Raw genomic sequence first — 72,089 nt, forward strand, 5'->3', positions numbered from 1 at the left:
TTCTGTCTCATGAACTACTACATGTGTGCCCATATTTTCTTATAGTTGAATGATTTATGACATTCAACTTTTTAATACATCTGGGTTTTATTTTTTATGTAAGGTGCATAACACTGTTATTCAAGAAACCTGCTCCGTAATTAAAATGTTTCCTTTTGTTACACATGCCAAAGGCAAGTGGAACTAATGCCCGTGGGTCCCGTCACGTGTATTATTCCTTTTGAAGGTATGTCTCTGTTAATTAAATAAATACACCATTATTGGTAAAATATGGCTTCTCAGCTCTCTCTTCATGAAGAGTGTTGGTCAGAAGTTAACATCAGCCTTACAGCCACGAGGTAAAATATTTTAGTTTTAGCTTATTGTTTGTATGGAGATGTTTTGATTGTTGTTTATTTTCCTTGGGACATTTTGTTTGTTACTTCATGGTATGGAACATTCTGAGGGCATCCTTTGCATTTTAATAATGAGACTAAGTCCCCAACAGCTGACTGTGGGCTTTTTGCCTGGGTGGTCCTCAGAATGTGACACCCCCTGTGCTGCCCCAGACATCAAAGGATCCCTGGCAGGCAAGGCAGGAATTGACATTGGCCACATTCCTTGGGTCTGGCTGCAAAACATGGTCAAGAATCATTCCACCCCTACGCTTAGTGCATGGATCACCCTATCAAAACCCTGAGTTTGTTGTTTAAAATAAACCACCTAATCCATCTAATTCTCCTATCTCCCTCCCTTATTGAGTCCTTCCTTTAGAATACCAAAGACTATACAAAAAAGTAGTTGAGAGAAGTCTTTGAGACGTGCTGCCTAAGCTGAAAATGCCAAAGGAACGCCACAGCCTCCTTTTGAATGCATACGTCAACTTGCACTTGGCATTCATTACAAACTGCTCTGTGTGCCGAGAAATGGGTCTTAGGAGAGCCACGTAAGTGTCACCATAAATGCTTCACAGAACATGAAAGCCCTCTTCTGTGCACAATATTGTCAGACTTTATTCCACACGTTACAGCGGTGTTTTAGTACATTTTAGGGTTGTCTCTGTAATGAAGGGATTCACCTTCTAGTGTCCTCAGTCCTTTTGATCTTTCCCTGAACAAGGAACAAATAAAGGAAAAAACATGAGCTAGAGATTTGAAACTCCACAGGGCAACAAGTTCTAAATAGAAACTGAAGACTCTGGATACACACAATACAATTCTAGCTTTTGTCAGAGGGGAAAAAAATGTCACCACATAATTAAAATAGATTATCTATAAGAGAAAATTAACAAGATAGCTCATAAAGTGTCAGGAAAGACCTCCGCTATCTTTGAATTGGCCGATTGCCGTAACTTGTACAAGAAATGTATTTGAACCTTGTCAGCTTTTTGCGTTTCCTTAGACTGAGCTTACCTCCTCCAACTTTTTTGCTGCCTGCATCTTGATTTAAACTCTTTTTCATTCAGACTATAAGACTGTTATTACAAAACACTGCATTCCACATGTTGTTGCTGTTCAGTCACTAAGTCACGTCTGATTCTTTGCAACCTCACGCGCTGTTGCACAACTGGCTTCCCTGTCCTTCTCTGTCTCCCAGAGTTTGCTCAGATTCATGTCCTTTGAGTCGGTGATGTTCTCCAACCATCTCATCCTCTGCTGCTGCCTTTTCCTTTGCCTTCAATCTTTCCCAGCATCACCACTCTACTCAAAAAATCCATGACAGACTCCAACCACCAAGGGCAGTAATTCTAAAATATTCTGATTCTATATGTCACCAGGCATCATAATACTGAACCGCTTTGCCTGGTCATTCTAATCTTCCATACCTTCGAAGTGTATCCTCTTTTCAATTTCCTATTCCATCTGCCTGCTAGCCTCACTTTGTTCTCATCCTTGGTAATCTGATTCACCATCTTTAGTCAGTATACCATCTTAATTTCTTTGCACCTATTAACCATCTAAACACTAGGAGCTTCACAGTTTAATAGTTACATGCTATTGTCATGGAAATTAGACATTCTTCTCTAAACAAATTGAAACTGCCCTGGAGGTACAAATCGCAGACTATAATTTCTCAGTTTTAAAACATATTGTATAAGACAACGTGAAGTTAGGAAAGTAGAGAAGAGTGTGTGTGGTGATTAATGATGATGGTAAAAATTGACAAAGACATTTTACTTGTATCATGAGGCAATCATCAGTAACAAAAATGTCCTTGGGGAGATCAATTTGGATATTTTAAAATTTTAGTTTACTGCATGCTCATCAAAGGGTTTTGGTCAGAATTAGGACAAGGCATATAGAGTTCATTAAGAAATATGATGTGGGTAGATTGAACTAGAAGAGGTTTTATTTTTTCCCAACTCATTGCTGTTGCTGGTTTTCCCTAATAAAAATTCATGTATATTTTGTAAATAAACGAGATTCCTTCAATACAAAAGAATATAATGGAAAATGTGTGCATTTGTCTGGTTGTAGCAGCAATTTCAGGAGTAAGGGGTAGGGTGAGAAATGATCAGTGCAGAAGACATGTCCAAAGAAGGCTATTTCTCACATCACTTGAATTTATTTTTGCCTCTTGGCCCCCATGACGTCCAGTCCTTCAAGATTTGATTGGCCACATTCGCCACAGAGTGACTGACTGAGGAAGGTTAAGGAAATGCGCTCCTACCCTGCCTGTCCCTGGCTTGAAGCCCTGGTTGGTATTCATCCTCTCGCTCTTCCGTCATCCAGCACGCACTTCCTGGGATCACCCAGACTTTCCTTGTCAAGTTTATTACAAGTTCCGAGTTGTTTGCTCTTGTCAGGCTGTGGTTAGTGCAATTGACCATTTAGTTATAACTGAGCACTGAAGCAGCGATAGAGAGAGAGTGACTTTCATGAATTCCAGATGAATTCCTTTAAGCTCTCTGTCTGTAACAACTCTAGAATCTTGTGGTAATAGGATCATTAGCCTTTCCTATGTTCCTGTCACTGTACTGACGTGAAGAAATCAAAACGATCCAATGCTGATCTTACCTCCAAGTTCCGTGGAATCCTTCCTGGGTCATTTCCTGGAGATCTTTCCTCTGTGGGAGCCAGGCTATCCAATTCAGTCGGTGCTTGTGTCATGGGATTCAACAATACAAATTCTGAAAACAAAAACAACAAGAATGGTGTCGAGAATACCCAGTTCTACCTCAAACTCTCGGGCTATGGACCTATGTATTGTACATACTTGGGACATAGCATCATATGTCAGGCGTTGGCTCAATGTATGTCCTGTATCCCAGACAGTGCCCAGAGCTTTTGCTGGAGACCGATTATACTGGACTAATGGAAGGAGATCTTGAGAATCAATTCCCAAAATGTATCCCAATTGGTGATTTTCAGTGACCTAATATTGGTGGCTTTAAATCAGCCATGATGGGAGTATCTGCACCTTGAAAACTGACAAATGTGTCATTAGGACATTTATTTATTTATTTTTGGAAAACCAGTTGTTGAACGTTTACCAGTGTACCACAGGCACTGCCCCTATTATGCAGTGAGTTGTTCTAGAGTTGGCATCATATCTGATCTTCATTCTATCATTCTACTAGGCTTCCAACTTCTGAATGATATGCTATATCATAGGAGCAGTGGACGTGATGGTAAAAAAAAAAAAAAGATTTTGTCCTATTTCTTTTGGTATAAAAGAATCACATGGTCTGGGAAAAAAATGTGTGGAATACAAGTCTTGAAAAATCAGGAATTTCATAAACTGTCAGACAGTGGTACTGACATGTATCCAGACATATATCAAGTCTGGAAAAGGCTTCTCAGGTGGACACTAGTGGTAAAGAACCAGCCTGCTAGTGCAGGAGACTTAAGAAATGCAAGTTTGATGCCTGGGTCAAGAAGATCCCCTGGAGGAGGGCATGACACTCCATTCCAGTATTCTTGCCTGGAGAATTCCATGGACAGTGGAGCCTGGAGGGTTATAGTCCATAACGTCACACAGAGTCAGACAAAATGGAAGTGACTTAGCACACATGCATGCAAGGACCTACTACTGTCTCCTTTTGGATGGAAAACATCCAACATAACCAGCCTTCAATTAAGTGGCTAATTGAACTCTTTGTGTGATGCTACCTTACCAAGTGCACACACAACTTTGACTTCTGCTGTTAGCAATCTGGGGATTCAGCATCAGTAGTAATTTGGCTAGCCGTCATGAGGAGGAATCCATGCTTTGGGTTGATGTATATATATACTACCCATTACAGATGTTTCATTTCTGTTCCAATAGTTAAACTTTGTTACGTCAAGGATGGAGGCTGCTTACCCACCTGGAGTCATATCTAGTTGGATTTTGAATATACTTCTGCCGTGAGCATGCTTTGAAGGTTATTGTCATGATACCCAAAGATCTGCACACACTGTATTGATTCCCACACCCCCATTCACATGACTCTTCCCAAAGCTTCCCTGCCTCTAATCTGTCAATATTATTCTTTCTAGAGCCCTAAAAACCTAACCCTTTTCCCACTGTCCAGGATTCTGTGTATAGTCATAACTCAAGCCATTTGTACTTTTCTCTAAAGTAATGGGTTGGCCAAAATGTTTGTTTGGAAAAATGTAATGGAAAAACCCAAACAAACTTTTTAGCCAACCCAATGCATACCAGTAAGTATGTTGTTTATAACTCAGTGTCTGAGTCACCAAGGAAGCTGAAGAATATTGGAGTGGGTAGCTTATCCCTTCTCTAGGGGATCTTCCTCACCCAGGAATCAAACCCGGGTCTCCTGCATTGCAGACAGAGCTACTACCTGAGCTACCAGGGAAGTCCAAATGAAAAAAAAAAAAAAAATTCCCCTTTTGCCTGCTAAAGTTAAAAGATTGTCTATAGGGCAAAGTTTTAGAAATGAAGAGTGATTGAATAGTCAAACCATAGCAAGGAAGCTATCTAATATGGTTTGAGCTAAATAAGTAGAAAGAAGAAAAAGAGTGAAAACCAGAGAGGTTGCAGGTTCCCAGATTACAAACAGTTTAAAATGTCAAAGGCATTTTTTTTTCAAATTTTAAATATTACATATGACAGTTCAGTTATGTTTAAGTAATACTGCTTTATCCCTTCTGTTATTCCTTATGTGTTCAGAATTATTTCCCCCTGTGTTTCTTCTCTGCTTTCCTCCTTCCATTTCTCTTTCTCCCTTTCTTTTCTTCCATTTTCCACTTCATTCTCTCTGAACTTCTTTTGAAGACCCCGTAGAGATTGGTGATAAATCCGTAAACAAATCTGAAAAACCTCTACCATGAAACATGCTCTCCCCATCCACCCAACCCCTGTTTCTAGTAGAAGCCATGGCTCTGAATGTTTATGTCCCCTGGATTATATTCTGATATGTTTAGATTGTTTCCTGCCAAAAGAATGAGTCAAAAAGACAAATAGCAAAGCTTCTCCGATCATTCTAGATAACTGGATTCCTCAACAGACTTACCCTACCATAGTGTCTTAGAGCAGGGGAGAACTTGTTTGATCACTTAAGGCAAGTTTAAAAATTATTGTCTCAAAGATACTGTTGAAATACATCCGTGGTCCAATGGACCCACATAATTGGTTCCATCTGATAATATATTTAAAGCAAGTCCATTATGTCGAGCTTTCATTTCTCTACTCATTTATATGTTCATTGATTTTCTTTTAACCCAATCATTCACTTATATCTACTAAGTTCTGGATTTTCGGACTTAGCTTTTAAATAAGAAGATCAACATTTATTTTCATGTCTCCAGATATTTAATAAATCATTCAAATATCTATAAACTGCGTGCCAGGCACAGTGTTAGGCAGTGGAGGGAGGTGCTGAATAAGACCCAGGTTCCCCTGTTAAGAGATGTTCAGTTGGCAGTAGATTATATATACATGTGGAGTTTTGCTCAGAAGTCAGAATTGGAGTTAAAAATGTGAAATTTTGAAACTGTCAAGTACTTCTTACTTTCCAAAATGCTTTCCAAACTATGTGTTTGAGAACTCTAGCTTCTTGAGACTTTAGAACACTGAGAAATCTTCCAGAAAAGAAGCTAGTTAACCATGTTAGCACAAATTATTGACTATGACTCCTCTTCTCAGAAAAAGGCTGACAAGATCTCACTAAATTGATTTTCTGGAAAACAAAATTTGAATATATAAATCAGATATAACTGATTTATATCATATGTTCTTATTCAAATAATTTCCCAGGGATATTTGTAACACTGGTATATTCATGAGTGCTCATATATTTTACCAAGAAAGCAAGAGATACAGAGTAAATAGGACATCATAAAATTTGACATGCTAGCATTTTGCAAATTTAGATTCTCACCATCTACCAAACTCTAAGTTTTCTGAAGGGTTTGCCATTTTATCTGCAGAGATAAATTCTAAGTATATTCTTCCTTAAGACTTTCCTAGCAAGAACTAGAAGAACAATGCATGTAGGCAGTGCACTTTTCCTACCTCTGAATTCTCCAGATATTTCCCTAGACAGAGTCAAAGGAAAAAATCAAATAGAAAATCAATGTGACTTCTGCAGATGCAAAAGGCACATGGATGTGAGGGTCATTTGCATGATGCGTCTTCTCTTTATTTTTCCCGCTTCTTCTGACCCCTTCAGACACAACATGAACCCATCTGTGAGCTGTCAAGACAACTCCCTCAGGGCCATCACTTTGTTTTTAAAACTTGGAAGTTTTAAGAAGACACTGTCAAATAATGTGTATGTATGTATGTGTATATATATATATATATATATATATATATATATATATATATATATATAATTGCCTGGAGCTGTGCTGACCCTGCCAGGTTTGTGAGCCCAGTGGTTGGACAAGAAAAGAAGTAGGGGCAGAAGCTATCATGCAAGGCATGCTATGAACACAAGGTCTTCCTGGATCCCTAACAACAAGAACCACACTAAGGCATGTGGGCCTTTTATAGCCAACTTTTATGCTCTGGTTTTTGTAAAAATGTGTTTTACAGGTGAACCAAAGCTTATAACAAGGGAAAGAAGGTATGAAGAGGAGCTGGCTTGTACTACTTCAGCAATATTCAAATAAAAAGAAAAGAAACAAGGGAGAGACTGACACCTTTTCCTTCGAGGCCAAAGAAGAAAAAGAAAAGTCATGCTACTGGCCAACTCTACCTGCTGGTAATAATTAGGTCAGCCCACTGAGAAAATGAAACACAGTGATTTTTAAACTGACATTTCTTAATTTTTCACAGAATTGGGCACGAAGCATGTACCTTCATCCAGCATGCGGCAGCCACGTGCCTGGATTTTGCCCAGGAATGTTGAACCTCTGGACACACGGGTATGCTGGGCTTTATGGGTACTTCTGGGCACTGGTTCCTCCCTCCCGCTGATTCTAGGTGATTGCTTACTGGCATCAAAAAGATGTGGCCACCTGCAGCATGTGAGGCTGGACCAAGTGAATGATGGTGCTTAGATACAGAGGTGAATTGTTTGGTTTCCTCAAATACCAACATGAAATGAAAAGTGAAAGTGTTAGTTGCTCAGTCAAGTCGGACTCTTTGCCACCTCATGGACTGTAGCACACCAGGTTGCTGTCCATGGAATTCTCCAGGCAAGAATACTGGAATGGGTTGTCATTTCCTTCTCCAGAGGATCTTCTCAACCCAGGGATTGAACCCAGGACTCCTGCATCGCAGGCAGATTCTTTACTGTCTGCGCCACCAGGGAAGCCTGAAATGAAGAGTGGAGGGTGAAAATTAAAAGGTATGTGTACTGAGCTAGTAATCAGCACCAAGCCAAACAGCGAATGCGGAGACTTCTCATTTCTCTAAAGGAACATCTTCCTGAAGACAGTAGGGGAAATGTAAGTAGCCATCCAGGCTGTTCTGTTCATATGATTCTCCAAGCAAGACTACTGGAGTGGGTTGTCATTTCCTCCAACCAGGGATTGAACCTATGTTTCCTGTGACTCCTGCATTGGCAGGCAGATTCTTTACCGCTAAGCTACCTAGGACATAGAGATCTTAAGAAAGAAAAAATCAAGGGTCCTCTCCAAAACCCGGTACTTGCCTGCCTCACCAACCACCTCATTCCTTGCCTTTGATCTATCTATCTTATCCCTTCACTTTGTAAGCACATCAAATAATTTTAATTTCCTGTATACATTTGCAAATCCCTTCACAACAACACTTTAGTCATTTAAAGAATAACTGTGAATTGTAGTCCAGTCCAGCTGACAGACCAAGAAAGCCATCACAACTTCTCAAATAAAGTAATTTCCACCCACTTCCAGTCTTACAGTCAGCTATGGGAGAACCCAAATGAACACAAAACCTGGATCCAGTGACAATTTGCTATTGTTCTATTTATGCTTCTCCATTGCACTTAACTTTATAACCTAAATTATGGTCAGGCACAAATATTTACCACTTTTCAAACAAAATTTCTGTGAACTAGCTCCAAGTTTTCTTTTCTGTTATTTAGAATGGTAACTCAAAGCCTGCCACAGTAGCCACTTTCCAAAGTTCTAACCCTCATCTCACAGATGGTAACAGTGTAAGCAAACACCGCCCCCACCCCTCCTCCAGCATCTGGGCACACTAGACCACTGTGCTTCTTCCTGTTCCACCTCCTTCCCCTCACTCAGGTCGTATCTTTCATGGTCCCCTGAGTTGATTTGACAAGAGAAACTTGAGCAGAAGTGATGCAGGCCCTTCTGGATAGAAATTTGAAGAGCCATTGCATGCTTTTCTGTGTTTCTTACCTTCTTTGTTTGTGTCTTGGTGGTGATGAAAGCACCAAAGCAAGACTCCTTCAGTGTTACCAGGAGTACAGCTGTCCCTTACCTACAGCTGAACCATGCTGAATATGTGTCATGAGTGAGAAACCAACGTGTGTGTGTGTGTGTGTGTGTGTTAAGCACTGAGATCTTGGAATTGCTTGATATCAGCTTAATCTGTCTTAACTCTACCTTCTGACTCTGATTCATTCAGTGTAAATTAAGCTCCTCTTGCCTTTGTTTAGTATCACTGTTTTTGTATTACAAGTAGGACATCTGTATTATTGTAGGACACTTAAAATTTGGTTCTATACATGTACCTATGAAGTTATTATTTATAGAAATGAAAGAAATATTTGATTCCAATTGTAATTCTAATATCAAATAATGACTTGAATATAACAGTGAATAAGTGACATTCACTTTAATGAACAAGGACGGTTAAAAATTTCTAGGATCTTCTTTCAAATCTCTATCTGGTCCTTGATAGAAAAGGTTTTTTCTCTCATTAAAATGTTGATTTTTTTTGTTTGTTTTACTGGTATAAAATGCTTAGGGTATCAACAGAATTGGCTCAGCACTTGGTCATTTTAAGTAAATTGTTTTGTGATTAAACAGGAAATTATGACAACATATAATCATAACCTATTATTAGTTCAGTAGATTATCTGCAAACAAATGAGAAAAAAAGAATTCCAGAAATCTTAAAAAAGTAGCATTTCATAGTATAATCTATACCCTTTCCTTCACCTTCCTAAGTAACATAAATGGATAATGACCTTTTGGTCCAGAGAGCATCCTGACATTTTTATCATATTTGCCTTTATCTGACATTAGATCTGTTTGAACCAAAAATATATATATCTCTATTTAATATCTCACTCAAGAGTATCCAGTTAAACAAGAGCGTCTCAACTGATTCCAAATCTGAAAGCATTATATGAGGTGACTTTTTTTTTTTTCCTGTCTCCCTATGGTTTGCATAGAAAAAGAAATCTCAAGGATCAATCTTTAAGACACGTTAATCTGTCTTAATGACTGTACCCATGAGGGTATGTCAAGAAAGTATTGTTGCTTGTAATTAATAAAAAAGACAATCTATCAATGTATAGCTATTAAATCTATCAATATATAGTTATTCAGATCAGATCAGTCGCTCAGTCGTGTCCGACTCTTTGCGATCCCATGAATCGCAGCATGCCAGGCCTCCCTGTCCATCACCAACTCCCGGAGTTCACTCAGACTCATGTCCATCGAGTCAGTGATGCCATCCAGCCATCTCATCCTCCATCGTCCCCTTCTCCTCCTGCCCCCAATCCCTCCCAGCATCAGAGTCTTTTCCAATGTGTCAACTCTTCGCATGAGGTGGCCAAAGTACTGGAGTTTCAGCTTTAGCATCATTCCTTCCAAAGAAATCCCAGGGCTGATCTCCTTCAGAATGGACTGTTTGGATCTCCTTGCAGTCCAAGGGACTCTCAAGAGTCTCCTCCAACACCACACTTCAAAAGCATCAATTCTTTGGCACTCAGCCTTCTTCACAGTCCAACTCTCACATCCATACATGACCACAGGAAAAACCATAGCCTTGACTAGACAAACCTTTGTTGGCAAAGTAATGTCTCTGCTTTTGAACATGCTATCTAGGTTGGTCATAACTTTTCTTCCAAGGAGTAAGCGTCTTTTAATAGTTATTAACTAACTTTTTATAAGGGACATTTCTACAGTTATATATACTGCCGTTTGCTACCTGTTATGGGCTGAAGTATGGGCTGTTTGGCTGTCTCTCCCAAAAATTGTATGTTGAAATCCTAACACCAGGTCCCTCCAAAGGTGAATTTTTTTCAAAATAAAGCCTTTAAAGGTATAGTTAATTAATACAAGGCCAAATTAGAGGAAGGTGGGGCTGCTTATCCAATGTGACTGATGTCCTTCTAAGAAGACACCCATAGGAAAGACAGAAACACCCTGGAAGAATACCGGGTGATGATGAAGGCAGAAATTGGAATTATACAGCTGCAAGCCAAGAGATATAAAAAACTGTCAGCAAGCCACCAGAAGTCAGGATGAGGTGAAGAAAATTCCCTACAGGTTTCAGATGGAGCATTGAACCCCAGATTCCAACACTATGATTTCAGACTTATAGTCTCTAGAACTGTGAGACAGTAACTTTCTATTGTGCTAACCCACCTCTTGGTGGTTCTTTGTTATGGCAGCTCTGAGAATCTAAGATACTCCCTAACCATTTAAAGTACCTGAACCAGGGAAGCATGAAGTCAAAGGACCCAAGCAGGACAGGAACTCAAGATGAAGATGTGACAGCTGCCTAATGCGTGGCCGCTTGGAAAGCATTAGGTAGGGATGGAGGTGGTGTTGCTTCTGCCTGACAAGGTTTTAGAAGGTTTAGAACTCAGAGTCACCCTGTGAGAAAAAGAAACCATGGATAAAGGGCCATGTGACATGAGGCTGGAACCCTTAATCCTGAGGGATTCACCTGCCTCTCAAGAGCTCTGTGAAACCCATCTATGTGTTTTTCCCCTTCAAGTGCAGGATCATCCACAACATTTACAGCTGTCCCATGATGCAAAAGCAGCATTCATTCAGCAAAGTAAACATTCAAGAGAGGACTTGGAAGCACAAGTTCTTTTGCATTTTTATAAAAAATGAATTATTTTTTTCTTTTTTTGATCCTTCAAGAAAATTGCAAACACATATATTCTAAATATTATCTAAATTAAAAACTTGATTTCTCATTTCATATTTGGTTTCTGCCAGTCCTAATCAGCTCAATATATTAATTTCCAGAAAACATTTCCTAAAATGACCTTAATTGGAACACAAACAACCTTAAGGATAATGAGAAACTGGGAAGAAAAGGTCAGACGTAGATAAAATACAAATCTAAAAAATAAGACCAGATGAGCTCTGTACAGTTTCCTTTAAACAAATGTATTATTAAAGGAAATAGCTTAATATGCAAACTCATTAAATCACATTCCAGTGTCATTTTTCCCCTTTAAATAACTCTTTTCTGAATCAATGCAAACCAGCACTTAAGCTGTTTCCTCAGAGTATGTTTGATTTGTAAATACAGGGCAAAGGAATAAAAACAACAAAAACATCCTATTAAAAAGCAGACTAATTGGCAAAATGCCCTCTGAGCTCTTTCAACGGATTTAAAAATCCCAGCCAAGCGTCTGAATTTATGGTAGTTTTATCTTTCATCACTGTTGTCAGGTGACTTTCATCTGTATGCCCAGCATTCAGCTCTCTACGGACTTTCAAAGTGTAAATAAGCCCTTGAACTTGGTCATGAGAAGGCATTTGACACGGAGTGTTCTAGAGAGACTAAAATATGTCTCTCTTATCGAATTGTTTGCTCTGAATTGATATTGAGTTCTTCTTCTTCCAGTCACTCACAGGCTCATTTCAACTTTGTTTTTCTAGCCTCCCTCTCCCCACCCTTGAGTGGCAGGTATATTAGCTAAATTTGTCAGGCTAGTGGCCTGTCCCCCAGAGCAAACCAGGAAGGACTGACCTCAAGTACACAGCATTGGCGGCCAACACAGCCTTCCCCATCAGTCCACACCCGTGAAGACCAGGCGGGCTCTCAGCTGCCTTCCTGAGTGAGCTTGATGATCAAGTTTATCCCATCAGGAAGGAAAGTGTTGGTCAGAGTCCAGTTGCATGGCTTATGTTGAGAGTGAACTTTTTGACACTTCAAATCTGCCATATCAAATTAAGCAGAATAAAGCCGGCTGCTTGCTGGATTATTTATACCATCACAGGAAACTTGGAATGACTTATTAAAGAATGGAAATATTTCTCTTTCTTTAGCAAGAAGCTTGTCTCTGCCAAGATACACAGCAACTGGCTGGGTATGAGAATGGTGCTAGAGAGTTCCCACTTCCAAGGTTATTAAAACATACCTGGGCTCGTTTAAAAGCTCAGCTGAGCATGAGGATGAACACTGAGGCTGCTCCACTGAGCTGTGTGGGCAGTCCTTGTTACATGCGCATGAAAAACAAAAGGAACAGGGGCATTTGATTTTGCTGAGAATACTGCTGACCATAAGCTTTGGACAAAGGTGTTTATCACCCTAATAAGCCCCAAGGAATGCTGCCGGAAGGGTGACTCTGAAAGTGATTTTAGCGTCCTTGCTCATTTACTGAACTGAGCTGAGTGCAGAAATCGCTGATGAAAGCCAGCGATGGAATTTGGCAATATAAGCTCTGTATACGTGAGACCTTTTTTTTTAGTGTAATTTTAATTTTTCATTACAAGACAATATTAGTTCCAGTAAATAAATTGAGGATGTAGCCATAGATGAAGCTTTTAGGTACTCAGAACCTTACCACCCAGAGATACCAATTACAGACAATTATGTATTTTATATATAATTATGTACATAATCTTCCAATTATGTATCTTTATCAGTCTTTTCCTCTATGAAAAATAACATTTACACTCACAAATTGTCCAAGGAAAAAAATACATTGTTTGGTAATATGTACTTTAAGTAAAGCAGTACATGTGTACTAAGACACACATACACTCTCATACATACACTTTTATACACATAGGTACATGTATACATACATAAATCTTAAAATACACAAATGCACACATCTATATATCTATTTTATGTTTTTATTTATCTTTGAAAACATAATATCTAATCACTTGGATGTCCCATATTTATGCAAAGTTTTTCTTTCTTTTTTTTGACTAAGTTGTTTGGAACTATTCCTTTTTACCAGTACAAATAATGTTAAAATGAATATTTTCATATAGAAAGCTTCCTACTTTGAATATTGCTTTAGGGTACATTTTTCAAGGTGAATTTAATTGGGTCAAAGAAAATCAACAGCTTCAGGGCTCACAGTTCACATTTCCCAACTATTTTCCAGAAAGTTTGTACCAATTAACTCTCTCCTAGGAGTGTAGGTGGTTACTCTGAACAGCAAGTTTCAAGGTTACACATCAAGAGTCCCATACCATCTCCTCAGACACCTTGAACACATTTTTTTTTCCTATGCAAACCTCAAAATCGAATCTGTAAGACAAGTGGCTATGCTCTGTTCAGTAACAGTATAAAGAATATGATCATAGTACACAAAATATGCATATCTGAAGGAATCAACCTACATGACTTCAGGCTCTACTACAAAGCCACAGTCATCAAGACAGTATGGTACTGGCACAAAGACAGAAATATAGATCAATGGAACAAAATAGAAAGCCCAGAGATAAATCCACGCACATATGGACACCTTATCTTTGACAAAGGAGGCAAGACTATACAATGGATTAAAGACAATCTCTTTAACAAGTGGTGCTGGGAAAACTGGTCAACCACTTGTTAAAGAATGAAACTAGAACACTTTCTAACACCATACACAAAAATGAACTCAAAATGGACTAAAGATCTCAATGTAAGACCAGAAACTATAAAACTCCTAGAGGAGAACATAGGCAAAACACTCTCTGACATACATCACAGCAGGATCCTCTATGACCCACATCCCAGAATATTGGAAATAAAAGCAAAAATAAACAGGTGGGACCTAATTAAACTTAAAAGCTTCTGCTCAACAAAGGAAAGTATAAGCAAGGTGAAAACACAGCCTTCAGAATGGGAGAAAATAATAGCAAATGAAGCAACTGACAAACAACTAATCTCAAAAATATACAAGCAACTCCTACAGCTCAATTCCAGAAAAATAAATGACCCAATCAAAAAAATGGGCCAAAGAACTAAATAGACAGTTCTCAAAGAAGACATACAGATGGCTAACAAACACATGAAAAGATGTTCAACATCACTCATTATCAGAGAAATGCAAATCAAAACCACTATGAGGTACCATTTCACACCAGTCAGAATGGCTGCGATCCAAAAGTCTACAAGCAATAAATGCTGGAGAGGGTGTGGAGAAAAGGGAACCCTCTTACACTGTTGGTGGGAATGCAAACTAGTACACCACTATGGAGAACAGTGTGGAGATTCCTTAAAAAACTGGAAGTAGAACTGCCTTATGATCCAGCAATCCCACTGCTGGGCATACACACTGAGGAAACCAGAAGTGAAAGAGACACATGTACCCCAATGTTCACCCCAGCACTGTTTATAATAGCCAGGGCATGGAAGCAACCTAGATGCCCATCAGCAGATGAATGGATAAAGAAAGCTGTGGTACATATACACAATGGAGTATTACGCAGCCATTAAAAAGAATACATGTGAATCAGTTCTAATGAGGTGGATGAAACTGGAGCCTATTATACAGAGTGAAGTAAGCCAGAAAGAAAAACACCAATATAGTATACTAACGCATATATATGGAATTTAGAAAGATGATAACAATAACCCTGTATACGAGACAGCAAAAGAGACACTGAGGTATAGAACAGTCTTTTGGACTCTGTGGGAGAGGGAGAGGGTGGGATGATTTGGGAGAATGGCGTTGAAATATGTATAATATCATATATGAAACAAATTGCCAGTCCAGGTTCGATGCACGATACTGGATGCTTGGGACTAGTGCACTGGGACGACCCAGAGGGATAGTACGGGAGGGAGGAGGGAGGAGGGTTCAGGATGGGGAACACGTGTATACCTGTGGCGGATTCATTTTGATATATGGCAAAACCAATATAATATTGTAAAGTTAAAAAATAAAATAAAAAATATGCATATCTATCCATTCATGATATTTGTGAGCCTTAAAATGTCTTTTTATGGCTACAAAGTTTTCTGCTTTCTCTGATTATGTTATAGGGTTGATTGTTTAAGGTTAAATATTTATTTTTAAACAGGTACATGAAAATGATTTTTGTTTATTATTCTGAGTACTCACATAATTGCTGATATAGACACTATATAAAGTTGTACAAAAAGCAGGTCAGTGTGCTGATGATGGGGAGTCTTCCATCTGTCATCTTTACTAACCAAGGGTGCCTCGTCCAGGTAAAAAGGGGAGAGAAAGCACCATTACAACTGAAAGCTGCCTGCAGAGTAAGACAAAGGCAGGGGACAATGGAAGAAAATAAATAGAAAATGGACAGACAGAATGAGACAGGAATATGGTAGTAAAAAACACAACATAGCAGGTGGAAAGAGAGAAGGTATACAAGAGGGAGGGGGCACTGTGCTCTACAAAGTGCTTCTGGTTGTTTCTTTGTGATAAATTTGCCCTTATCTGCCTTTCCTCACCTCCTGGGAAGAGCTATATGGATTAGGAGACAATGTAAGGGCATGATTGTCTAGAGGTAATATTGATTGGTTTTATGAATTTTTCTCCTTCCTCCTCCTCCACCTCTTTCCTTATTTTCTCTGCCAGCTCAGCCTTATTTCTTCCACAGAAGGGAGCATATGTATCCATTCATCTGTATTTCATAACACTATTTTGGGAATGATAGATTTGAAAAATCAACTCTTGAATAGGTATTCTTTTCTGTACTCCTTCAACATCTGGATTCTTTCCTTTTTCCATTCTTAAAAAGAATGAGATTCTCCTGGACAAGAATATATAGATGGGCTTCTCTGGCAGCTCAGACACTAAAGAATATGCACATTCAGTAGGGCTTTCCAGGTGGCGCTGATGGTAAAGAACCCGCTTGCCAATGCAGGAGACTTAAGAGGCATGGGTTCGATCCCTGGATGAGGAAGACCCCCTAGAGGAGGAAAAGGAAACTCACTCCAATATTGTTGCCTGGAGAATCCCACGGACAGAGGAGCCTGTCAGGCTACAGCCTGTAGTGTCACACAGAGTTAGACATAACTGAAGCTACTTAGCATGCATGCCAGGTTTTCCTGTCCCTCACTATCTCCCAGAGCTTGCTTAAACTCATGTCCATTGAGTCAATGATGCCATCCAGCCATCTCATCCTCTGTCATCCCCTTCTCCTCCTGTCTTCAATCTTTCCCAGCAGCAGGGTCTTTTCCAGTGAGTCCTGAATTACCCAGGCCTTAAGTCCACCTTTGCATGTCTCTTTTTTAAGCTTGACGGATAAAATAGAACACTCCCAGTTAAATTTGAATTTCAGTAAACTTGATTTTCTTTTAGTAGACATACGCTCTGGACTACATTTAAGACATACGCTGTTTATCCAATATGGTGTGAGGCACATTTGTCCTACTCTCCGTTTGCGTACTTGGTCTTGGGAAATCTCTCCTACCTGTAGCTTTTCTTGCAGTCCACACTGGTGTCAGATGATCATATCCATAAACAGACTGAGACAGTATGGGTAGCTCTTACTTACAAGGTTGATTAACTGCTTAGACTTAGATTCTGGAGGAGGAATGGCTGAACCTAGAAACTACCTCATGATCACAGTCAGACCTTGATTCATGATCTCTTATACACTATTTTGTTACTCTACCCTAAAAACTGGAGAAGGAAATGGAAGCCTACTCCAATATTCTTGCCTGGAAAATTCCATGCGCAAGGGAAGCCGGTGGGCTGCCATCCGCTGGGTCACTAAAACTCAGACATGATGAAGTGACTGAGCACAAAAAGGCAAACACCTCTACACATTCCCCAGAATTCCTTTCAGAAAGAATTTCCATGGAACTCTTGTGGCTGTGCCTCCAATGACTGTTTACTTCATTTTAATGTAGTTTGTCTCATTTTTAAAGTCATTAGTGTTCTTGCCTGGAGAATCCCAGGGACGGGGGAGCCTGGTGGGCTGCCGTCTATGGGGTCACACAGAGTCGGACATGACTGAAGTGACTTAGCAGCAACAGCACCTTGGAAGCAACCTCTTTCCAGATGAACTAGGATTAGAAAATGTTCAGTTTAATCTCTTGAAGCCTTTTTTTCCATTAGGTCAACATTCAACTCTGCCTTTAGCTGAATCTTCATGTGTGGTTGTAGGAATGTAAACATTCTTTGGTTCCTTTCTCCTTATTTTGTCTGCCTCTCTAGAAAGTCTGAGTGACCTCTGCTCAGACTCTTACATTTACTGGACTCCTGTTCTATTGCTACTAATCCCAATACCCTTTCCTCTTCTGTAACACAGATTTACCTCTTAGTAAGACTGCCCACTCAACAATTTTTTAAAAACCTCTTCTGATTCTACTTGCTGCAGATAAAAACAAATTTCTTTATCCTGAATTTTATCCCAAATTTATCCTGAATCTTTATTCCAAATTTCTGTATCCTGAAGAAGGATCCTGTTATTAAGAAAATGAATAGGTTAAAAAATGTAGTATCAGTTTCCCAGTAGGTATTTGATTTTTCTACTGACCTCAACTTACTACTGAGCAACCTGGAAAAGTAGTCTTTCAGTTTTATTTCTTCCTCTACAATTGGAGGGTGGTGCTGGTTTTCTAGTATCTGGCATTCTCTTCAAATCACTTTCATAGTTGATTTCTACTCTGGCAATTGTCAGGGCCAGAGTTTCCAATAGAACGTGTTGTTTGGCCCAGTTATGATCTGAACGAGAAACAAGATTCTGACGTCAACAGCTGAAGTTCCACTATAAGCCAAATAGGGACATTCTCTTGAATTTCAAAGGGTAAATATTCCTTTTTCCATTCAGTCCACCAGCTTAGACTAGAATTTGAATTCAGGAAATACCTTATTGGAAAACCTGGTAAATAACTTGAATAGAATATATGTTTATGATTGGTGATTTTTTTTTTACAAACAATTAACTGACCCTCTCCCCCTTCCCACCAATAAAAAAAAAAAAAATCCCCTGGGATATTTTAAGCTCTGTCTTTTGTTGTTGTTGATTTTCTTAGTTTATAACTGAGGGTTTCAACTGAAAAAGTCAAGTTCTCACACTCAACCAGGTTGCAAAAAGAAAAATTAAAATGGGTCATTTATATTTGTCTATATTTTATAAGATGCTTCTCTGAATTGTGTTATTTTCTCTAAAGAGTGTTTCTGTTTTTCCTTACTTATTGTCTAAGCATCTGTGTCTTCTGTCACTACCCACACTTATCTAATTATCATTTTAGGTCTTATAAGAACAGTATTTTTACCAGGTTTGTTCTTCTCTAGCCCTATTTTTCCCATATTATGAAAATAAGATGACAAGTACATTAAAGGCAATTTTGAAATAAAATCAATAATACATTCCCAGCATCACAGCAAAAACTATTTGCATTTACCTATATTTGTTTTTGCCTTTTCAAACAAATATGCACATAATGTTTGTCATAGTTTACAAAATTTAGTGAATGTTTTTGTTTTTGAAAATTTTACTTTGTATGATTATTTAAGGATTACATAAGAATAAAAATGTGAATGTGTCTAACATAATGTTGATCAAATAGGTACTTAGATCTTTGAATCTGTGACTCTAAATAAACTTCTCTGCCATGTTGTAAAATGCATAATATCTAATCAAGATGATATTGAAAACTCAAAGTATATTCAAAATATAATCATTGTAGATTTTTCCTTTTCCTTTTCTTTTTTTTTTTAAATTATAAATAGTGAGCATTCATAATTTTAACAACAGTGAAAGTTGCTCAGTCATGTCTGACTCTTTGTGACTCCATGGACTATACAGTTCATGGAATTCTCCAGACCAGAATACTGGAGTGGGTAGTCTTCCCCTTCTCCAAGGGATCTTCTCAATCCAGGAATAGAACCCAGGTCCCCCACATTGCTGGTGGATTCTTTACCAGTTGAGCCACAAGGGAAGCCCTAATTATAGATAATGATGTAACAAATTTTAGTATGTTTTCTTCCTATGAAATTTTTTGAACTGGAATTTCTATATCAGAAGATCTGAACACTGAGCTTCCCAAAGATTATACCAATTCGCACTATCATCAAAATAATCACAGCATATAATCATGAAATTATCAGATTTATTTCCAATAACTTTTAAAAATTATAAAAATAACTTAAAATATTATTTATTTTTATTACATATGTCTTTCTTTCAAGTGTTGCATTAATATGGAGACCAAACATTTTTCCAGTATTTCAGGTGCAATTTCCATCTTTATTTTTAAAAAAAGTTTACATTATACATTACCAGATTTTATGGTGGGGGAAATAAAATACCGTTTAGTAGATCCTAGACAGGGTTGCTGGAGAAGGCAATGGCACCCCACTCCAGCACTCTTACCTGGAAAATCCCATGGACGGAGGAGCCTGATGGGCCGCAGTCCATGGGATCGCTAAGAGTCGGACACGACTGAGCGACTTCACTTTCACTTTTCACTTTCATGCATTGGAGAAGGAAATGGCAACCCACTCCAGTGTTCTTGCCTGGAGAATCCCAGGGACGGGGGAGCCTGGCTGCAGTCCATGGGGTCGCTAAGAGTCGGACACGACTGAAGCGACTTAGCAGCAGCAGCAGCAGACAGGGTTGCTGGAGAAGGCGATGGCACCCCACTCCAGTACTCTTGCCTGGGAAATCCCACAGAAGGAGGAGCCTGGCTGCAGTCCATGGGGTCGCTAAGAGTCGGACATGACTGAGCGACTTCACTTTCACTTTTCACTTCCATGCATTGGAGAAGGAAATGGCAACCCACTCCAGTGTTCTTGCCTGGAGAATCCCAGGGACGGGGGAGCCTGGTGGGCTGCCGTCTACGGGGTCGCACAGAGTTGGACATGACTGAAGTGACTTGGCGGCAGCAGCAGATCCTAGGCAGGGTTGCCGGGCGAAAGCTCCATTAGAAAGGCCTCAGAGAACTTAAAGGACACCTTGAAGGCTGAAAGTCCTTGAGTGGGTGCAGCGTTGCCAATGATTTTGTCAAGAGAGGAGATGATTTTAAAAAACAAAACCAAAGTACTAAAATTCCAATACTAAACATGTTTCTCCTGATACATTAGTCCATTCATTTATTGCTGTCAATGATTTTTTTTTTTTTAACTTGAATCATTTAGGAAAGCTATAATCCTTTTTTAAGACTGCCTTATTAAAACATTTTTGGTCAAAAGCAACAGTTGGACAGTAATTTTAGTCTAAGAATGTTAATGATCCCCTTGGCTTCAAAAAGGAAAACAAATAAATAAATGAATAGATAAGTAAATGAATAAATACACATCTTATAATTTCTTTGTTAGGAGAGTGTGGCTGTGGCTTTCCCAGGAAATAAAGGTGATTTTACTTATTAGCTTCCTTCTAGTGTATCTTCCTTCTTCTCCCTCTTTTCTTTTCTTTTTTAACCATCAATTAAAAGACTCAGAAGATAAGGAAAAAATATATATGTGCAAACTCTATTTCAGATGCTTATCAGAAAATGATTGATCACTGAAACAAACTGAAATTGAATACTTTACAGGGAACTTAAGCAAATGATAGCCGTTTATTATTTTGAACAGAGGAATTTGATGAGCTAAGCCACCAAAAGGATACAGATATTTCAGGAAACACTGTTACCACCCCACACTTTACTTAATGATTAACATGTGCCTGATTCATGCTCACAATCAATCCGTTTGTGTATTAATAAGCTCATTCTGTACCCTTACATGTGAGGCAAAGCAGATTTTTTCTTTCTTTTGACTTTTAACGAGGCATGACAAGCACAGTACAATAACTGAATTCTCCAATATCTCCTGGTCTGCTGAGAACAAAAAGCAGCATTAGATGAAATAAATTTAAGATGGAACAGGAATTGGTTGCAAAATAGGGTGTAAAACTTTACTTAAAAGCTATTTCTACACATAACATTTTCTCTGAATACTGTAATAGAATTCTACTTGCAATAATGGTTTGCTTACGGGCAAGCAATTAAGCACCTGCAGTCACTCCACAGGATGTAGATTTCACATGAACAGCTATTGTATAAATAAACAAATAGAAACTCACATATATAATGGCAAAGGCAAACACGGCTCAGATCTAAATTTTAAAAAGGCAGTTTCACACATTTTGGAAAATCATTTGTTTCTGTGTATAATTGGATTCAACTTAGCATTTTCATTTCCCAAATGAATAATTAACGATATCATCATTACCTTTACAGTCTTCTACAGCAACTTAATCATAACAGGGCTATCATGAGTAACTGCATTAAGGTAAGTATAAAAAATATATAACCAATGCATATGGTAAACATAAGCATGAGATTTTTCAGATGTAGGTGGGAGTTTATTTCTTGACAATGCATTCGTTCTTCATTGGTTTGGTGGTCTCTCCTGGGAGAGCAGAATTATTGTCTCAAGGTATTTCATACGTTCTCTGGATCTTGAGTTGCCCCTTGCTTTAATATGTCTTGTGTGACGTATGTAGCCCTTTGCAATTTATTAAAATTCAAAAACAACTGATATAGAATCACAACTTTGTCGTGTACAAAATTCAGTGACCCTATTAAGCTGCATTGGCTTTCCTGGTGGCTCAGATGGTAAAGAATCCGCCTGCAATAAAGAAGACCTAGGTTCAATCCCTGAGTTGGGAAGATCTCTTGGAGGAGGGCATGGCAACCCACTCCAGTATTCTTGCCTGGAGAATCCCCATGGACAGATGAGCCTGGTGGGCTCTAGTACATGGGGTTGCAAAGAGTCGGACAAGATTGAGCAACTAAGAACAGAAAAATTAAGCTGCATCACCTATCTAAACTTGAATTTCTTCATGTGAAAAATCAAGATAGAAATAGTATTTCCTTTCTAAGTGAGTGTGAAGAATCTCCACTTAGACAGTGGAGCAAAATGGGACACTTTCTCTGAGTTTCAGCTACCACTTAAAGAGGATCACCAGCCAACAGTAAACTGCTTTCACGATGGGCAGACTGGTCTTTTCTTTTCTGTGCCCTGGACCAAAAATATCTGGATCTCAACAATCTGCACCAAGATCAGACAATCAGGCTAGAACTTACATCTGATTTCACCAAAACCCATGAGTAGCAAAGGGAATTAGTTCATCAAGTTATATGACACAGTCTTTTAAGCCTTAAGGAAGAACTGAATGGTGCAAAGACAGGAGATTATTGCAAACCAGTGAAAGAAAGAAGATGATGATTTCATTAATTTAGAAACCATGACATATCAGTACAGTTCAGTCACTCAGTTGTGTCCAACTGTTTTCAACCCCATGGATTGCAGCATGCCAGGCTTCTCTGTCTATCACCAACTCCCAGAGCTTGCTCAAACTCATATCCATTGAATTGGTGATGTCATCCAACCATCTCATCCTCTGCTGTCCCCTTCTCCTCCTGCCTTCAATCTTTCCCAGCATCAGGGTATTTTCCAGTGAGTCAGTTCTTCACATTAGGTGGCCAAAGTTTTGGAGTTTCAGGTTCAGCATCAGTCCTTCCAATGAATATTCAGGACTGATTTCCTTTAGGATGAAATGGTTTGATCTCCTTGCAGTTCAAGGGACCCTCAAGAGTCTTCTCCAACACCACAGTTCAAAAGCATCAGTTCTTCAGTGATCAGCTTTCTTTATAGTCAAACACTCACATCCATCCATGACTACTTCAAAAACCATAGCTGTGACTAGACAGACCTTTGTCAGTAAAGTAATGTCTGCTTTTAATATACTGTCTAGGTTGGACATAGCTTTTCTTCCAAAGAGCAAACGTCTTTTAATTTCATGGCTTCAGTCACCATCTGCAGTGATTTTGGAGCCCAAGAAAATAAAGTCTGTCATTGTTTCCATTGTTTCCTCATCTATTTGCCATGAAGTGATGGAACCGGATGCCGTGATCTTAGTTTTCTGAATGTTGAGTTTTAAGCCCACTTTTTCACTCTCCTCTTTCACTTTCATCAAGAAGCTCTTTAGTTCTTCTTCACTTTCTGCCATAAGGGTGGTGTCATCTGCATATCTGAGGTTATTGATATTTCTCCTGGCAATCTTGATTCCAGACTGTGCTTCATCCAGCCAAGCATTTCTTATGATGTACTCTGCATATAAGTTAAATAAACAGGGTGACAATATACAACCATGATGTACTTCTTTCCTGATTTGAAACCAGTCCGTTGTTCCATGTTCAGTTCTAACTGTTGCTTCTTGACCTGCATACGGATTTCTCAGGAGGCAGGTCAGGTGGTCTGGTATTTCCATCACTTGAAGAATTTTCCACAGTTTGTTGTGATCCACATAGTCAATGGCTTGGGGGTAACCAATAAAGAAGAAGTAGATGTTTTCTGGAATTCTCTTGTTTTTTCGATGATCCAGCAGATGTTGGCAACTTGATCTCTGATTCCTCTGGCTTTTCTGAATCCAGCTTGAACATCTGGAAGTTCATGGTTCATGTACTATCAAAGTGCTTTGACCAGGCCAGTCCACAGGCTTCACCAGGTACTGGTAGGCCTGGTGAAGTTTGTTTAGGCTTCAGCCATGACATATAGTTCAAAGTATATTAAGGTATTCCAAGTGGCACACTGGTAAAGAATCAGCCTGCAATTCAGGAGACAAGGGAGATGAGCATTTGATCCCTGGGTCAGTTGGGATGATGGCCTGGAGGAGGAAATGGCAACCCACTTCGGTATTCTTGCCTAGGAAATTGCATGGCTGTTGGAGCTTGGAGGGTTACACTCCATGGGGTCGCAAAGAGTTAGACATGGCTGGGCACACAAGCATATGCTAAAGTGTCCAGGTTGCATTGTTCAAGCAGTTTTCAGCTCTCAGGTTTTAGGAAAACAGTGAGTGAAAATAAGATTGAAATTGTAGGGCAGTAAAATCCAAGGTTTTGGCAACCACTTTGTCTGAGCTTTCTTATCACAGTCATCATTAGTTTTGAGACTTTAGGAAATTTGCTTGCCCTCTCAAAGGTCACTGTCTTCATTGCTAGAAGAATAATAGTGATAGTAGCTACTTCAGGGTCTTGGGGCATCAATCAATAACTTGGCAGATTATCCGGCATGAAATTAAGTTCCCAGTAAGCCTTGTTATTATTAATATAGGTAAGATATGAAGTGAAAGTTGCTCAGTCATGTCTGACTCTTTGCAACCCCATGGACTATGCAGTCCCTGGAATTCTCCAGGCCAGAATACCAGAGTGGGTAGCCTTTCTCTTCTCCAGGGCATCTTCCCAACCCAGGGATTGAACCCAGGTTTCCCACATTGCAGGTGGATTCTTTACCAGCTGAGTCACAAAGGAAGCCCTTATGGAAAATATGAAGTTAAGAGCATGGAAGAGGGCAACAAAAGAGGGCAATAAAACTGAAGGTCTCTAGAAAGATCAACACTGGATTCTAAAGATAAATTTGTACTATTGCAGAGTAGTAATCTAATCAGTTAATTTTCTTATCAATGTTGGAATGCTCTTAAGTCTGCCCAGTTTCCCCCAAATATATTTATCAAAATCTATCCAAGAAAACTTTTCTGAATTACTTAACCTTGATAAAAGAACTCCTCTGATTTACTTCATTATAATTAAGGCCATATTTATAAAGGAATAAGATAAAAATTATGTATATAAATTATACATCAGTCTCACATTAGAATAAAGTCTATGGTTGGTTATGAGTGTGCCATGTTTAATAGATTCATTTCACATATCTTGAATTTATTCCAGATAAATATGATATTTGTGGTCATTTCTATACTGTACTAGGTCATTATTCTTGTTTCTGTTACATATAAAATTATTTCTAAAGGAAATCTCAGGTCTATACCTTATTCATATGATTGTGCTCTATTGTGAATTTCAAGCATACAACCCAAAGCAGACATGGGATCTTACTTCTTTCAGAAGTCTTGGCTGTAGTTTTAAACATCAAAATTATATGCTGAAAAAGTTCTGTGAAACATAGCTCTATGAACTATCTTTTCTTTGACTGCATGTGTAAGATAATACTTGATAAAATGAACTGTATTATTCAGAAAACATACAAATAAATGACTTTAAAAACCAATTTAAGGTTTGCCTCCCGAACAGATATTTGTCTATGCTGTTCCTCACTTAAGGGCTAGCTACAGTGCCCTATAAGCAAGAATCTGAGCAATCTCCTCCCAATAAATAACCATTACAGTTGATGTCATGGGCCTCTTGTTGTCTTTTCTGCTTCCCCAAGGAATTCAACAAAAGCAAGGAAGATTAACGAGGGAAGTTGGAAGCTCATATTATATCACATTCACTCAAAAACTTGCCAGGTTTAAAGTCAAATTAGGAATTGCCATTAAACCTTGAAAAGTTCGTTGTAAAGGATAGGGTAGCAACTAAAATTTACAGCAGAATAAAACGTTAGAATCCTAATAAATGTCCAAGGAGAACATATACTCTAAGAGAGTAGACTCTTTCCAAGGTTATCTTAGATTTCATGGAAACATTTCTATTAAGTTCCCACATAAAAAGTAGGGAAAGAGAAAGATATTGCAACCATTCACAGAAGAAATTTTATTCTGTTTAAATCACTGCAGAATTTCCTATGATTTCTTGTCAATAATCATGAGACTCTGAGCATCATTGTTAGTAGAAGTGGAATGGGAAAATGTATAAAAACAACAAATAACATAGTGTATCCAACACAAGCATCATATCCAAAAAGACTTACCATTTTTCTGCTAGTTCATTTCCTGCCAACTCCCATGATTTTTAATGAATTCCAGAATATTGATCCATACCTATCTAGCCTATTTGATATTAGCAATGGAATGGTTAAATGGTAACCACATTAGTTAAATGTAGCAAGAGTTCAAGTTTGAATGCATTGCATAGAGTCAATATTTCAATTCTATCAATAATTTCAATAAAGAAAAATAAGATAACTCTATTCTCATTGTCAAGCCAATTCAGAAGGTTTATCCCACCTCCCACCCACTAAGTTCTAGAGCAATGTGTGCTCTCTTGTGATAGGTGGAAACTAGGGTGAATCATAGATAGAGAAAGGTAAAAGTAAAAGTGTGCCCAGTTCCCATAATAAAGTAGCTGCCTTGGACATTTTTCAGAGCGCCCTGCAAGGAAGTTTGCTATACCTCTGCATTGGGCCGGTCTTGTCTAAATAGAAATCAAAGTGGCAAGAGTTATAGAAATTGATGTGATGAGAACTGAAAAGTATTTGAGGTTGGAACTCTGAGCAATTGTTGGATAAATAATTTAAAACCTGCGGATAGTGATAAATGTCCTGACTCAAGCATGTGACCTTTCAGCAGAGGGGGGCAGAGGAACACTTTTGCATCTCAGCGAAGAGCAGCAAGCTGGCGACATTGCAGCTGTGCCTGGCTATCGATGAAGAGATGGATGCTAAAAACAGAACTGCACTTATCTGTGAATATGCAGCCTAGAATTTGCTTTCTGGCAGGCGCTAATTCAACTCATTACAAATATTAATTCTGATGATGCTCATAACAACCTATGAGATAGGAACCGTAATAACTCATGTTTTGCAGATGGGAAAACAGAAGCACAGAGTGGTCAGGCAACTTATTCAGAACACGGAATCAGGTCGCAGCATGTTCAGGATTGAGAGCCAGGCACTGTGTGCCCAGAGCTGAGGCCCTGCTATCAACCAAAGTGATGGAAACTGAGAGAGAGAGAGAGAGCAAGGAATGCAGGAGCGAGTCATTCTGGAGCCTTCTTGAAGTGCCTTTGGGGAACAGAACCACCTGCAAGGGCAAAAAGGACCCTGCGAGAGCAGGGCTGTGTGAAAAGAGCCTAGGAACTAAGACCACTGCGGGGAGCCCCATGAAGACAGCGAAAGTGAGTGTCCCACCTGTGGGATGAGAGCTCCAAGGCAGTGGCAGGAGTTCTGCAGAAACAAGAGAGCACTCCATACACACGGGTCAGCTTTCAACTCCACCCAGCCCAGGGGATGCCATGCTCACAAAAGTGAAATCCATCACCCTCCCTTCTTCAACTCCTCTTCTGCATGCAGATACTTCCCTCCTACCAGAACACTAAGAACATTCCTCTTTCCACAAATCAACTTCAGAGAGTGTCTGTGCTCTAGTTTAAGTTTGATTCTTCTCATACAATCCTCTGGTTTGATCCCCTTGCAAGGAGCAATCAACCCTAAAGGAAATCAGTCCTGAATATTCTTCTGAAGGACTGATGCTGAAGCTGAAACACCAATAGTTTGGCCACCTGATGTGAAGAGCTGTCATTGGAAATGACCCTGATGCTGGGAAAGATTGAAGGTGGGAAGAGAAGGGGACGACAGAGGATGAGATGGTTGGATGGCATCACTGACTCAATGGACATGAGTTTGAGCAAGTTCTGGGAATTGGTGATGGACAGGGAGGCCTGGCGTGCTGCAGTCCATGGGGTCACAAAGAGTCAGACATGACTGAGCCGCTGAACTAACTGACTGATAGAATCCTCTGGTTATCTTATATTAAGCATTCCCAAGAATACTTGAGTGGGTAGCCTATCCCTTCTCCAGTGGATCTTCCCGACCCAGGAAATGAACTGGGATTCCTGCATTGCAGGTGGATTCTTTACCAACTGAGATACCAGGGAAGCCCTATATTAAGTAGTAGAGCTAAACATTTTGAGTTATTGTTCCAATTCCAATCCAACACCACAAGAAAAAAAAATGTTTTTTCTCCTTTCTTAATCTAGACCACCCTTTGGTGAGGACACTTTTCTTATTAGGTTGGGGAGGAGTCTCTCAGAACACCCCTCTGTGAGAAGATGGTCCTTTTCCTACTTGAAACCTAACCCCATAGGCCAGGTCACTTCTGCTGTCCTTTTACATACATATGGCCACTCTACTCACTCCACTTGGGTTCTTATGATTCATATCAGGTTGCCCTCCCATGGACATGTCTACCTCTCCACACATGCTATCCAACACCCTGTGCTAGGCTTCCATTGAAACAGGAGGTAAGGGGGCAGGGCACAACATTGAAAAGAATGACATAGCCATCGTTGTTGTTTTTCAATTACTTAGTTGTGTCAACTGTTTCTGACCCCATGGACTACAGCACACCAGGCTTCCTTGTCCTTCACCATCCCCCAGAGTTTGCTCAAAGTCGTGTCCATTGAGTCAGTGATGCCATCCAATCATCTCATTCTGTCCACCCCTTCTCCTCCTGCCCTCAATCTTTCCCAATATCAGGGTCTTGACTTTTCTCATCAGGTGGCTAATGGATTGGAGCTTCAGTTTTAGCACCATTTCTTCCGATGAATATTCAGTGTTGATTTCCTTTAGGACTGACATGACAAAAATTAGTTAGAATTAACAAGGTTGAAGATGGTGGAAGATTCAACTTCCAGTGGACCTTGAGTCTCATTTTATGTTCATTGTACTACAGTGCATCAGCATCTAAATGACACACCCACCAGGGTCATTACAGTTCTGAAGCCAATCACGAAAAGACCAAAATGTGGGCAATGGTCATGTTGCTGGAAATTCCTGCCCCTTCCCTGAAATAGTTGGAATAATCCTCTCACTTGTTAGTGTATGAAATTACCCAGCTCATAAATCTATAACCACATTGTATTTCAGAACTCTCTCTTACCTTCTGAGATGGCGCATCCTCTGTCTGTGGAGTGTTCAGTTCAGTTCATTCGCTCAGTCATGTCCGACTCTTTGCAACCTCATGAATCACAGCACGACAGGCCTCTCTGTCCATCACCAACTCCCAGAGTTCACTCAAACTCATGTCCATCGAGTCAGTGATGCCATCCAGCCATCTCATCCTCTGTCATCCCCTTCTCCTCCTGCCCCCAATCCCTCCCAGCATCAGAGTCTTTTCCAGTGAGTCAACTCTTCACATGAGGTGGCCAAAGTACTGGAGTTTCAGCTTCAGCATCATTCCTTCCAAAGAAATCCCAGGGCTGATCTCCTTCAGAATGGACTGGTTGGATCTCCTTGCAGTCCAAGGGACTCTCAAGAGTCTTCTCCAACACCACAGTTCAAAAGCATCAATTCTTCGGTGCTCAGCCTTCTTCACAGTACAACTCTCACATCCATACATGACCACTGGAAAAACCATAGCCTTGATTAGACGGACCTTTTTTGGCAAAGTAATGTCTCTGCTTTTGAATATGCTATCTAGGTTGGTCATAACTTTCCTTCCAAGGACTAAGTGTCTTTTAATTTCATGGTTGCAGTCACCATCTGCAGTGATTTTGGAGTCCAGAAAAATAAAGTCTGACACTGTTTCCACTGTTTCCCCATCTATTTCCTATGAAGTGATGGGACCAGATGAAATGATCTTCGTTTTCTGAATGTTGAGCTTTAAGCCAATTTTTTCACTCTCCTCTTTCACTTTCATCAAGAGGCTTTTGAGTTCCTCTTCACTTTCTGCCATAAGGGTGCATATCTGAGGTGACTGATATTTCTCCCGGCAATCTTGATTCCAGCTTGTGTTTCTTCCAGCCCAGCGTTTCTCATGATGTACTCTGCATAGAAGTTAAATAAGCAGGATGACAATATACAGCCTTGACGTACTCCTTTTGCTATTTGGAACCAGTCTGTTGTTCCATGTCCAGTTCTGACTGTTGCTTCCTGACCTGCATATACGTTTCTCAAGAGGCAGGTCAGGTGGTGTGGTATTCCCATCTCTTTCAGAATTTGCCACAGTTTATTGTGATCCACACAGTCAAAGGCTTTGGCATAGTCAATAAAGCAGAAGTAGATGTTTTATTGGAACTCTCTTGCTTTTTCGATGATCCAGCGGATGTTGGCAATTTGATCTCTGTTTCCTCTGCCTTTTCTAAAACCAGCTTGAACATATGGAATTTCACAGTTCACATATTGCTGAAGCCTGGCTTAGAGAATTTTGAGCATTACTTTACTAGCATGTGAGATGAGTGCAATTGTGCAGTGGTAGTTTGAACATTCTTTGGCATTGCCTTTCTTTGGCATTGGAATGAAAACGGACCTTTTCCAGTCCTGTGGCTACTGCTGAGTTTTCCAAATTTGTTGGCATATTGAGTGCAGCACTTTCACAGCATCATTCCTCAGGATTTGAAATATCTAACTGGAATTCCATCACCTCCACTACCTGTGGAGTGTGTTTCTCTCTAAATAAATCCATTTCTTATGTATTACTTTGTGTCCAAATTCTTTCTTGATGAAGCAAGAACCCCAAATTCACAAGCAACACCACAACCCCAAAGCAGAGACTATTTTCCCCTCACTGGTCTATTGGCCACACTCTGGGCCATGATGGTCCCACTGTACTCTTCTGAGTCATTCTTGCTGGCCAAAACTCAATGGCTTTTCAATGGGAATTGTTAAAAAAAGGAAGATAAAGGGAAAAAAGAGAAGATGAAGAGGAATAGGAAGAGAAAGAGACTCCAGTCAGTTATTCTTCATTATATTAATTGGTTCTTTGAAAATTAAAGTTTTACTGAACTCCAGAAAATAATTTTTGGTACACATTTTAAAAAATCTTTTTATAATTTCCATTGGTAGGTAAATCAATCATATACAGTCACAAAATCTAGGTTTGCCTAGCAATTTTGAGAAAAGTGAAAGAACAATTGAAAAAGCAAATGAACTCCAATCAGTTGAAATTTCATAAACTCTTTCATTGTTCTTTGCAAGATATTGTAATTCATGTTCAAGATGGTGCATTTAGTCTTCATATGCCTTAAGGAAAAGTGATATCTTTAAGGAAAAATGGACCCAACCAATTCTGTGGTCTTACAGACACCTCCCCTCTATGAGATTTAATTTTAATATTTTTAGATTGGTCATCTCACAGACTTTTCCATCATTAACATTCTTTGATTGAAGAACACCTAAAAATACATTTATTTTCCTCCTTTAGACTATTATTTTGCAAGTAGGCATGTTGTCCAGTAACAATGTGTTCCTTGTCTTACTAACTAAAAGATCCATTAAAGAAAACACTGTGACCCAAAGCACAGGCCACCTGACAATTCCATGAGAAAGCTTTTAAGCACTAAATTTCTATAAGTAGTATTTACTTTAACTTTCCATCTTTCATGGAACCAGACGTGCCCTCTGTCTCCTAAATTCTCCATCACCCACGAGAACAGTTTTATGTGGTTAGATTTAATTCTTTAATGTAAGGAAATAAGGGGAAATTTTTTGGATTCTTTTATAATCTTGTGATTGTTTTAAAGTTTGTGCTACATTGTGGCCTGATATTAGGTTCATCCAAACTGCAAATTGAGTTACATTATTTGTAGTGAGGAGATCATGAATTATTTTAAAGATGTAGCCTCAAAGAGGCACAGTTATTAGTGTAATGGAAATTAGAAGCAAAAACAAGTCAAATTGCTTTCGAGAGGAGATATATTTATGGCACAGATTTTTGTAGCAGAAAATAGAGTCCTCTTCAGAGTGGAAGTATCTACTTTGCTTTAGATTGGGGTTTTCCAAGAAGTAAACTGTTATCTCTGTGGATAAGCTTGAGAGGACATGAAGAAAGGAACAGAGGGCTTACCATTCATAATTGAGCAGCCTCACTTATGGAGTCAATCACAATACAACTGGGGCACAGATAATAAATGGGGGAAATAATCCGATGGTCCATACCTCAGCCAGAGGTCAGAAACTGTTGTTGGATGTCCATGTACACTTAAATAAACAGCTCCTAGCATCCTGCAGTTCTTTCACTTAGAACAGCATATCATTTTGTCTTGTTCTTAAATCATTTGTGTTCAGTATATTTATTCACCAGATTTAAATTTGAATAAATATTTCAGGGGCAAAAATACATCAGTGCCTTCCCCCTGTGAGTGCTGCAGAATTTGATATGACTTCAGTGTTCACAAGCTAACAATTGGCACTGTCTTATTTCCTGCGCTGGAGCTTGGAATTTGGGAAATGTGTGAAAGTAAACAAAATGAAACGGGGGTCAGGCTTTCCAAATAATATCTGTATGTATTGGAACAAAGTGATGTTTCATATTATGAGGAGGAGCAAAATATTTTTCTTTCTTCGTTCCTGTTCCAACTCTTCTAACTGCTGAGTTGAATGCAAACTCTTTGATATATTTAGTGGAACAAAAGGCAGCAGGGGCCTGATCTCTGGAGCCTTTCATGGCCAGATGAGATAATTAACTACCCTGAACACTTTAAGAGCATTGTAGTATATTTTATTCAGTGATGGTTTGGATGACCCAGAATATCCCTTCTAACCTCTAAGTGGATGCATTTGCTTTCTCTGTGTGTGTGTGTGTGTGTGTGTGTGTGTGTACTTTAAAACAAATGGAGATATTGTTAAAAAAAAAAAAAACATGTACAAGTTTTCTTTAATAAAACTGGCCAGAGCTTGATTAAAAAAAAATCTTGTAAACTATAGTTTCAGCCACTTGTACAAAAGGCATTAATGTTTATTATGTAAAAATGAATAAAATACTGTGAGTGTACTCTGTCAAATTTACTAAGTTTGGATATCTTTGAGTATTTCTCTGCTTCAGAAAAAGCCAGGAAGTTTTGAAAGAACAAAACGAAGTCCCAGTTCCAACTTGAAATTATTTATTATAACCTCTATCTATACATTCTAGAATGAATACTTTGCTCTCTCTGGGTTCTGATGTTGAGCTGTAGTTGGTTCTACTGTAAATAGAATCACACTTAAACAATTTCCCAGAAGCGAACTCTAAATTATGTTTAAAAACACAAACTAGCTTAAGCAGAAAGGAAAACTCTCTGCCTCATGCAGTGACACTGTGGGAAGTCTGAGGTAAAACTGGTGCTAACCCATCAGAACAAGAGACATAAACATACCCAAGATTTCACTCTTTCTCTCGCTTGCTTTTCCCTGAGGTTTGGCTTGATTTTCTCCCTCGGCAAACTTGTTTTTTTTTTTTTTTCCCTCATTTTCTCAGATACTCTGCTGAAGCTCTAAAGCTGAGAGTCAGCACACACATCCTCATGGAACTTGATAGACAGAGAATGACCCTAGTTGTGGGTCTGGCATCTCTCTGTGGCTGCGTACTTGCTGAAATGAGAAGCTTGAGAGTTGCCTAGTGGTGCCACTGGCTACTCAGAGGGAGAGTTGTCAGGAGAAGCTGACACACATCCCTAGGAGTTTGGTACATGAACCACAGTGGTGGCTTCTTGGTGCTAGAAGACTTCAGAAGGCTGGGGACTAGCTGGTACAGAGAGGGGTAGACTAGAAAAAAAAAAAAAAGTGAGAATGTTGTTGTTGCTGTTTAGTTACTAAATTGTGCTTGCCTCTTTTCAACCTCATGAACTGTAGTCCGCCAGACCCCTCTGTCCATGGGATTCTCCAGGCAAGAATACTGAAGTGGGTTGTCATTCCCTTCTCTAGGGGATCTTCCTGACCCAGGGATGGACCCCACATCCCCTGCACTGACAGGCAGATTCTTTACCACTGAGCTACCAGGGAAACCAGAAAGTAAGAAAGTGGTTGTTGTCATTGTTCAGTTGCTCAGTAGTGTCCGACTCTTTGTGACCCCATGAACAACAGCACACCAAGCTTCCCTGTTTTTCACTATCTCCCAGAGTTTGCTCAAACTCATGTTTGTTGAGTCAGTGATGCCATCAAACCATTTTACCCTCTGTCACCCACTTTTCCTCCTGTCCTGTCTTTCCCACCTTCAGGGTCTTTTCCAATGAGTTGGCTCTTCGCATCAGGTGGCCAAAGTATTGGAGCTTCAGCTTCAGCATCAATCCTTCCAATGAATATTCAGGGTTGATTTCCTTTAGGAATTACTGGTTGAATCTCCCTTCAGTTCAAGGGACTCTCAAGAGTCTTCTCCAATACCTCAGTTCAAAAGCATCTATTCTTTGGCACTCAGCCTTCTTTATGGTACAGTTCTCACATCTCACATGACTAAAGTGGAAAGGGGAATCCTGTGTTCTTCACTCTCACAAGATAGCATGAGAGAGAGCCATGATCCTCCTGTCTGTGAGGAAACAGGCTGGAGCAAAGTTTCTGTGACCTCGCCTTAGAGGGCTGCTTGACCTGTGGAGAGAGGGCTACCAGCACAGAAGAGGAGCAGAAGACTCTCACACGTCAGAGTTATACTGGGCAGAGTCCTGACACAGCTCACGCACGTGTCGCAGGAGAATGCTCCTGAGACGGAAGGCGTTACCAACCACGAGAAGAGGAAAGTGATGCCCGTTAAAGAAAAAGCCATTTGTCTTGTTCGCCAATCTTTCACCACCTGGCCTAAAACTGAAAGGGGTGGGAGAGAAAAGGCTGTCGCTGAAACATGACCTGAGAGCAAAAGGAAGAGCGTTACACGGAATGCTAACAGTGCCTTCCATGCCGGACTTGGTCAGGCTTGTAAACTGAGCCGAAAGTCACGTAGTTATGGAGTCTGACTGAACTGTCGTAAAAAGACGTGAGAGGGCAGGGGTGAAAACGGGGTGAAAACGAGGCAGTGAACAGTTGAAGGCAGTGGTGGAAAAATTAAGACTCCTCCATGTTCAGTGCATTCCAAGGTGCTGACTGTCCCAGACACGGGTCGTAAACACATAAATGACCCTCACCCCAGCTCTCAGAAACCCTGATGCTTTAATCTTTGATGGCCACCAGCAGAGGGGATCTCTGTCTATTCCTGTAATTTCAATTAAGAACCTCCTCAAAATGGATTTTGATTGGCCCACCCTCACTCAAAGTCCACTTGAATGTATGGTGGATCTTGTATAGATGAGCAGCCTTCTCCAGTGTTACACGTCAAGAATCGGAATAAATTCCTTAAAATGAAAAAATGGCTGATTCTCAAGAAAGAAAGGGCTCTGAGCAGATGAAGCAATAAATACATGCTTTCATTACACACTCTGGAAGAGAAGACTTAACTACTATAAATAAGTTATTTTAATACGTAACACTCCTGTGATCAAAATTGCTCTTTTATTTCAGTTCAATAATACTTTCCTCTGGTCTTCTTCCAAATCCTTTTCTCCAACTTTTTGTATTTTTTGCTTGTCTATTGAGACTATATTTATTGAAACAAATTGAATTATTTTACTAGAATATAATGCATGTTGAAGAAACCACTTATTTTCTCTACCTTTAGGACTTTTTAAATTCATGAACTTGTTCTTATGATTTATATGAATCTCTTTAATTGTTCTTGGGACATATTTACATATTTTTTCCAAGAAAGTAGTTTCCCATTAAATCTTAGGGCCATGAGATAGATTATGCATAATGAGTATATATATGTATATATATTTGCATATGCATATATTTACATGTTTACACATATACATATTTAAATACATACACAAACATATATAGTATCATATCTTTTACATAATAAATAAGCACAAAGTTAGATCTTAGGATTACTATAGGTTATATACAAAATATTAAATTTTTAAATTTTTTGTTTCTTGATTTCAGATAAAGGAGTTTTAGGTAATATCATAAATAGAATTGCTTAGAATTTTTAAAATCTATTTTAATGAATACAATTAATTTACAACTTCATGCTAATTTCTGATGTACAACAAAATGATTCAGTTATACATGTATATTGGAGAAGGCAATGGCACCCCACTCCAGCACTCTTGCCTGGAAAATCCCAAGGACAGGGGAGCCTGGTGGGCTGCTGTCTATGGGGTCACACAGAGTCGGACACGACTGAAGTGACTTAGCAGCAGCAGCATACATATATATGGGCTTCCCTGGTAGCTCAGCTGGTAAAGAACTCACCTGCAATGCAGGAGGCCTGGGTTCAATCTCTGGGTTTGGAAGATCCCCAGATGAAAGGAACAGCTACCCACTCCAGTATTCTGGTCCGGAGAATTCCATGGATTGTATAGTTCATGGGGTCGCAAACAGTCAGACATGACTGAGCAACTTTCACTTTCATGTATGTATATAGATTCTTTTTCATGTTATTTTTAATTATGGTTTATCACAGGCTATTGAATATAGTTTCCTGTGCTATAGAGGGCCTTGTTGTTTATCTATTCTATATATAATAGTTTGCATCTGCTAATCCCAAACTCCCAACCCATTGCTTCTCTACCCCTTTCCCCCATGACAACCACAAGCCTGCTCTCTATGTCTGTGAATCTGCTCTTGTTTCATAAATAATTTTGTGTCATATTTTAGATTTCACGGATAGGTTATATGATATTTACCTTTCTCTTAGAATTGCTTAGAAATGTCTCTTTCTTCTTTGTTCTATTTGATATCATTTTAATTTATTAATTCACTTATTATATATCAAGTATTGGTTTAAAAAATATTTTGGTAAGTGGATTCCCTTGTAATTAATTCAAGCCATAAAATCTGACAGTAAGGACTATACGAGGATCACCTGAGAACAGTAACGATCTCCTTTCGCCCAGTTCCTAACAGAAGGCTAAAGTTGGGAGTGATGATCACTATTACTCTTTACAGTAAGTCCCTTGTATGTGAACCTTCAAAAGAATGTTCAGATATGTGAATGTACCCAGAGAATGGATGGAAAGAAACAAGAGAAAGAAGTAACTGAAGAACCAAAGAGATTCACGATGCAGGAAATGGCAAGGGGGCTTTCGTTATGTAGGCGGCATTATGAGCTTTTGAGGCTCAGGGCCTGAATGAAGCCTGAAGGCTGCAGCAGCCGTTCAGAATACAGTCCAGTACTAGCGTGCCATCTGTGATGATACAAAAGGAGCTACTACCCAGATATCCCTGGATTGTTTTTCCAAGAGGTAGATAGAATTGAATCCATCCAGGAACCTGAACCAGTACCATCAATACCAAGTATGAGTGACATTGCTCTCGCCCTCTGTCTCCTGTTGCTGAGGGTTCTTCAGCTCTACCATCTCCCACCCCCACTCCCACCCCCAGTCAGGAACTCTTCTTGGCTGCTCACTTGATGCTATCCCCTGCATGCCAGCTGTTGTACTGTTCTACTGTACTTTCCAGGGTCCTGTACTGTAAGATTAAAAGTGTTTCCTTTATTTTCTGTGTTTGTTCTTTATATATTACTTGTGTGAAAAGTATTTTAAACCTCTTACAGTACTATATAACTGATTGAATTAGTCGAGTATCTAGGCTAACTTTGTTGCACTTAAGAATGAATTGGACTTATGAATGAGCTCTTGAAATGGAACTCATTTGTATGTAGGGGACTTACTACGTTTTAATTCATGCTGGGTTCATCCGCTCATGTTGGGAAGATTTTCTTGATATCATTCACTCTGTTCACTTCCAAGGGATGTGCATTGTCTAGTAATAGCTCCTCTCTCACTGGTAAGCCCTACCTTCTTGAAAGCAGATCTCAAACATTCATCTCGTCATACCATTTCTCCCAGAGTGGCTGGAAAGAGACACTGATTTTCTCAATTGCCACCTTGTCCCAACACATCATTTCAGGGAACATTTCCACTTTCCTCACTCACACCATCTTTGAACTTACATCATGTACATTGTAATGATTTATGGTCAGCTGAATTTAATCAGTATGCACTCTTCAACTGTGTCTACTTGCAGCGAATATAGTTTGATAGACACTGCCAACTGGGATTAAACTTCTAGAATGCAGGAAAGCAGACATTTTTTAACATTTTCTATCCATTTTGAAAAAATTCCTAGCATACTTCCATGTGCAGAGAGGTCCTTGATAAATTGCTGGGAATATTCCTGAGCTCAGTAATTTAAATTCAGGTAACTAGAGTCATAGAATGACAGACCTGGGAGTATCTTTAGAAATCACACCTCACTTCAGATCTTTCACTTTCAGGAAAGAAAATAAGGACCATCAACATTAACTTACCTAAAGCAAACAAACAAAACACTTAGAAAGAACCTACTGGCAGAGGTGGAACTAAAGCAGAAATATTTCACTTCCATCCCAAACTCGCTTTCCCCTTCACTAAACTATGCCACCTCTTCAATTTCTAGAGTCCTAGTTAATTTTGAATATATCCAGTGGAGGAGAAAATGAGGCAATTTGTCGCTTGCCTTTGTTGGATTTATAACATAAACACCTAGATACTGTGGTTGAATCTGGAAGGTGGATAAAACTTCCAGGGGACACAACTCTATAAATTTGCACTGAATGAATTATAGTGAAATGATGTTTGTTTCATTAAGGACCAAATTTATTTTCTCAGAGGAACCATTCTCCCCGTACTGTGTGCCCCAAACAGCCAGTGGACCCCAGGATGCTTTCCCAGTGCTGCTTCTCAGAGCACAGTCACAACATAACCCAGGAGAGTGAGGTAATATTTCAGTGTCTTCAGAAATAAAATTGAGTGGCCCTGATCATACCAAATTGAGCAGAGGTGAAGGTGTCTTCCAGACCTACTGGACCTATGCATTTTTGCTTTTAGCCTCTGTCTTCTGTTGTCTCCATCATCTACTCTTTTATGTCCTTATTCATGGCCAGTTTCCTTGATCTTTCCACTCCACCCTCTTCCAAATCTACTCTTCAGCCCAGCTGTGCATCAATGCATGCTAAATCACTTTAGTTGTGTCCAACTCTTTGAGAACTTATGGACTGTTATCTGTCAAACTTGTCTGTCCATGGGATTCTCCAGGAAAGAATACTGGATTGGGTTGCATGCCCTTCTCCAGGGGATCTTCTCGACCTAGGGACCGAACCCACATCTCCTATGTCTCCTGCATTGCGGGCAGGTTCTTTACCACTAGCACCACGTGATAAACACCCAGGCCCAGTTACTCTCCATTAAACACTCAGATCCTTTCTCTTCTCTATTTTTGTTTCTTTAAAACCTTGTCACTTGACTGATCTACAAATATCTTTAGATTATAAACTCCCTGAAGGCAGGGATTAATACAGCCTTGTTTCTGGTGTCAGTACAGAGCCTGTCCCCCAGAAAGGGCTTAATAACTGTTTTTTAGATTGATGAATAGCTAATATATCATGAAAATTAAGGTATGTTGATATTTAAGAATAATCCAGGAGGGCATGTTAATGGCTTGCTGTAAAGCATTGGTTCCTGATAGAAGGGATTTTGAGTTCTCTGTAGCATGCTAAAAGATAAAAAGTAGTATTTGAGTGTGGGGTAGTTTGGCTATAATTTCTCCAATAATACCACATAGGTGGTGCCCATAGCCCTGATATAGTCCCCATTCCGGTAACAAGGAGTCAGAAATAACATCGTTAGTCAGGGTCCCCAGGGTTGGTTCTTTATATGATCCACTTCTCAAGACAATATTGATTTTTTTTTCCCTCTCATTTCCTTAACTAGAAGCATGCAAATAAATTCAGAATCATTGGGCAGGAGAGAAAGGACCCTACTGATCATTTACTCCCAAAGATTACTACTTGGCTTTTGTAAACCATGAGTCCTATAAAATTTCATAGTATTTCAAGCCCTAATGGTGATCTAAGCTAACAAAATGCTTTTTTTTTTTTAAAAAAAAAAAAATTTTGAATCATATCACAGTATAGCCAATTAGGAGCTTCCCAGGTGGTGCTAGTGGTTAAGAATCTGCCTGCCAATGCAGGAGACACAAGAGATGCAGGTTTAATCCCTGAGTCAGGAAGATCCCCTGCAGTAGAAAATGGCACCCCAGTCCAGTATTCTTGCCTGGAAAATTCCATAGGCAGAGGAGCCTGGTGGGCTATAGTCCACGGGACTGCAGAGTCGGATACAACTGAGTGACTGAGTACATATGGGATCACCAACATGGTCATAGTTTCAGGAGGGCAGCAGAGGATCTCATCCACATACATGCATGAATCCATTCTCCCCCAAACTCCCCTCCCATCCAGGTCGCCACATAACACTGAGCTGAGCTCCCTGCGCCATACACCAGGTTGTTGTTGGTTATCCACTTTAAATGTAGCAGAATGTGCATGTTGACCCCAAACTCCCTAACTATTCTTCCGCACCTTTCTTACACCTTGAAAATGCCTTTCCTTTTGCCTGAACATTTGATAAACTCATGTGGTAAGGCTTCCTACACTAGTTTTTTTTGTGCTCAACAGTTTTGACTGGTATCCTTAATTTTTTATATTCAAATAAAACTGTAATATACAACTTATAACTCAATAAATGAATATTTGTAACAGTAGCAATCCCAATTCTGATTCTATTGGGCAGAATGTGGGAATAATATATATGTGTTTATTGGTTGTGGGAACTTTTGGAAAATGGATCTAGGTAAGACTCACTTCAGTGCTGATTAGAGTGGGGTCTGGAGTCCTTAAGTGATTGGCCTCTTGTGCCAGGGCAGCAAACAGTAGCACTAGGATTTCCTCCTTCAGGCCAATAAGTCTCTCTCTTTCATAAATCTGCTTCTCGACATTCAAGAAACACAGTGTGAGCTATTTCTCAGACCAACTCAACGTGAATGCTCTCTCCACATGTAAAATATTCCAGAGACCTTCTACAGTTATCTCATATAAGCAGGCCACAGTTGTCTGAACATTAAGGGTTTTAGAAACACATCTAAACATTCCTACGAGATGTGTTCTTTGTTGCTCTGTGACCCATTGATGGTGCAGGGCTTTGATGCTGTGAGGAGCCTGCAGAGACAAGTGGCTTAGAGCTTCTTGGGCTCTCCAGCATGCACTTGACCAGATAAAACATGTTTGTGATACAGGTTAGACCTTAGCAAACAGTCTCCCTACAGGATTACACTCCGCTTTTTCCACTAAAAGGAAAGAGGAGGTTTTAGATATAAATGTACATTAAGAGTTGAAAAGATTTCAAGTGAACATGAGCAAAACAGGTTTAGTAATAAAAAAAACCCAGTCAGCAGCTGCTTCAGAGATGTACACACTGGATGATCTGGACTCAGGGATCTATACACATGTCAGACGTGATTTTCAAATACAAAGTCACCACAAAATCTCCTCTATCAAATGGGCTGAAACCTAAAGGTCACTCCACTTCATACTTGGTAGATGATACCTTTGGTGATGACTGAAAATGTATTTCTTAGTCGCCTACCAGTGCAGGAGATGCAAGTTCAATTCCTGAGTTGGGAAGATCCCCCGGAGAAGGAAATGGCAACCTCCTCCAGTATTCTTGTCTGGGAAATCCCATAGACAGAGAGCTGCAGTACATGGGGTTACAAAGAGTCAGACATGACCTAGTGGCTAAACCACCAAAATCGATCAAAAAGATCTCAAAAGGAGAATCGCAGTTTGTTGTATTACTCAAATATTCAGTGCATGCATTTATTGCTCTCTGAACTCGAACAGCCACTGCCACTCTGAAAACATCTTTGTTCATGTTGTTATCATAGTCCCAAGAAATACTGATTGAATCCACATAGTCAGAGGCAAAGTATTGAACAACAGCCTGCCTTCTGCTGCTGCTGCTGCTGCGTTGCTTCAGTTGTGTCCAACCCTGTGCATAGACTGCAGCCCACCAGGCTCCCCCATCCCTGGGATTCTCCAGGCAAGAACACTGGAGTGTTCTACTAAATCATAAATTTATGTTTGGTTGCTGGTTGGATTTCTTGTGCCGAGCAGTGTCTGGACAGAGACAGCGGCTCAATGAAATTATTTGAATTGTCCTCCATAATTTGAGAGCAATTTTGTGTAATAAAAAAAAAATGTTGGAATTAAATCAATGATTTGTTAAGAGGAGTCTCTGAACTTACCACCAACACCCCCACCCCCACCCATCAACTAAATGCAACTTTGTAATGAGATTGTGTTTCTATGGTAGTTGGTCCCTAGAGTTATTGAAACTAAATCTGCTTTGTTCTCCAAATCATATTTTGAAGTCCTAACCCTGGTTCTTTAGTATGTGACTTTATTTGGAATTTGGATTATTCAATATATAATTAGTTAAGTTGAGATTATTAGGATGGGCCCTGATCCAAAATGACTTGTGAAGATATAAAAAGAGGAAATTTGGAAGCAGACATGTACACAGGAAGAATGCCGTGTGAAGCTGAAGGCTTCTGTAAACAAACAAACAAAAAAGCCACCGAAAATTCTCAGCAGACCAACAGAAGCTAGGGGACAGATATAAAATGGATTTTTTCCCAGCATCACAGAGACTCCATCCTACCTCATGGCTTAGTCATGGGCTTCTTGTCTCCAGAACTGAGATAATACATATCTGCAGTTCTAAGCCATCTAGCTTTTGGTACTTTTTTAGAAAATCAGTACACTCACTGATGCAGGTTCTGTATTTAAAATATAATTATGCAGTTGGCATTCCTCTATACATCTTAAGAATAAGTGAGCTACTTGTACCTGGGTTATCTCAAGTGCGTATGGGAAGCCCAACCATTGGATGCTTTCTAGATATGTCAGTATTTCACCTATTTTATAAACAGAGGTTCCAATGATGACATTCATTGCATCCATCGTAGTCTACTAAGATGACATAGCTTTCAGGGCAACATACTGCCTTTTCATATGCCTAGATGCTCTAGTATAAATGTGGTCCCTCCTGACTATACAAGGAAAATCTCATTCTCCTGGAAAACACTGAATTTAGAATCATGCCACCAATCATTTTCTGCACTCTGTATTTCCCAAATCTCGTGTCAAATAACAGAACTATAACTCTCATTTTTTAAAAAATTTAGCTATACAGCCTCCTTTTTTTCATATTCTATCTAGAGTACATAAATGGCATTAACAGCTTCCTCAAACTTTATCCTTACATTGCGACATGCGTCTCTTTGTGAATGCGCCTTCAGTCTCAAGCTAGAAACTCAGTGCTTAACCTTAACCTGATGAGTAAACGAAGGTGCCTTGGCTCTAAGTATCTTTGCCACAAGTAGACTGTATGACTTTGTATAAGTCACTTGAATTCTAAGGGTCTCAGTTTCTTTCTTTTTTTTTAATTTTTATTTTTTGCTACACTGTTGCATGTGGGATACAGTTTTCTGACCAGGATGGTAACTGTGCCCCTTGCACTGGAAGCATGGAGGCTTAAACACTGTGGACCCCCAAGGATGCCCTGATCTCAGTCTCTTCAGCAGTAAAATATATGTAGAAACGATTGTGCTCAGGCACAAGAAATCCAACCAGCAACCAAACATAGATTTCTAATTTAGTAGGAGGCAGGCTGTTGTTCAATACCTTGCCTCTGACTATATGAATTCAATTAGTATTTCTTGGGACTATGATAACAACATGAACAATGATGTTTTCAATGCGGCAGTGGCTGTTAGAGTTCAGTTCAGTTCAGTTCAGCTGCTCAGTCATGTCCGACTCTTTGTGACCCCATGGACTACAGCACGCCAAGATACTTTCAAGTCAATTCTAACTTCAAATCTTTGAAATGTCTTCATGAGTAATTTATTTATCCATTCACTCAACAAATGAATATTGATCACCTACTATATGAACAGCATGTTTATAGGAGGACCCTGCTCTCATAGAGTTTGCATTCTAGTGGAAAATACATACAGCTGAGACTGAATGACTGACAAGATGAGGGCAGGGTGGAATGAGTGCAGGCTGAAGGGGCAGTGAATGCAAAGGTCCTAAATCAGGAAGGAGCTTACTTGTTATAGGAATCAAAAAGCAGCCCATGCCCCTAGCCACCTAGAAGGACACACCTTAAGCTGGGACTGGAAAGTTGCAGAGTAGTACATCATGAGAGATGCTGGGCTGGAGGAAGCACAAGCTGGAATCAAGATTGCCGGGAGAAATCTCAATAACCTCAGATATGCAGATGACACCATCCTTATGGCAGAAAGTGAAGAGGAACTAAAAAACCTCTTGATGAAAGTGAAAGAGGAGAGTGAAAAAGTTGGCTTAGAGCTCAACATTCAGAAAACGAAGATCATGGCATCCAGTCCCATCACTTCATGGCACAAAAATGGGGAAACAGTGGAAACAGTGGCTAACTTTATTTTTCTCGGCTCCAAAATCACTGCAGATGGTGATTGCAGCCATGAAATTAAAAGACGCTTACTCCTTGGAAGAAAAGTTATGACCAACCTAGACAGCATATTAAAAAGCAGGAGACAGTACTTTGCCAACAAAGGTCCATCTAGTCAAAGTTATGGTTTTTCTAGTGGTCATGTATGGATGTGAGAGTTGGACTATAAAGAAAGCTGAGCACAGAAGAATGGATGCTTTTGAACTGTGGTGTTGGAGAAGACTCTTGAGAGTCCTTTGGACTGCAAGGAGATCCAACCAGTCCATTTTAAAGAAGATCAGTCCTGGGTGTTCCTTGGAAGGACTGATGTTGACGCTGAAACTCCAATACTTTGGCCATCTGATGGGAAGAGCTAACTCATTGGAAAAGACCCTGATGCTGGGAAAGATTGAAGGCAGGAGGAGAAGAGGATGACAGAGGATGAGATGGTTGGATGACATCGACTCGATGGATATGGGTTTGGGTGGACTCCGGGAGTTGGTGATGGACAGAGAGGCCTGGAGTGCTGGGGTTCATGGGGTCACAAAGAGTCAGACAGGACTGAGTGACTGAACTGAAATGAACCATGTAAGGCCGTGCAGGTTTTTGCAAGAGTTTGAGCTCTCCTTTTAAGTCCAATAGTAGCCTCTGAGGAGATTTTAAGTTGAATTATATGATTGTATTTATTTCAGCCATGATTAATGCCTCCTTCACTAAGGCAAATGAATTTCTAGAGAGACAGTAGATTTTTTTTTCTTTCTCTTTCTTATTCTTAACTTTCCATTTTTTTTCTTTTTTTATTTTCTCTGTTACTTTATTGAATTATAAATCGATTTCTTTTCCTCGCCCCCCAATTTTTATTTATTTATTTTCTTCTTGCCTTCACCAAACAGTACCTGAGCTATATTATGGCAGAAATTATTTCAACTGTGCGGAAGAAAGAGACCCCACTAGGGGTCACTTCTGACCCATCGATGACTCCTTGACTCTGCAACGTTGCCTTGGGGTTACAGCCAACTCAGGAGTCACTTTTCCTCTTGTCTCCATTCCCGGAGACATGTTTTCCACCTTTATGATCCCCTTACCCCCTGAGGATCCAAATCAAAGGCATTGTGGCCCACATCCTCCCTGGACCGCAGCCACTGCAGGAGCCAGGCAGGCTATCAAAACAGGCCTGCCCAGGTGCTGCCCTGTGCTCAGAGTGGACCGGCGCTCCTGGGGACTTGGCTGTCTGACAAAGGTGGCATCACTCCGAAAAGAGGAATGTCACAGGAAAGGCTGTGATTGTGCGCGGAATGCCTGGGCTGTCTGTCTGCCTCTTGCGAGTGGGCCACCTGTGGGTCCAAGAGCCAGGCTTCCTGGAGCTTCCTTCAATTGTCTTCCCGCACAGAGCTCATTACCCACTTAAAGATACAACAGCCCTGCCCTCAGCCCTCTGATGAAAGTGAATCTTCCCCTGATTTATTTCCAACCTGCTTGCTTTTGCACTGACAGTTTTATTAATTGGAGGATTTTTATTATTTTACAAGGTCAGTTGAGTCATCAAGGACAAGTGGGTCACTTTAGTACTCTTCCTCTCTTTACATCTGCATATATTAAGCAATGTCTTCACACACTGTCTACATGCATGCATCTATCCGTCAAAGCTGAAGCCAAAAGGTGAAATCAACCTTTACTGCGGAGTCTTTGGAAAGATCAAGAAAGGAGCAAGTCTGCTTCTGCTAGATAAATTAATGAGTTGAATTTGGTAAGCTGTAGGATATTTTCTTCTATTTATTTTCCCTTGCTTTTCTAAAGTTAAATACATCTCTTTAGGAAAGCCTTAGCCAACTTGTCATTGTTTAAATTGTGTGGCACAGGTGGATGCATTTGTCTAATTAAATATGTTATCCTCTTTCATATTATATTGTTTCAGAGTCTACTATGCACTGTCACTGTTATCTTCCTTATATTTTACTTTACTATTTATCTTATGAATAAGAATTTTGAGTCTCACTAAGCTCAAAGACTTTCCCAAAAGTCACATGACTAGTATGTAACAGATCATAGTCCAGGCCCAAGATCTCTTGAACTTAGTTCAAATTTAGTGTCCTTTACAATACAACATGGTCTGCTAGGACCAGAGAGTAAATATATTAGGCTTTGTGAGTCATGTGTTCTCTGTCACAATTATTCAACTTTGCTGCTTTACCATAAAAACATCAAAAACAATACATAAATGAATGAGCATTGCTTTGTTCTAAGAAAATTTTGTATTTGGACACCAAAATCTGGCTGTCTTATAATTTTCATGTGCCATAACACATATTTTCCATTTACTTTTTATCTACTTAAGTATCTAAAGTAAATAGTTTAGTGCCCTAACGAAACACGTGGCAAGTGGCACTTGGCCACTAGTCTGTCATTTGTAGAACTGTCTATGAATGGACTTAGAACCTGAGTTCATTTGTAGCCCTTCATGAAATGAACGGCTGCTGCTGCTGCTGCTGCTAAGTCACTTCAGTCGTGTCCGACTCTGTGTGACCCCATGGATGGCAGCCCACCAGGCCCCTGTCCCTGGGATTCTCCAGGCAAGAACACTGGAGTGGGTTGCCATTTCCTTCTCCAATGCATGAAAGTGAAAAGTGAAAGGTAAGTCGCTCAGCCGTGTCCGACTCTCAGCGACCCCATGAACTGCAGCCTACCAGGCTTCTCAGTCCACGGGATTTTCCAGGCAAGAGTACTGGAGTGGGGTGCCATCGCCTTCTCTGAAATAAACGGCTAAACATCTCTAAAGCAATACCCATCATTATAAATTGTCAGCTGAGTCTTAGGACTGACAGAGGTTAACCATCAAGATGCTTCTTAAGGGAAAATAAAATGAAAGTGTTAATTTAATGCATGCAACTTAATAAGAGCATTTGAAACATATTTAAAAAGCATATATATGTTAAAGAATATGACTCGCTTTCCTACTGAAGACTATCATACATAGATTCTATGAACTTCTCAAGAATTCTCAGAATATGTCAAAGACATATTAAAATCCATTGTAGTCAAATTTAACTATAATAAACCAACAAATTTTGTCTTATAGTCACAGAAGAGAACATTGCATAGACTATTCAGGAACGTAAATATCTTCCTTTTCTGATTATTTAAGATGTTTTAGTGATTATTAAGTGTTTTCTAATAGCTGTGCAAGACAAGGCAACATATAATCTGCATAAAAGCAGATCCTAGAGCTATAAAAGAGAATGAGAAATGATCAACAAATTCCGTAAAATAAGGGCTCATCATGTTTGTTTAAAATTATGTAAAAGGTAAAAACCAGACAAATTCTTTCTGAATTTGCAGTTGACTGAAACTGGAAGAGAAATTTCTCATCTCTGAATCTGGTCCATAGACGAAACACAATCAGAGGGCTTTAATCAAATTAAATTGAAAACCAAGAAAATGAAGACTATTCCATGACACTTCATCTTATTCCTTTTTGAGATAATTTTGGAGCTTAGTTTCTGTATTCTACTTATATTTAGCACTGAGTAAACATTTAAAAATATTAAAATATAATATGATAATATACATTCTCTTGGTTAGGAGCAACTTCATTTGGGAGGCTGGTGGTAGGATTAAGAACAGATGGGGCTGGGGCTTCCCTGGTGGCTCAGGGGTAAAGAATCCACCTGCCATGCAGTAGAGACGGGTTGGATCCCGATCCAGGAAGATCCTCATGCCACGGAGCACCTAAGCCCTGAGCCACAACTGTTGAGCCTGTGCTCTAGAGCCTGGGAAATGCAACTCCTGAAGCCTGAGCACCTGGAGCCCTGCTGTGAACAAGAAAAGCTACCAGAATGAAAAGCAGCTAGGGAGTAGCACCCGCTCTTTGCAACTAGAGAAAAACCCACATAGCAACAAAGACCCAGCACAGACAAAAATAAATAATTAACTAATAAAAGTATAGACATTAAAAAAAAAAAAAAAAAGAACAGATGGGACTGGATACTGAGGGGTGAGGAGATAAGAAAGAGCACTGGCTTTTGTGATTCCCTGTCTCTGAGTCTCTCTGTATTTAAAAGAAACCAGAATGCATTAGCTTCTACTCTTTGCCATTCCAAATGTCTGCCCATCTTTAAGGTTTCATTCAATGCCAGATTCCCCCATGAGACTTTCCTAATTATACATGTTCATGAATCTGATTTTTGAATCCATGTAGCATGTATTTAAAGACCATAAAGATCAATGTAGATAAATTATTTCAGTATTTTCTCAAAGTGATGTGGACTACTTAAGGTCCAGGATTACGGCATACCCTCAGAATGCACCCCGGTGGTGCCCCCACAGTAGGTCACTCTGAAAGACTGCTTTCTTCTTTTTTCACATCTTGAAGGAATGAAAAACTACCTGCATACTATCAGTGGAGGATAATCTTCCCCGACCTCACAGTCCTCACAGAACTGACTTATTGGGTTGGATTACCAGTCTTTTAGACTCCCCATTGCAGAACTGAAACTATGACTTGTACTAAGCACTATTGATAAGTAGATGGGATATGTGCTTGCTTCTTTGAGTCTGAAAATATCTGATAATTTGTATGAAAAATGTCCAACTTTTATCCCTTAGAGTATCAGCATCTGTTTTAATCCTTTCTCAGTCTGCAATTGTTTTTTTTTTTTTTCCCCCAGCCCTGAAGACCAGCACCATATAACTTGGCAGACCAGAAGCTATCTGCAGTTAGAGTCTGATTCTATTTTTAAGATAACTCAATGGGAACTCAGGATAAGTCAACAAATTAACACCTTCCAACCTATTCAGCTTTTACATCCAGGTGTAGCATTGCTATTTTACATCTTACAAGTTAAGTGAATGTCATAATGATCTCTTTATCTACCACGGTTTTGTGTCTCATGATTCCTAGAGATTAAAACCTATTTTACTTAAGCAAGAAAGTACATCAGCATAACTTAAAATGAAGAAGTGCATACATATAATAACCAGAATGAAAGTGAAAGTCACTCAGTCATGTCCGACTCTTTGTGAACCCATGTCCTATATAGTCCATGGAATTCTCCAGGCTAGAATACTGGAGTGGGTAGCCTTTCCCTTCTCCAGGAGATCTTCCCAACCCAGGGATTAAACCCAGGTCTCCCTCATTGCAGGTGGATTCTTCATCAATTGAGCCACAGTTAACATTTAATGAGGGCTAACTTGATGCTAGATGTTATGCTAAGCAATTTATTTTTCACAACAGCTCTGTAAGATAGATACAATGCTATTACTATGCACTCTTTTATAATGAGTAAATTGAGGCTCAGACAGGCTAAATCAGGTTACTGACGTGAGACAGATTTTAAGGGGAAGAGACTGGGTTTAAACTCAGGATGACAGATTCTGTTGCCTGTATAATTTACTCATAGAAGAAGGCATGGAAATATTTAGAGATGAGGGATAAAGATACTCATAGTGAGCCATGACAGGTAAATTTACACAGGAAAATGGTTATCTGCTTGGAAAGGGTGCTTTCACATGGATAAAGTATGCAGAGAATGAAATTAGTGTTTTTGTGTGACATTTTACTCATTCAAAGCATGTTCACTGAGCACATACTATTATCCAGCATCATTGGCCAGTAGTGCCAATAAATAGTATTTTTCACAAACTTTTTCCTTGTGGAGTGTTTAGCTTACCTTCATGCTGTTGCTGCTGCTGCTAAGTCACTTCAGTCATTTGTGACTCTGTGAGATACCATAGACAGCAGCCCACCAGGCACTTCCGTTCCTATAATTCTCCAGGTAAGAACACTGGAGTGGGTTGCCTTTTCCTTCTCCAACGCATGAAAGGGAAAAGTGAAAGTGAAGTCGCTCAGTTGTGTCCGACTCTTCACGACCCCGTGGACTGCAGCTCATCAGGCTCCTCCATCCACAGGATTTTCTAGGCAAGACTACTGGAGTGGGGTGCCATTGTGTTCTCCGTTACCTTCATGAGTCTTTATGTAAGGTTTCAAGGCCATGTTCTCTGTGATATCATAGAGTTGTTGTAGAATTGGAAAGAGACTCAAACACCATCTCTCCTTCCCTTTTTCTCTCCTTTCCAAACCTTCCTGATGTGTAGGCTCAGCAATAGTATTGGATTCCAAGGCAGAAAATGTACTGAAATTCAATGCAATGCCGTGTCTTGCCATGTTCCAGGCAGTGATGGAATTCTAAATCTCATGACCTGTGGAACCTATGTCTCCCACTTACTATTGTTGCAGGCTTAACTGAGACCATGAGGGCCCAGCCTTCACACCTGTTTTTTATGTCACTTTAGATGTCCCAGTTCACTCTGCTTCATGGCCTTGGATCCTTGTCTGTGACTTCCTTGTATCACTTCTGCTTTGCATCTCATTCCAATTTCCTGCTCTAGCCATCTGTTTATCATCTTTTTGAGTTTTATGACAAGCAGAAATGGAAATATGAATGCAGGTACAGGTAATATTTGTTTTACAGTGAAAAATAAAGAACACTAGTATGGGTGTTGTGATGTGAGCTTGGAAAGTAAAGACAACCAATAAATTGCTCACTCACAAGCAAGTTATCCCTAGAGCAGGTAGAAGATGGGAGGGTGAAAGGGAACAGGGAAGAAATGGTCTTTAGGCCTCTTTCCAAGTTTACAAAGTTATGTCCTAGAGGATCTGTAAGCTCAATAGAGACTTCCAGAAAATAAAAGTTCTAAGAGGGAAGAGCCCATTTGTATTCTGTTCATCATCAGCTAATTTGGGGGAATCCCTGGGAATCTATGTAAGAATACAAGTCTGTGAGTTATCATTCTCAGGGAAGAGGGTCAAGTAAACCAAGGGACTTTTGATCAACACCTGTTAGTCATGCTTTCTAAGGGTGATGTATCCCCAGCAATTCTGTGCTATCCTATAAGCATGCAGTAGGATCTAGAAGCCCAAAAGAGCTTCCAAGAAAGACATGAAGGTGCAGCAGACGAAAATCTAACCCATGCTATTGAAGTGATGAGAGTAATGTGATTCAGGGGGGTGTGAGGAGTATCTGCTATAGTCCCTAGTGTGAGGACTGCAATCAAACTTTATTCTTATGAGTTATCTCTCTGAGGAATAGAGATTATTCCTGTACACTAATTAGTGCTTGAATTTTGACCATAGATTGCCAAGTCTTTGATTATTGCACTTGCTTACCTGGAGAATTCTTCAGAGAAAATTAATTTTTATTTTTAACTCCTTACCTCTTCTACTAATGTGAATTTATGATTCCTATATTATTCAGAGTTCAACCAGAGAAACAGAATTAACAAATTTGCTGTAGGGAATTGAGTATGTGATGGTGGGGCTTGACTAGGTCAATCTGAAATCTTTTAAACAGAAAGGACTTATCTGGAACTCTTAAAATGAGCTGAAACTCTAGTCCAAGAGTAGAATTTCCTTTGGAAAGTCTTAGCTCTGTACTAAGGCTTTCCATAAGATTAAAGCAGCCCCACTCATTTTATCTCTGATAATCTCTCTTAAAGTCAACTGATTATGGATTTTAATCACATCTCTATAACATCATCACAAAACGTCTAGATTACCGTGTGATTGAATAACTGGAAACTATAGCCCAGTCAAGTTGATATTTAAAGCTGACACAATCCAATTTTAGGTGTAACTTGAAAAACATGGCATTCTTCAAGCCTAATTCTCTGCAGAGTGTGAACGTTTCTCCTTTTATTTTTTTTCCTATAAAGGGTAATTTTTCAGTCTTTAGGAAAATAATTCCTCAGAATAAAAATGCAGTACCAAGAGGTAATAAGGTTAAAGCTGCAGCATAAAGGAGCTTGGATTTGGAGTCAGTTTGAATTCAGTGTGATTTGGGGGCAAATTCTTGGACCTCAGATTCTTCATCTGTAAAAGAGAGGCTAATAATTATATGTATCATATAAACTGGGAAAATTTACTAAGAGAATGCCAATTTGCCTGAGTTAGTCCCAGAGTATTCTCAGGACAATTACTAATAATACCCTTTTACCCTCTAATGTGATTCAGTTGGGAAAAGAAATAAAATAGTCCTCCTATTTATGTTCCACTAAAAAAACTCAGGTTTTTTTAATGGTAGCCCATTTCCATTGGACAACAGTAATTTACATGTTTGATTTATTCTTACTGCAGAGCACAGACCTGAAGATTAGTGTTGAAAGTTATAAAATGCCATTCTTAACTCAAGTGAAGATACTCTCTAATTTTTGTAATATCTTTCTGTGTTATTCCTACAAACATCTGCAACTTCTCAGGTTTTATCTTTGCCAAGTGAAATATCCTCAGTGTCTTCCAACTTTTTCCATTAGAGGTGACTTCTAGTGCTTATATGATCCAAGTAATTCTTTTTGGAACCATCCATAGGTTTTCAGTGTCACTCTTAAATATGGTGCCAATATCTTAAGACCAGGTGTTTTCTATTCAGTTCAGACTATATTTAATTGCACAGTTGGTGCCCTTTAGCTAGGTTCTACCCATGTATAAATTTAATCCACCAGTGCAATTAGCAATAACAGTGCTGCCGGTTCTGAGCTTGCAGTCACCTAAATTCCTGAGTCTTTTTTAGAAGAAATATTGAGCTAGTCACCTCTGTTCTTACTTGTGTAGCCTCAATAAGTCCCAAACTCAAGAAAATTGCTTCCCTCACAGAAAGAGTGACTAGATTTAATATCCAATTATCAATGCTAACCCATGCATGGTCATCAAAGTCATTAATTGAAGTTTTAAAGAGGACAATGAAACACTAGAGTTTCTCTCTAGTTTAACATTTATATGCTAGTCATCACGTTTTGTAAATAGTTGTTCGATCACCTATTAATACTATAATCTATATTTTGACAACTTATAAATAATATATCAAAATTCAAATATTCGGTCATGGCTGAGGTAGAATTTATCTGTGGCATGCATCTAATTTGCCATCAATTATGGATAAGGTAACATATGGCATTGAAGTAGACAGATCTGGACTCTAATCTAAATTTATCTACTTAATAAATGTGTGACTGGACACCTCATTTAATCTAAATGTCATGAGTCTCTTCTTTAAAATGTGGTTGTAGGTATACATTATTTAGCACATAGAAAATGTCCAGTGCAATACCTGTTTCATGTTTGGCAATAAATAATTATAATTATTGTTATTGTCATCATTGTTGTTATTATTATTACTCTGGAAGCTGGAAGCAACCATATGATGAAGCTCTTTAAAATTCTTCATTTGATAACACAAACAATTGCATTCAAGAGACATGAAGACATTGATGTAGGGACTTAGATTGTTGGGATTTCTTTTGCATGTTTATCAAGAGAAAATGCAAATTGTATTCATTGTCTCCACTTTCTCTTTGTCCATTTACTCCTCCCTGGCCTGAAATACAAATGACATTGTCACAACTCTTCTAAAATGTTTCTCTTAAAATATTTCTTCAGACTTCCAAGTGAGAGATCTGAAACCTCCTCTATGTCTTTTTAAGATTTGATCTTTAACTGCATTTCACATCAATGGAACCATTCCACTGCTAGAAACTTTCTCTTTTGATGTCACTGACAATAGTCTCTCCTAGTTCACTACTTTACTCCTCGTCTGTTTCAGTTTCCTTCATTGGCTTTGCTTCCAGTAGAAAATTTGAATCTACTTGACAACGCTTCTCATCACGAGTATTTTATATTAGTTATTCATGCTTCCATCTTTGTAAATCTGATTTCTTGTTGTAGAGATGTGGTTTCCTAAAAATCCAAGTGCTTTTCTGTACCCTCTTTGAATTAGGAAGGGCCATCTAACTAAATCTGACATTGGCTATAAGTTGAAGTGACAGATTTCACCTCTGCACCAAAGCATAACCAAGAAATTATGGATCATCATATTGTCTCTTTCCCTGAGACAGGGATGTGAGAGATCTTGTGTTCTGAATGGTGAAACTATATAATACTGGATTTTTATCAGCCTAAATCCTTGAGCCATGGTACAGAGAAGAATCACTGATCTAGGAATATAAGTGAGAACTATGACGTGTGAGTGAGAAATGTGTTAAGTCACTCAGACTTAGGGGTGATTTTTATGTTTATATACTTATTTTAGGTTAGCAGGTTTTGGCCAGTTTTCTTTAAAATATCTTCCATTACACTTTGTGACCTCAATTTTCATCAGTATGCTAGACTGTTGATCACTTTAGTTTAGCTCAGTTTCTCAGTCATGTCCAGCTCTTTGCAACCCCATGGACTGCCCCATGCCAGGTTTTTCTGTCCATAACCAACTCCTGGAGTTTGCTCAAGCTCACATCCATTGAGTCAGTGATGCCATCCAACCATCTCATCCTCTGTCATCCCCTTCTCCTCCCACCTTCAATCTTTCTCAGCATCAGGGTCTTTTCAAATGAGTCAGTTGTTCGCATCAGGTGACCACAGTTATTGGAGCTTCAACTTCAGCATCAGTCCTTCCAATGAATATTCAGGACTGATTTCCTTTAGGATGGACTGGTTGGATCTCCTTGCAGTCCAAGGGACTCTCAAGAGTCTTCTCCAACACCACAGTTCAAAAGCATCAATTCTTCGGTGCTCAGCTTTCTTCATAGTCCAACTCTCACATCCAGACATGACTATTGGAAAAACCATAGCTTTGACTAGACAGACCTTTGTCAGCAAAGTAATGTCTCTGCTTTTTAAAATTCTGTTTAGGTTAGTCATAGCTTTTCTTTCAAGGAGCAAGCATCTTTTAATTTCAGGGCTGCAGTCACCATCTGCAGTGATTTTGGAGATCAAAACTACTGATAGTCATCACAAATGACAACATCCAAAAGAAATCTACTCATGTATGTTATTATCTGGATATTTCTAATGATCTAGCATGTATTGCTCTTTCTGAAAAATATCTTAGAAATGCCCCTTTCTTCTTGCCTCTTCCAACTTCCTGTTTAGAATGGTTGTTGTTGTTGTTTAGTTGCTAAGTCATGTCTGACTCTTTGCAACTCCATGGAATGCATCATACCGGGCTTCCTTGTCCTTCAGAGTTTGCTCAAACTCATGTCAATTGAGCTGGTATTACCATCCAACCATCTCATCCTTTGTGTCCCCTACTCGTCCTGCCTTCAGTCTTCCACAGCATCAGAGTCTTTGCAGTGATTTGGCTCTTCACATCAGGTGGCCAAAGTATTGGAGCTTCAGCTTCAGCTGCAGTTCTTCTAATGCATATTTAGTGTTGATTATCTTTTGGATTGATTGGTTTGATCTCCTTGCAGTCCATGAGACTCTCCAGAGACTTCTCTGACACCACAATTTGAAATTCTTTGGTGTTCAGTCTTCTTTATGATCTAACTCCCACATCTATGCATGACTACTGGAAAAACCATAGCTGTGATTATATTTACCTTTATCAGCAAAGTGATGGCTCTGCTTTTTAATATGCTGTCTAGGTTTGTCATGACTTTCCTTCCAAGGAGCAAGCATCTGTTAATTTCGTGGCTGCAGTCACTATCCACAGTGATTCTGTATCCCAAGAAAATAAAATGTCACTGTTTCAACTTCTATTTGCCATGAAGTGTTTCAGTTCAGTTCAGTTCATTTCAGTTGCTCAGTCATGTCTGACTCTTTGTGACCCCATGAATCGCAGCACACCAGGCCTCCCTGTCCATCACCAACTCCCGGAGTTCACTCAGACTCATGTCCATTGAGTCAGTGGTGCCATCCAGCCATCTCATCCTCTGTTGTCCCCTTCTCCTCCTGCCCCCAATCCCTCTGAGCATCATAGTCTTTTCCAATGAGTCAACTCTTTGCATGAGGTGGCCAAAGTCACATCCACAACTGGGTATTGTTTTTGCTTTGGCTCCATCTCTTCATTCTTTTTGGAGTTATTTCTCCACTGATCTCCAGTAGCATATTGGGCACCTACTGACCTGGGGAGTTTCTCTTTCAGTATCCTATCATTTTGCCTCTTCATATTGTTTATGGGGTTCTCAAGGCAAGAATACTGAAGTGTTTAGAATGGTGAAACTGAAACTGTGAAAGTGTTAGTCACTCAGTTGTGTCCCATTCCTTTGTGACCCCATGGACTGTAGACTGCCAGGGTCCTCTGTCCATGGAATTCTTCACAGAAGAATACAGGAGTGGATTTCCATTCCCTTCTCCAGGAGATCTTCCTGACCTAGGGTTCAAACCTAGATCTCCTGCATTGCAGGCAGATTCTTTGTCATCTGAACCACCAGAGAAGCCCATTTAGAATGGTAATAAGCTCCAATGCTGATTATTACCTTAGCCCATTATTTCCAATATTTCTTCAATCCAAGCCATTTTTCCCTAAACGTTTTTTCCTTATACAAATATGCTTGATCACTACTCATGGTCTACAAACAGAAGCTTCTCAATCTGCTCCTTTTGTGCTTGTATATTTCATGAACATCTACTTACAGATACTGTGATTTAGTCATGTTGGATATTTACAAATCCTTATGTACTTTAAACCTCAATGCATTTCTTATGATATTTTATTTTAACTAAAAGTACTTAAATAATTTTATCTGATCCTTTAATTTCAATGCAAGTTCTGAGTGATGATTCACAAAACTAGAATTAAGTTCAGTTCAGTTCAGTCACTCAGTCATGCCTGACTCTTTGCGATCCCATGAATCACAGTACTCCAGGACTCCCTGTCCATCACTATCTCCCAGAGTTCACTCAAACTCACGTCCATCAAATCGGTGATGCCATCCAGCCATCTCATCCTCTGTTGTCCCCTTTTCCTCCTGCCCCAAATCCCTCCCAGCATCAGAGTCTTTTCCAATGAGTCAACTCTTTGCTTGAGGTGGCCAAAGTACTGGAGTTTCAGTTTTAGCATCATTTCTTCCAAAGAATACCCAGAGCTGATCTCCTTTAGAATAGACTGGTTGGATCTCTTTGCAGTCCAAGGGACTCTCAAGAGTCTTCTCCAACACCACAGTTCAACAGCATCAATTCTTTGACACTCACCCTTCTTCACAGTCCAACTCTCACATCCATACATGACCACTGGAAAAACCATAGCCTTGACTAGACGGACCTTTGTTGGCAAAGTAATGTCTCTGCTTTTGAATATGCTATCTAGGTTGGTCATAACTTTTCTTCCAAGGAGTAAGAATCTTTTAATTTCAGGGCTGCAGTCACCATCTGCAGTGATTTTGGAGCCCTCCCCACGCCCCCCCCAAAAAAGTCTGACACTGATTCCACTGTTTCCCCATCTATTTGCCATGAAGTGATGGGACCAGATGCCATGATCTTCGTTTTCTGAATGTTGAGCTCTAAGCCAACTTTTTCACTCTCCTGTTTCACTTTCATCAAGAGGCTTTTTAGTTCCTCTTCACTTTCTGCCATATGGGTGGTATCATCTGCATATCTGAGATTATTGATATTTCTCCCGGCAATCTTGATTCCAGCTTGTGCTTCTTCCAACCCAGCATTTCTCATGATGTACTCTGCTTATAAGTTAAATAAGCAGGGTGACAATATACAGCCTTGACGTACTCCTTTTGCTATTTGGAACCAGTCTATTGTTCCATGTCCAGTTCTGACTGTTGCTTCCTGACCTGCATATAGGTTTCTCAAGAGGCAGGTCAGGTGGTGTGGTATTCCCATCTCTTTCAGAATTTTCCACAGTTTATTGTGATCCACACAGTCAAAGGCTTTGGCATAGTCAGTAAAGCAGAAATAGATGTTTTTCTGGAACTCTCTTGCTTTTTTGGTGATCCAGTGGATGTTAACAATTTGATCTCTGGTTCCTCTGCCTTTTCTAAAACCAGCTTGAACATGTGGAAGTTCATGGTTCACATATTGCTGAAGCCTGGCTTGCAGAATTTTGAGCATTACTTTACTAGCATGTGAGATGAGTGCAATTGTGCGGTAGTTTGAGCATTTTTTGACATTACCTTTCTTTGAGATTGGAATGAATACTGACATTTTCCAATCCTGTGGCCTCTGCTGAGTTTTCCAAATTTGCTGGCATAATGAGTGCAGCACTTTCACAGCATCATCTCTCAGGATTTGAAATAGCTCAACTGGAATTCCATCACCTCCACTAGCTTTGTTCCAGAATTAGGGAGCAATTAATTTTGAATAAGGATATTGGAGAAGGTTTCACAGAAGGAGTTATACTTATTACAATCCTACAAGCAATCTGACTTGTATTATGTCATATATATTTTATTTCTCTGTTTGTGATGGTTAATTTTATGTGTCAGCTTCATAGGATCACAAATGCCCGTATATTTTGGCTAAACATTATCTTTGGGTGTGTTTGTGAGGGTGGTTACAGATGAAATATGCATTAAAATTTATTTGTTTGGCTGCAGTGGGTCTTAGTTGCAGTGTGTGGGATCTTTGATCATCATTGCTACTTGGGAAATCTTTAGTTGTGACATGTGGGATCCAGTTCTCTGACCGGGGATGGAACCTGGGCCCCCTGCATTGGAAGCACAGAGTCCTAGCCATTGGACTATGGTTTGAATCCATAGACTCAGTAAACAGTTTGTTCTCCCTGATTTGGAGGGGCATCATCCAGTGTGCTGAGTCTGAATTAAACAAAGGGGCTAAAAGAGGAAGAGCTTAGATCCTCCTGCATGATGGCTTGATCTCCAACAATTATCTTCTCCTGCCTTCTCCCATCTGCATTCAGGACTTCAGACTCCCCTGGCTCTCAGATCTTTGACTTGGACTGAATTATACTGCCAAGTTCCACTTGACGATAGCAGATTGTGGGAATTTTCAGTCTCTATAATTGAAAGATCCAATCCCTTATAATGAATCTCATATATATAATTTCCTATTGCTTCTGTTTATCTGGAGAGCCCTGACAAAGTCATTATGATCATCCCAACTAGAAAATCACTAAGGGAAAAATCTTGTTATTTTCATCTTTTTTACTCACACTGTACCTAAAAGAATGTCTTTAGATGAATGTTTTATTGTTGTTTGAACTGAAGAGAGGATTTCTGTTATCCTATCCATATCTCTATTATCTTTGTCAACTACTCCCCAAACACCTACTTAATGAGTCTTTCAAGAATCCTTGAGATGCTGACAACAAGATTACTGGTTTATGAGGTTCAGAATTAATCTCTTTCTACTTTATTAAGATTTTGTATATTTGCTTATCTCTGGCATTTGATAATACCTTGAATTGCTGACAGTGTATCAGTAATCCTAGCCACAAATTATTTTAGTATGTAACTGACTCTTGAAATTTCAACTCATTAAAGGTACCTGTTGCTCTCTTATAAATATCTCTCTAATCCTTGGGATTAATTTCCTCTGAAGTATTTGATTTACCTTTCTCATTAAGAGGACCATTCTCTTGAAAAGAGAATTGAAATTTCAGATAAATCCTGCTTTCTCCATACATTAAAAAAAATATATCTATGTGCTCCCAAAGCAATGATTCTACTCATATTGTATCTTTATCTCACCATCTTCCTCTCTCTCCTCTTTTCAACCTACTTATACAACTTCATTTGACTATACAGACCTTACACTTTTAGCCTAGCAATTCATATCTACAAGGCAAATCCAACAAAGTTTAACCTCCCCCCAAACTGGGCTTCTTTGGTGTCTCAGAGGTAAAGAATCCTCCTGCCAAACAGAGCATGTGGGTTTGATCCCAACTCTGGGTAGGGAAAATCACCTGGAGAAGGAAACGGTAACCCACTACAATATTCTTGCCTGGGAAATCCCATGGACAGAGGAGCTTGATGGGCTATAGTTCATGGAGTCCCAAAACTGTTGGACATGACTTAGAGACTAAAACAACAAAAACAAGTGTATTTTACAGGTAATATATGTGAGTAAATGTATATATAGTTTTATATGCATATACAAATATGCATGTATATTTTCTGTTAGTGTTGCCGCTAAGTCACTTCAGTCGTGTCCGACTCTGTGCGACCCCATAGACGGCAGCCCACAAGGCTCCCCGTCCCTGGGATTCTCCAGGCAAGAACACTGGAGTGGCTTGCCATTTCCTTCTCCAATGCATGAAAGTGAAGTCGCTCAGTCGTGTCCAACTCTTAGCAACCCCATGGACTGCAGCCCACCAGGCTTCTCTGTCCATGGGATTTTCCAGGCAAAAGTACTGGAGTGGGGTGCCATTGCCTTCTCCGTCCATTAGTGTTACTATATATCATATATAAATTGTTCTTTGGAGTGCTTTTATTTGAAAATATATAATATATTGCAAACACTGTGTATTGCTGACAAAAATGGCTCGATCCTTCAGTTTTTAAAATTATTTTTTTTTAAATTATATAACAAATGGTCTCTTTTTGATATACAATCTATAAATTTGAACACATACAGATCAATGTAACAGCATAATAATCAGGACCCAGAATAGTTTCATCATCCTACAATGCTCTCGCCTACTTCTCATTTCCATCCCACCTGATCCCCACCCCTAACTTTGGTCAACAATGGTTGCGTCCTCTATCACCACAGCTTTGTGTTATCAAGAACAGTGTTCCACTGGAAACACACGGAATTTTGAGATGGACGTCTTTCACTCCGCATAAAGTCGCTGAGATTTAGCCAGATTATTGTAGGCATCCATAGTTTGTTCATTTTTATCACTGAATAATATTCCACTGAAAAGACGTGGTATTGTTTCTTCATACACATACACCTGTTGAAACTTATATACACTGTTTCAATTCTGGGCAATTACAGATAGAGCTACAATAAACATTCAGACATACATCTGTGGGTGACCAGAATTTTTCATTTCCCTAAGTTGAATATCCCCACAAATCATTGTCAGGTCATATGGCATAGGTATAAGAAACTGCTTTCCAGAGTGGCTATAGCATTTTGTTTTCCTATCACCAACGTCTGAGAGTTCTAGCTGCTCTCCATTCATCTCAGTGCTTGATATTATCCCTTTATAAGAAAATTAATTCTAAAAAAAATTAGCTGCTGTAAAATATTCATAGAGGTATTTATCATGATTTTAATTTGCAATTTCCCTAACAACTACAGTTGTGCTTTTAATATGCTTACCTGCTATCTTTATATCCTCTTTGGTAGAGTATGTTCAACATGTTGTCTATTTTTAACTAGTTTGATTTTTTTCCTGTTGAATTTTGAGAGTTCTTTATAAATTTAGAGTACACAATTTTCTTTTTTATAAGTGATTTGGAAATGTTTCCTCTTAGTTGATGGCTTGCCATTTCAGCTCCTTTTTTTCCATGGAGGAAAAAAAAATGTTGTTTTTTTATGTTTTCAGTTTAGTTCAGTTGCTCAGTTGTGTCCGACTCTTTGCAACCCCATGGACTGCAGCACACCAGGCCTCCTTATCCATCACCAACTCCAGGAGTCTACTCAACCTCATGTCTATTGAGTCGGTGATGCCATCCAACCATCTCATCCTCTGTCATCCCCTTCTCCTCCTGCCGTAAGTCTTTCCCAGCATCAGGGTCTTTTCCAATGAGTCAGCTCTTCTCATCAGGTGTCCAAAGTATTGGAGTTTCAGCTTCAATGTCATGTTCAACTTATTAATTTTTTCTTTTATGAATTTGTTTTGATTTTGTGTCTATCTCTGTCTAGCCCAGGGAAAGAAGCCTTGCTCCTATGTTTTGTTCTAGAAGCTTTATAATTTTAACTTTTATGTTTAGCCATATGATCCATTTTCATATAATTTTTGTAAGGCAGTGAGATTTAGATCAAGATTTCTTTTTGCATAGGCACATTTGAATTTTTATCAAAACTTGTTGAAATGATTATTCTTTCTCTATTGAGTTGCTTTTGCAATTACCTATGTTTTTATGTGTTTACATCTGGACTCTTTTCTGTTCCATTCATTCATAGGACCATTTCTTCACAAATACCAAAGTATCGTGACTACAGTATTTCAAGCTAAGTCTTAAAATTAGCTTAATTTATGCAAATGTATTCTTCTTTTCAAAACTGTTTTAACTACTACAGTTTATTTGAAAGTCCAGATATTGAACCAGCTTGCTTTTATATAGGAAAAATTATATATATATAAATGTATATTATATATAATATATGTATGTATCTAATGTAATAATGTATGTATCATCTTCTGGAATTTTGATTAAAAATCATGCTAACTATTGATCGATGTGGAGAATTGACATCTTTACTATGTCACGTTTTCCAAACCATTAGCAGAGTAGTTCTCTCCATGTATTTAGGTCTTCTTTGGTCATTCGATACTCAGTCTGGTGTCTGGGTGGTTGCCTACCTGCTTATTCAATCCTCTAAGTTTTGTGCTACTTAGAATGAGATTTACTCATGCACAGTTGTGGGTTATCTCAGGCATTCAGAGATTCCTTAACAGACATGCTTTCCTGAGCTCTTCCCCTTTGGGATCTTCTTGGTACTTATCAGTTCCCTGGGAATTCTCTTTTCAGTCCTCCAGTTTAAGACAGCTGGCCTTTAATTATATCACTTTGCTGCTCACTTTTGCAAAAGACTTCATAGCAAGGGGACAGAGAGAGAAATAAAGTAACAGGGATCCCCCTGACTCTTCAGAAATCAAAGCTCCTGGGATCAGGGAAGAAGGTTTTTCTCACTCAAGTTTGTGTTTCTCTGAGATCCAGATGGGCCTTTTTCAAACTTCCAGGGCATTGCTTGGAGGGTAAGATGTGAAAGAATGGAAAAAAGCAAAGCAAAATCAATAACAACAAAAACAAGGGATTTCTACACTCTCTCATTACTGAAAGCTCCTTTTCTTGCTCCTAGAGCCAAAACCAGGAGATCTTCCCTGGAGCGCTGTCTGCATATGAATTTCTGGCTGTCAGTATTCAGACTAGAGAATAGGAGAGGTGGGGACAGAAAGGTAAACCCCACTCCATTTCAGCAGTTCCTGAATTCTGGTCTTAGCCCATTACTTTTATTATTATTATTTTTTTTGAGTTCTTAAATAATTCTTTCACATATTCTGTTCAGATTTTATAAGTTGTGTCAATGGGAGAGATGGGGTAGAGTATGCTGACTCCACATATTAGATACCCGAACTTCCCATTCTGCATTTTGAATTACTGAATAGTATTTTGCATGTGGATTTACTACATTCACATAATCAGTCTCAAATTGATGAGAATTTACATTATCTCTGCTGCTAAGTCGCTTCAGTCGTGTCCAACTCTGCGTGACCCCATGGACGGCCTCCTACCAGGCTCCTCTGTCCCTGGGATTCTCCAGGCAAGAACACTGTAGTGAGTTGCCATTTCCTTCTCCAATGCATGAAAGTGAAAAGTGAAAGTGAAGTCGCTCAGTCGTTCCCGACTCTTCACGACCCCATGGACTGCAGCCCACCAGGCTCCTCCGTCCATGGGATTTCCCAGGCAAGAGTACTGGAGTGGGTTGCCATTGCCTTCTCGGACATTATCTCTAAAGGTTTACTATTTTTAAACACTTCTAGACAGCCTTGAAACCTACCTTTGTGCAATTATGCATTTATTGCACTCTTATAAGGATAAATCACTAGAAGTAGGCTTTCTGACCCTTCGTATGTCACTTTAATCACAGGTATACACTGCCAAATTGTTTACCAGGCAGGTTAAAAACTTGATTCTTACCTTATCCACTTCTTGCCTTTGCCAACAGTGAGTACCATTATTTACTTTAGTATTTGCTACTTTAGGACTAGAAATATACTAATATTTTATTTTTAATACTTTGGTCATTAATATTTAAGTTTTTTCTGTTATATTTTCCTTTTATAATGTGCTGTTTATGCTTTTGTCCCATTGATCTTCCATACTAACATATAATAATGAGTTGCTTGCAATTATTGAAGAATATTTAATTGTTGCTACATATCTTGTATTTTTTTTCCCTAAATTATATCTGTTTTTAAATGATTTAAAATTTTGGAGTTGGGGAGAGAGATAAATTAGGAGTTTGGGATTAACATATACATATTACTCTATATAAAATAGGTAAATAACAAGGAGCTACTCTTTAGCACAGAGCATTATACCAATATCACAATAACTTGTAACAGAAAAGAATCTGAAAAAGCATATTTCTGTGTGTGTACATATATATATATATATATATATAACTGAATTACTTTGGTATATACTTGAAACTAAGGCAACATTGTGAATTAACTATACTTCAGTTACAAAAGAACAGAAAAATCTGCTTCCCTGGTGGCTCAGACAGTAAAGAATCCGCCTGCAATGCAGACTTGGGTTTGATCCCTGGGTCAAGAAGGTTCCCTGGAGAAGGGAATGACTACCCACCCCAGTATTCTTGCCTGGAGAATTTCATGGACAGAAGAGCCTGGCAGGCTACAGTCCATAGGATCGCAAAGAGTTGGACACAACTGAAGTGACTGAGCACACATGAGCATACACCATGCATGCTACTTCAACCACTTACTGAGGCGGAAAAACATATTCAACTGGAATCGAACCCGGGTCTCTGATATAGGAGGCAGATTCTTTACCATCTCAGCCACCAGTAATGATCACATAGTTGTCCTGGGATAAAGGCAAAGTTGTAGCTTTCATTTCGATATCACACTCAGAAAAGCCTTCCCTCCATCAGCTCACTTGCCTGGTATTCAGAAACTTCTAATGGGTGCTGCATTTCCATGCACCTCATGGCAAGACAGGTTCCTCATTTTTGGCTGTGGGGACACTGTTTGATTCCACTCCAGAGTGCTTCTATGGCAACAAGTAATTGCTTTCTTCCAGAAATGCTATAAAGTTTACAATGGTTCACCTAATTGCACAATTAGGCACATTGAAGTTGGCAGTTTATTTCTTGACATACACTTTCCCCAAACCACCACAGCAAACTGTAGAGGAAAATACCCATTTAACTTTGGGTCTGGAAATTCAACTACAAATGCCAAGGCACTTATGCCAAGACATTCAGCCAATCCCAAGTTCACTTTGGCTTGGTATCCTGGTCTGGGGAGGAGGGCATGAAATGCACCAATGTATTTCTAGGCTGGACAGATTTACTATTGAAAAATTTCCATAATGTGGTCTTTAATGTTATATTTACAAAAATAAAAAGCAAAAGTGATTTTCCCTTTGGAATTCCCTAAGTCAAGGGAAATATTCATATGGTACAGCTAAGTATTCTGCCATGATTAAAAATGAATGCATACCAAAGAGTGAAAAATTAGCATATATCACTAGGGAGGAACTTATCTGGAGCTTCTCATCACAGAATTACTGTTCTTCTTGAATCAAAGATGTTACCCTTACCCTTCAGTTTTGCCATTACTGGTCACACAGCTTTCAGTTTCAACTAAAGCCAGGCTTTAACTAAAATAACAGTGATATTACCTGTAATACAGGAATTAAAAATGTTTATTCACTGAAAATATTCTTTACCAGGCCATGGCAATTATTGCTATGTTTATTTTACCCTTGAGAAAAATGTAACCAAATTAACCTAAATAATGTCTTGGAAATTACTCATATCTGAGTACTTCTTTGTTCCGGATATTCTGTGCAGCCTTCAATAACTTCTTCCATTCATAGTTGGGTTGAGACTGACTTAGAAGAAAAGTCAAATTTCAATCTTGCACACCGAATTCAAAACCATATTGAAAACAAATGTGACCATTTGCTAGAATAACAACTTGGTATTATTTTTTCCATATGCCTTTTGCTCTCTAATTTCCCAATTCCTCTATCCCTAAAGCCTGAAGTTCGCCATGTTTGACTTTATTAAGCATATAAAGAGGTTGCCTCAGCTTTGTGAAATGAAAATTTAGAACATTGCACAGGTGGCTGAGGAATTGCCAGGAACATAACAACACAGGGCTGGTCCAAGAATTGGGAGGATCAACTTCTGGGATGTGAAAACTTCTGTGAAATGTCATTATTTTTCTTTCAGAAAACATAGTGAAGCATATGTGAGATATAAAAGTTATTTCTTCCCCTCTGATCACTTTGCATATCAGCAGAGATGACTATAAAATTATGGAGAGGACATTTTTGCCTTGATGCCAAATCTCCAGGATTGATCTTCCAACACCCATAATTGTTCTCAGAGCCCTCATTCTGCAAGCCACCTGACCCCAAGTTCCATAGAAATGTGCTTGTGCTCACATGGCTTTGAATACTATGCGAGGTGTAAACTAGTCTTGCTAACATGTTTGCTGACCCTTAAGAGATGTGTGTTTAATAATAAGCCACTTTTAGTGTCCATGAAAATCCTTCAAAAGCCAAGAGAGTAAACACTGAGTAATCCCTATAAAGCAAGCTTCACTAATCTGTGTTTACAAAATAATGTCACTTTTACTTTTTCTAAATGACCTCGTTTTTGTCATTATGGCTCTGCTTTAAAAAAAGACTAGAGATTAAGGTTTTCCAGAGTGTCTTGCAATTATTTTTAGGATGTTACATACTTACTCCCTAGGGCTTTTCTGGTGATTCAGACGGGAAAGAATCTGCCTGCCAATGCAGGAGACACGGGTTCAATGCCTGGGTTGGGAAGATCCCCTGGAGAAGGGAATGACTACCTGTCCCAGCATTCTTGCCTGGAGAATCCCATGGGCAGAGGAGCCTGGCGGGCTGTAGTCTATGGGGTCACAAAGGAATGGGACATGACTGAGCAACTGAGCCACACTTCCACTTGCTCCCACAAATAAATCCATTAACTGAAATCCACCCTGGCATCCAGTCTATTCTTCTTCATTTCCTGCCTGACTTGGTCTACTCACTGCACAAGAATGTCCAGGCTAAAGGTAACAATCCAGATGTTTCCACCAAGACTTGTTCTAAGCCTGGCAAAACATTTTTGATTCCATGCAAATATTATTGAGCAAGGCCTCACTGCCTGACATACGTAGAAGCTAATACCATGGTGCTAGATTTAGGGAAAAGAAAGAGCCTTATTGTGAAGTCAGCTGGTAAGAAGACAGGAGGCAGGATTCAGTCCTATCTCCCCCATTCAGGGTTTGGGGTGAAAGATAAAGGGTTAGAGGAGATTCACACTTGGAAGCTGATTAGTCCATATAAGCTACTCCTGGTTCTGGAAGGCAAATTTTTCCTTCCTGAAGAACTGCTCATTTCATGAAGGGCTCCTGCAGTGACCTTTCTATTCTTCAGTTCCCTAGAAGAAAGGTTCTTAGTTTCCAGGTCATCCTGGGGATATGGATTCCCATCTAACATATGGGGAGGGCAGTACCTCCATCTCTGTAAAGTAGCTCAAGGTTTAATTAATCAATCAATGAATTTAAGGAAGCAAAACTAGGTCAAGTTGGTCCATGTTTTACATGCTGTTTCACAAAGCTAGCCAGATGAGCTTCCTCTTCAATGTGACTTGAAGCAGGTAACCTCCTCTACAGAGTTTCTCAAAATCCCTCTTAAACACTTGTATGAAGGCTGCCTCCCAACTCCTAAGACTAGACAGCCAATGAAAAATATTTTACCATAAAAAATATTGAACGAACATGTACTATTTTATTGCACGAAAAACACTCAAATTAAAACTACATATTCATATGTTAATGTCTTTCTATTACTTAAATAAATAGTATGAGGTGGACCGGAAGTAAAAATCAAACTCATTAGATTGGTGGGAGAGGAAGTGCATCTAAGGGTCACAAGCAAAGAGCTCAGGTACTTTAGTAAAAGCAATACCACAATGGCAACTTTTAAGTAAAGTGTACACATGCTAAGGGGAGTTCATCTGAATTTTGTTTTCAAGGAAGCAGTATGACTTAGTGAACTCTGAAAATGAAGTGTCTTCAGGGTCAATGTCACCTTGACCCTTCAATAGCCATGTGACTTTAAATTAGGTAGTAGCTTACTTGAGAGACTTCTCTGGTAGCTCAGACGGATTCTGCCTGCAATGCAGGAGACCTGGGTTCAACCCCCGGGTCAGGAAGATCCCCTGGAGAAGGAAATGGCAACCCACTCCAGTACTCTTGCCTGGAAAATTCCATGGATGGAGGAGCCTGGTAGGCTACAGTCTGTGGGATCGCAAAGAGTTGGACATGACTCAGCAACTTCACTGGTTCACTAGCTTCCTTGAGCCTAACATGTAAAATGGAGACCATGATAGTACTTACTTCATAGAAACCATGAATCCATCAATTATATGTGTTAAAAAATATGGGCAAAGGACAAATCTATCCTGTACTGAAATGCCTTTTAGATATTAGTAACAGTTTGCTTGTGAAATTCACAAATCAGTGACAGTCACTCAAGAGAATGTAGTGAGTTTTAGCTACATGTACTTCTGTGCTTTGAAAAGGAAATGAGTTAAAATTCAGCTGTTCTTGCTGTCATAATCAGGGGGAAACTCTAAAATATTACTAGAGAAATATGTCTTGAGGTTTTCTGGTCTTCACAGAAATTGAGATGCTACAAATATGGCAGACATGTCATTCTTATGAATTTTTCTTTTTAATCATGCTCATTCAAGAGCATGTTTTCATGCTTTTTTTATGTGTATGACCTGACTCTAAATGCTGAGCTACTAGGTTTTAGTAAGTGTCTTGAAGCTCACTCTCTGCTCTCTGAATTCTCCCTAAAGCAAAGATATATTCAGAAAAGGAGAGTATGTTTGGGAGCACCATTTATGACCTCATGCTACAGAAATTAGGTTGAGCAAAATTTTGTCAAAAATTATAGTCAGTAGATCATTGAAAGAGTAGAAGCCTACTAATTATAAAGCAACTCTGTCATTAGGAAAACCTGGATAAACTTGGATGAATTACATGTATTTGTATTTGGGATTTATTTCAGAAATTCATATTAACTGAAATTTTAAACATGGATTGATCTTGATGGGAGAAATCAGAAAGAAAGACTGAGAAAGAAAAAGAGAGAAAGAAAGAAAGAAATGAAGGCAGGGAAAGAGAGAGGGAGAAAGAAAGAAAGAAAATAGCAAGATAGAGGAAGAGATAGAGTAAAAGAAAATGGCCTTCAGGATGGATGTAGGAGATCTATAAGATAATAAGGGAAACTAGTTTCAATCTGATAATGAATAGAAAATTGTTTTAAAAAAGAGGATGTTTAAAGGAATAAAAATATTAAATGTTTTATTAGGAACTATGTATGCAAGTCAGAATAAGAAATATGACAGTGGACAATGTGAAATGCTTTAGAAAATAAACCATAAACTTTCATTTCTGTGTGTGTGTATGCATGCTTAGTTACTCAGTCATGTCTGACTCTTTGCAACCCCATGGACTGTAGCCCTCCAAGGCTCCCCTGCTCATGGGATTCTCCAGGCAAGAATATTGGAGTGGGTAGACACTCACTTTCCCAAGGGATCTTCCCAGCACAGGGCTCAAACCCAGGCCTCCTATATTGCAGGCAGATTATCATCTGAGCCATCAGGGAAATCCTTTTCATTCTATCATCCAGAAAAACAGCAGAATTCAAGCCTGCAGAATAGGGCTCCCAAATAGAAACAAGATGACTTCCAAGAGTTATACTGGTAAAATCAATGTAAATTCAATTCTGCTAAACATTGGCAGGGCTTCCCAGGTGGCACTAGAGTTAAAAAACCCTGCTGCCAATGTAGGAGACATAAGAGAGGAGGGTTCCATCCCTGGATTGGGAAGTTCCCTTGGAGAAGAGCATGGCAATCCACTCCAGTAATCTTGCCTGGGGGGCTTCCCTGGTGGCTTCTGGTGGTGAAGAATCCACCTGCAATGCGGGAGACCTGGGTTCTATCCTGGGTTGGGAAGATCCACTGGAGAAGGGAATGGCTACCCACTCCAGCATTCTGGCCTGGAGAATTCCACAGACTGTATAGTCCATGGGGTTGCAAAGAGTCGGAAACGACTCAGCGACTTTCACAACAAAAACAATCCTGCCTGGTGAATCCCCTAGACAGAGGACCCTGGTAGGCTACAGTCCATGAGTTGCAAAGAGTCAGACATGGCTCAAGTGACTTAGAACACATGCAAACATAAGCAGAAATCCTTCAGGGCTGGATATTTCCCAAACCATAGCCATGAAATGAAAAGGAAAGTCAGCTCTGGAAGATTTAATTGGCTGACATTTTGAAGAGAAAAATATATCCACAAAAGAAGATGACTTACGTGTAGTTTTGAAAATGCTGACCCTTGAAGAAGTACTTTGCCACTTTTGTTTTTAGCTCCCAAAGTGGAAGAACTCCAACCATGACAGACACTTTGGTAGGCTGGGAACTGTGTGAACTGTTTTTCAAGCCTCTCCAAGGGATTTTTTTTTTTTTTTAACCCTTTTGATACAAACAGAACAAAGCTTAGGATAGCAGCTCAATGGAAAGACATAGTAAGTAAACAGATTCATTTTAAGGTGAAAATAGTTTTATTTTCCCCTTCTGCAGTTAGCATTGGCAAAATAAATTAGAAATTACTAAAAAACACAATGGAATGAATGGCCCTTGTATATGCCATTGCTGCTGCTAAGTCGCTTCAGTCGTGTCCAACTCTGTGCGACCCCATAGATGGCAGCCCACCAGGCTCCCCCGTCCCTGGGATTCTCCAGGCAAGAACACTGGAGTGGGTTGCCATTTCCTTCTCCAATGCATGAAAGTGAAAAGTGAAAGTGAAGTCGCTCAGTCATGTCCGACTCCTAACGACCCCATGGACTGCAGCCCACCAGGCTCCTCCGTCCATGGGATTTTCCAGGCAAGAGTACTGGAGTGGGTTGCCATTGCCTTCTCCGATATAGGCCGTTATTCAGAGATAATTACTATGAACATTTACTTTATCTTTTTGGCTTTTTCTACTATGTATGTGTGCTTGCTGTCATATATTACATAAAGAAATAATCCTATATGTGTTATATGCCTTACCTTCAGATTTAGCTTTAAAAGATTTCTAACTTTTTAAATTATTTTCCTGAATGTTATAAAAATATAAAAGTGTAGTGAGCTCCCAGGTATTAATAACAAGAGTTAAGTAAGTATCAACCTAATTGTGTTATATCCACACCCCACCTACTTATCACCATCCCCAAACTTGAATCATTATAAAAATTCCCAGATATTATATCCATTTTTTTGAAAGTATCTCTAAAGATATGGATTCCTTTTTAAAAATAGCAGAACCACTGTCTCATCTAAAAAGCCAATTAAAATTCCTTAATGTAATTAAGTATTCAATGTTTGTCCATGTTATTGGTCCATGTTATCAATTTTTTTTGTTATTTATTTTCATGGTGATCCAAATCAGTTCCATATTGGATAATGTATCTCTTAAATTCTTTTTAATTTATTGCTTTTTTTCCCCTCATTCCTTTAATTTTTGCAATTCATTTTTGCTGATTATAACCTTGTGATATTATTAAATATGTTCTTCAGGCCTTGTATTTCTAGTAAATGAAAACCTAGAGAAGCAATCAGGTTTAGATTTAGCTGTAATATTTTCATTGTATACAAATTTTACCTACAATCATATTGATGACTATTCAATTACTTTATAGATTTTTGCTTCTATAAACATCAATGTCATAAAATTTCTAATGCATATATCTTTGTATGTTTGTTAAATTAGTCACTAAAGCAAATTCTCTGAAGTTTTATTGTAAAACAAAAAGGGCATACATCTTTTAAACATTTGCTGGTATGTGTTGTCACATCAGCATTCAGAAAAGTTATGAAACTTTTGAATGAATCACACTTGACATATCTGAAGATCTATTTCCTCACATTATTTTTTAAAATATAGCTTTTAAAAGGTATTTTCAGGTAAGAAGGGGTTTTATTTTTCATTTATTAACTTGAATTTTTGTCACTGGTGAGTTTGACCAACTTGTTTATGATTGTAATGCCATGTTTAAAACTAGTAAATTGATATTTCCTTCCCTGTACCATCCCCTTGTATGATGATTAGCCTGACAGCAAGATGAAATATGAAATATTAAATTGAGGGAGGGGGTGGTTACTA

Source organism: Bos javanicus, chromosome 10, assembly GCF_032452875.1.
Source record: "Bos javanicus breed banteng chromosome 10, ARS-OSU_banteng_1.0, whole genome shotgun sequence".
Lineage (NCBI taxonomy): Eukaryota > Metazoa > Chordata > Mammalia > Artiodactyla > Bovidae > Bos > Bos javanicus.